Source organism: Meriones unguiculatus, chromosome 10 (assembly GCF_030254825.1).
Source record: "Meriones unguiculatus strain TT.TT164.6M chromosome 10, Bangor_MerUng_6.1, whole genome shotgun sequence".
Classification (NCBI taxonomy): Eukaryota; Metazoa; Chordata; class Mammalia; order Rodentia; family Muridae; genus Meriones; species Meriones unguiculatus.
Genome location: NC_083358.1, coordinates 3,636,820 through 3,694,921, shown reverse-complemented (window position 1 = coordinate 3,694,921; position 58,102 = coordinate 3,636,820). Strand labels below are relative to the sequence as shown.

Below are 58,102 nucleotides of genomic sequence, written 5' to 3'. Positions count from 1 at the left end.
AAGGGGCTCAACCAATAGCTTACATTTCACTTTAGTCAAGTTGCCTCAGACAAGTACTAACTTGACAGAAGTGTGTAATTATCTAGTTTAGATTTTACACCCCATGGTCTTATCAACCAATGGAGGTGAACAGAGTGTGTGCAACAGAGATGCCTGTGCGATGTGCCATGTGTGTTCACGGACAAAGTAAGGCAGAGCCCGCAGCCTTGCCAGTTGGTGGCTCTGGAAGTGACCTGTGACGCCAGCATCCATGAACCTGTATCATAGGGCGGGGCTGGTGACAGCAAAGGACTGCGGTGCGTGTGCGGAGGATTGGTCTCAGGTCCTTGGGCACGCGTGCTGCTGAGCTGTTCACCTGTCAGCTGCTCACCTTGCACTCACCACGTGGCTGACAATGAGTGAGCCTCAGCCCCTCCTGCCTCTGCCTGGGTGCTGCGATCACAGGTGCGCACCGCCATGCTGCTGTATGCAGTGTTTATACCGTGATGAGGATTGAACTTAGCCTCATCACAGCTCAAAAGAGGATTATTGAAAAATGTATAACTCTGGAGCTGGACAGGTGGCTCAGAGGTAAGAGCACTTCCAGTGGGCCTGAGTTCAGATCCTGCCCCAACGTTGGGTGGCCATGACACCTGCAACCACAGACGCACATTCACGGACTTTACTAAGTGAAGAAGCCTGGTGTCATGACACTCTCCACCTACACCCCTAAGGTAGACCAGCCTGATGCACACAGAGTTCCAGGCAAGTTTAGGTCTACACAAGCTCTAGCTCAGAAACAACAGAAGTTTGTGAAGTCTTACTATGCATGAGGCTACATTTATCAGAAATGAGTAATTATGAGGATTAACGGAAATAGAAAATTTCCAGTATTCTTGGGGAGACTGCACAACTTTCCTGATGGTCAAATTTGGAAGTGTTTATCTAAATTAGGAAAGAACTGGGCTGGAGAGATGGCTCAGTGGTTAAGAGCACTGCTTTTCCAAAGGTCCTGAGTTCAGTTCCCACCAACCACACGGTGGCTCACAGCCGTCTATAGTGAGATCAGGCGCCCTCTGCTGGCGTGCAGGTGTACCTGCAGACAGCACTGCATAATAAATCTGTCTGGGTTAGGCCTACCTCACAGCAAATGCACCAAGAAGGCACCGTGGGTAAATACAGGACCCACTCTGGTCCCTTCCAGAAACAGCAGAGAACACTGAAATCGGCCTAGCACACCAGCTTACTTGCTCCTTCTGTGGCAACACTGAGCAGAAGAGACTGATGGTGGGCATCTGACATCGTGGTTCATGTGCAGGGACTTGGACCTACGATGCCATTTCTTCTGCCTCAGCCAAGTCCTCCACCAGAGGGCTGAAGGGGGAACTGAAAGGCCAGTAGAAGCGCTCTCTTTTTTTTTTTTTTTTTTTTTTTTTTTAAGAAAGATTTATTTATTACGTATACAGAGTTCTGCCTGCATGTGTGCCTGAATGCCAGATGGCAGCAGAGGGCACCAGATCTTATTACTGATGGTAAGAGCCACCATGTGGTTGCTGGGAATTGAACTCAGGACCTCTGGAAGAGCAGCCAGTGCTCTTCACCTCTGAGCCATCTCTCCAGCTCCAGAAGCGCTCTCATTGGAGAACCTCTCCACTCGCAGTAAATGGGTTCATGTATCTAACAATAGAAGGTACGCTTTGGCACAGCAACAGAAATGGATTATGGACGCGTATTCCCACAAATAGGGAAAGGCAGATACGTATATATGTATATATACACATTCGTATGTATTGCTTTTCCAGAAAGCTTTAAAAAAGATTTTCATGCACACGTGTGTGCATTACCCAAGGTGGCCAGAAGAGGGTGTCATTCTCTGAAGCTAGAATAATGATTTTGGGTACTGGGACCTGAACCCCTGTCCTCAAGAGTGCAGGTGCTCTTAATCACGCTGCTACTTCTACTATGCTGTGTGTGTGTATGTGTGTGTGTGTGTGTGTGTGTGTGGCAGCCTCTACATAGTCCTAGCTGTCCTGGGTTTAGTTATGTAGACCAGGCTGGCCTCAAACTCAGATCTGCCTGCCTCTGCCTCTCAGGTGCTGGGATTAAAGGTACGTGCCACCATTCCCAGCTCCTTTTCTGGCTAGCTGGCCCTATTAGACAGAGATTCCCTTGCTTCTGCCTCCTGAGTGCTGGAACTAAAATGTGACCCAGGCAGGAAGATTTTTTAAGTCACAAAACCCTGAAGCTAACAAGGTTGCCAGAAAACAAAACAAGAAAAAACCCCCCATGATTTAACAAGAAGACTACTCCAGCCCAGGAAAACCTCGGGGAGTACAGCTTCTGGGAAACGATGCTCTGAAGTACGTGGGAGAGGAAAGGAACAGCATGATTCACCTGGGCAGGGTACCTGCAGAGGCTGCTCCTTCCATACACCTTGCCCGAGCTCGAATCCCTGCGAGCAGGTCTCCAGTCTTCTCACACCTGCCCACAGCACAACATCCCTTTCTTCACATCCAGATCTACCACGTTCCCCAAGAAGCTGCCTCGTTTGAAGGTGCAGATGGCAGGTGTTCTGTTGCACACAGGTGTTTTGTTAACTTTATCCTGTTACAAACACTGGAGGGCAGACAGGGTAAAGCACAGCGTTTGGTCCTTTAACTGCATAGTGGCTTCTGAATCTTCTACCCACTGGTGTGATATTTGCCTCTGTGAGCTGCAGGTGGCATAAATTTGGCTTTTAGACTTACTTCCTTGAGGTGGGCATGGTGGCACATGCCTTTAATCCCAGCACTTGGGGAGGCAGACACAGGCAGATCTCTGAGTTCAAGGCCAGTGTTCAAGGCAGAACAGCCAAGAGTACAAAAGGAAACCTGTCTGGAAAAACAAAGCAAAGAAGGATTCTTACCTTGCACATCTGTCATTTCCCAGTGAAGGATTTTCTTAAAAACAGAACAGACCACTGTGTTTCCAGGGCCTGGGTTGCTGCTTCACGTCCTTACCGCGCGTAAGCAAGGCCCTCCCTAGGTTTGGTCCCCGCGCCCTCAGGACTTCAGGAAACTTCGCTCATTCACAATTCTGCAGCAAACACTTAAAATCTTCTAATAGCTGTCCTCCCCACATAAATAAAAGAACATAAAAATGGTGAAGAAAGATAAATGATGCCAGCAGTGGTGCTTATGGCTCAGCACTCAGAAGGCAGAGGCAGGGGAATCTCTCTGAGTTTGATACTAGCCTGGTCTACAGAGTAAGCTCCAGGGACAGCCAAGGCTACACAGAGAAACCCTGTCTCAAAGAAAAAGAGCTGAGTATAAGCCCTTTACTCAGAGGCAGGTGTTCTGAGTTCAATGGGGGACTGGTGTCCAGAGTTCTAAGGCAGCCTAGGCTACAGAGACCCTGTCTCAAATGAGAAAATAAACAATAAACAGACAAAATGTTATAAACAATCAGTTCTATCCAGTTGAGAACACTCTAAAGCTTTATTTTCTCAGGCAGTTTAAAAGACTTATCTATCAAAGTATACAGCGATGCTTTACAGGTAGCAGCCGGAACAAAAATGACTTTGAGCACTTAGTGACAGGAGGCTCTCCGAGATCAAGTTTCCAAGTGCAACCAGTCCAGTCCACGATAGCTGGTCTGTGTAGCTAGTTTTGACGCAGACAAGAAAGGATGATTAATGTTGAAGTAGGATGCTGCTACGCATGGAGCTGCCACTGGGCCGGACAGTCCTGCATGCTTCAGAACCTGCGTGGAGTCTGATGACGCATGGAGTCGGCTCTGACCCCATCTCAAGAAGACAGTCAACTATAGCAGGCGTCTGGCACTTGAGGGGGACCCAGTCAGCTGGCACACATCCCCCAGACTATTCCCTCAGCTACCTTAGCCCGTTCTTAGCAGAATAAAGTTCTCTACTTCCATTTCTGTAAGATTATAACATGGAAGATTATGGGGACACACTGGCATTCTTATAAAATGGCACCAAATAATCACAACCACACAGTTCTATGAAATTCAAGTTTCCAGTGATCTTAAGACAAATTAGTACCTGTGTTTGGCTGGAACATCCAGTTAAGGTCATGTAGAAAATCCTAACACCGCCAGGAATAGTGGTGCACGCCTATAATCCCAGCCCTTGGGAGGCAGAGGTGAGAGATGAGACCAGTGTGGTCTACATAAAGAGACCTGCCACAAAAAAAAAGAAAAAAAGAAAAATCCTAACTTAGAAAAAATCGGTAGAAATCTGCAATGGTGATTTCAGTGATTTCCTCCTTAAGTGTGAAGAGCTAAAAAAACAAAAAAACAGGAAAAAAAATGATGGCCCGAATTGAGTCAACTAAGCCAAGGAGTTTTACAGCCTTGCATCATGGCAGAAACCATTTAGGACTTTACATAATTTTATGCTTTAATACTACCTGTTTTATTCAGACAAAAATAGTCTTTAGAACCAATGGGTATAAAAACATGGTATAGAAGCTGGGTGTGGTGGCACACACTTTTAATCCCAGGACTTGGGAGGCAGAGGTAGGTGGATCGATGGGAGTTCAAGGCCGGCCTGGTCTACAGATAGAGTCCAGGATAGCCAATACTACATAGGGAAAGCCTGTCTCAGGAAAAAAAAAAAAAATATGGCATCCTGGACAAAAAGCACAGCTGGAAGCTAGTGGGAAATGGGTCTGAGCAAACGCTTGCCAAGAGTGGAACTTTAGATCATCAGAAGAGAGCAGAATAGTTTGGAAACCTTAGGACCCCCCACCTGCCCACCTTCCCTTTACCAAACAAGCTGAAACACATATTACAATCAGGAATCTTTGAAAAGTTGTTTTTTGCCCAGGCGCGGTGGAGTGCTCCCAATCCCAGCACTAGGGGTGCAGAGGCAGGTGGATCTGTGGATTCAAGGCCAGCCTAGTCTACACAGCAGATTTAGGATTGCCAGGACTACACAGAGAAACCCTGTCTCAAAAAACAAAAAAGTTGTTTTTGGGGCAGGGTTTCTCTACAGAGCTCTGGCTGTTCTGCAATTCACCTTTTGACCAGGCTGGCCTTGAACTCAGAGATCTACCTGCCTCTTCTCCCAAATGCTGTGATTAAAAGTGTGCACCAGCATGCCTGACTCTTGTTCAATAGAACACAGCATATGAGGAGTCGTAAAAGGTTCTTTCCCTGCACTTGAGGTATCTTCCATCTCCCTTCAAGTCTCCACTAAGCTACAAAAAAGTTGCAAAACAGACATCATCAGGGCAGCGGGTGTGCATCAGCGGAGAGGGTTTGCCTAATATGCACAAAGTCCTGGGTTATTCCCCAACACAGCAGAAATGAGCACAGTGGCCATCTGTAATCCCTGCCCTTGAGAAGTGCGGCCAGGATTAGAAATTCAAGGTCACCCTTGGACAAGACCAGCCTGGGCTGAAACTAGCTCAAGAAAACAAAAATAACCAGGAACAAATCTCCAGCGTTCTTAATCTACAGAGACCCTGAACTCCCAGAAACTATTCAAATACAGAGTTCTGCGTTTGAAGTCTCCTCGGCTCCTAGCCCAGGCCGGCGCTGAGGGCCTGGAGTCACTGCCTACTGCTAGGTCACTCTCACTTCCTGAAAATGGCAAGTGTTGCAGCAGTAAACCCACTCGGCTGGAATGTTAGAATTTCATCGTACTCCTCGTGATTCCCAAAAAGACACATCCAAGCTAAACACTGCAGCGCTGAGCAGCATGGACTATGCCGCCTTCCAGTGATCTTTGGATGCCTGCAGTTGTTTTAGGAAGGCTTCCGTCCACAGAATACACTGAGGCGCCTGGTACCCACTTATTCAAATTCATCCCAAACCAATGTTCCCAACTCATTTCTTTCCAAATTGGTTTAAGGAGAACATGAAGCAGGTGTACTGCACAGTGCTGACTATTGCTGAGCCGGGATGCTTCACATGATTTCTCTAGGCAGCACACAAGGGCATTCCCCTGGTGAGCAGTGTATTTCAAGTGAGAGGGTAATCTGAAATGCCATGGTGTGACCCAGCAGTCCTTAAAGAGCTAACATAGAAGCACGGTGTACGCTCTGGTAGTTCCAGTGTTTGTGTGGTCGATACATACTTAACACGTTATACTTCTCCTTCTGACTGTATTTTTAAGAGGGGACATTTACACACTGTTTGTGTCTCTCGAGAATGTGCTGATGAGTGTAACGTAAATACAAATAATGCATCTGCAGAGCACAGACGCACGGACGCACGCACACACCGCCCCAACCTCAGACCACAGACGTGGTGCTCTCAGGGTTCACGCGCAGGAGTCTGGACGCATTCCGGAGGTCCTGCAGCTGCTTGGCGGGCTTCCCCACACCGTCCTCGAACCGCCTCTCCACCACGGGGAGGACGGTCTCATAAAGGAAGGACGCGTTCTGGCGGATGAAGGCCTTCCTCTCGGGGTCCTGCTCGCAGCGCAGGCTGTAGTCCACGTGCTGCGCGGCCACCAGGATGACCTCCACCAGGCTCTCCAGGAGCACCATGTGGAGCTCGGGGAAGTACAGCTTCAGCGCCTCTTCCAGGAAGCCCATCGTCTGCTTGGTGAAGGCCACCACCGTGTAGCTCAGGTTCACCCAGCAGTCGTCCCCAGTGTACTGCTCAAAGTTCCCCACCCCGCACCCTCTCATCTCCTCCCGGAGCTTGCCCAGGGCCTCCGGGGTCATCAGGTTCATCCGGCGCCACATCTCTTCTGAGTTCCGGTGCTTGGTGGCTTCAATGATAATCTCCTTGTAACTGTGCAAGGCGCCCTGGATGTCCTTGACCAGCAGGGCATGGATGATGAAGGTGAGGTCCAGCCCGATCTCGCCCAGCTGCTGGCAGTGCTCCTTGGCCACCTTCACACACTCAGCCGCAGTGGACAGGCTCTCCTTGCTGTCAAAAACCTGCTTGCTGAAAGCATCCACGAACATGCCCATCGCAGACCTTGCCCAGACCACAAAGGCAGAGTAGCAGCCACTGTGGGTGCCCGCAAAGTCTGTCTCAAACTCCCTTGCAGTCTCCAGGAGGCTGGTGAAGAAGACGTGGCACAGCTTATGAATGTAGAGCAGAGTGGCGCCCTCTATCCGAAGCTGGCGGATGGCGGTGTGCACAGCGGCCGCCCGGTTCCTCAGAAACAGCTCGCAAGCCTTGGTACACTGGCCCAGCCGGATGAGCTGCGACACTGCCCTCCGCGTAGCCTTGGGGCCGCCTCTCAGCGACCGGTCCGGGGAGAGCTCAAATACCAGCACCTCGGTGAGCTGTCGCACGCGCTCATCCACTTTGGCCCTCAGCTCTTTCACAGGAGGAGGGCTGGGTTTATCTTCCAGGTAGTGATTTAATTTGTCCAGCAAGTCCACGGCTCCCTCAAAGTCCCTCTGAGCGATGCAGACATCCAGGTCCTCCGGCAACTCCTGGATCCACTCCATGGAGAGGTCCACCTTTTCCTCCTCCGCCTCAGGGGTGGCCAGTTCTTCCTCGTCCTCATCCTCAAACGGGTTGCCGCCCTTGGACGCGACCGGCGGTGGAGCTCGAGGAGCCGCCGCCTCCTCCTGCTCCCGCCTCCTCTTGTCACTGAGCGCCCTCTTGGTTTCCTCCAGCACTTCCAGCCACTCTCGTTTAATCTTGGCATTTTCCGCCTGAAAGATTCGGCTCTCGGGGAACATGAGCAGCTTGAACATGTCTTTCATGGGAGGGTTGTCCTTGACGTTGACCACCGCCAGGCGGTCCAGTGGGTAGAGCGCATTGTAGCGGTACATGCCTCGCCGCTGCGGCAGCCAGGTGGCCACCAGCAGACAGTCGTTCATGAGGAAGCCGTGCACGCGCTGCAGCTGGGCCATGTGGTCCGCCTCGTACTCCACCAGGTCGCCGTTGTACACCAGGTACTGTCCCGGCGTCTCCAGGAGGTCCCTGCAGCCCTCCACCTTCTCCAGCAGCGTGGTGAGCGTCCGTTGCTTGCCCTCCTCCACCGCACCGGGGCCCTCGCGCCCGATACCCGCCGGCCCGGGCAGGAAGCCTGCCTGGGCCGCCCCGCGCTCCCGCGGCCCCGCGCCCGCCGCGTCCTCACCCGCGGAGGCGCCCGCGGCGGCGGCGGGCAGCAGCGCCAGCGGGATGCTCTCCAGGTTGCTCTTCTGCTCCGTCAGCAGGTGGCTCAGCTGGTACATTTCGCTCTCCAGGTACGAGATCTCGCGCGCCGTCTCGATGAACTGCCGGTAGTTCTGGTAGACATTGCGCTTCAGGTTCTGCGCCGTCTCCTCCGCCAGCGCCTGCACGCGCTGCCGGTGCTCCTGCAGGTCGCGGTCGCCGTCCGACTGCTGCGACAGCTGCTTCACGTACAGCTGCGCCTCGAAGCCCCCCGACTCCAGCTGCCTCCGCAGGCGGCTCGCCCCGCTGTCCGACATGGCTGTCACCCGCCGCCTCCGCGCCCCACCCGAGCCCGGCGGAGGAGGGAACCGAGGAAGCGGGGCGGGAGCAACCCCGAAACGCAGGCGCCGGGGCCCAGCGCCGCATTGCGCCTGTGCCGGAGTCGAGACTCTCGTACTGCGCCTGCGCCGGGGGCGGGGCGCTGGCAACGCGCATGCGCGAGAACGCCAGCGGCCTAGGGCGCGTGCGCGGACAAGCCAGTGCGGAAGTCGGGAGATTCGGGCGCGGACCGGACTGGAGGTGCAGCGTTGCACTTCCAGGAGACGGCCGGCCTCCCGAAACCATCCCTAGCCCGAGCCCCGCGTTCCTAGAGCTGTGCCCGCGGGGCGGCTCCGAGCTACCTTCCGTTGGGCGTTCGAGGCGAGCCCGCGCGCACCCGGCAGCCGGCCGAGCCCGGAGGTCTCGCGAGATCAGTGAGCTGCACGAGCGCGGCCGGCGTCTTCCGAGCCGCTCAGGAGGGAGTGGCGCGATGGACGAGGACCTGGTGGTTGCGCTGCGTCTGCAGGAGGAGTGGGACGTGCAGGCGGCGCGGCGCGCGGCGGCGCGGGAGCCCGTGTCGTTGGTGGACGCGTCCTGGGAGCTGGTGGACCCCACCCCGGACCTGCAGGCGCTCTTCTTGCAGTTTAACGACCGTTTCTTCTGGGGTCAGCTGGAGGCAGTGGAGGTGAAGTGGAGTGTGCGCATGACCCTGTGAGTGCGCCCACGAACGGCTCGGAACGTAGGCAAGGGCGAGGCCGCCGAGCTGTCGTTGGTGTCCCCGCCTCGCGGTGGAGGGAGAGGTCACCGGGAGGCTTGCCTGCACCCCAGAGTGGGCCGAGCCCAACGGCTCTCGGTGATTTGCCGACAGGATCCCCTTCCTACTCACCGATTTTGAGAAATCCAATTCTAGATGGTAATCTGCGCAGCACACACACCGCCACTCAGAAAGCAGTCCGCGGTAGAGATCTAGTGCACGTCTGACCTCGAACCGCCCCTTTGACCCCTTTATAGAGAAGTGCCCCTGCCCTTGTGTTGGCTAAACCATTCCCTGCTGTGAACGCCTGTGCGGAGCAGAGGGGGTGACAGAGGGTGAGGGTGAGCCAAGTGTCCCACTCAGGAGCTTTTCCAGGGACTTTTTCCTGTGAACTCCCCATGAACTGGCTTTTGTTTTGTTTTGAAATAAGGCCTCACTGTGTATCCCTGGCTGTGGTGGATCTTAAAGTAGACCAGGCCAGCCTGGAACTCAGAGGTCAGCCTGCCCCTTCCTCCACAGTGCAGTGATTAAAGACATTACCCCCACCCCCATGCCAGGCTAGGGCTTGCTTTTTGATCTGTCTGCCCTGGGTATGTGGCGGGCCTAATCTGTTGTGACTGTCTTCCAGGTGCGCTGGGATCTGCACCTATGAAGGGAGAGGAGGAATGTGCTCCATCCGCCTCAGTGAACCCCTCTTAAAACTGAGACCCAGAAAGGACCTTGTCGAGGTACTCTTTGCTTAAGCCTGGTTCTCAACGCAGTAATTTGCAGGATTTGTTTTGTTTGTTTTGATTTGGGTTTTGTTTGTTTGGTTTGGTTTTTGTTTTTCCAGACATGGTTTCTTTGTGTAGCCTTGTTTGTCCTGGACAGTGTAAGACCAGACTGGCCTTGAACTCACAAACGATCTGCCTGCCTCTGCCTTCCTGAGTGCTGGGATTAAAGGCGCGCGCTGCACACCCTGGCTAGGTTTTGTGTTTTTTGTTTTCTAAAGACAAGGGTCTTGATAATAGCCTGGCTTCAACTTTAATATCTTCTTGTCTCAGACCTGAGGGTTGGGTCTACAGTTGTACACTACCATTCCTGGCCAGGTTGTTTTGCTGACTTTAAGAGACAGAGTCTCTGTTATTTGGGTTGGCTCTGTCTCCTCAGTGGACGTGCGCGTGCGTGTATCCAGATATTTTTAGGGGGTTGATGGTGATGGAGCAGAGCCTGGTGTAGCTCACCTTGTCCCAAACCCCTGACCCTTCTGCCTCCACCTTGAGTTGTGGCTTCAGTGGACTGCATCGTGCGCAGCATTTAGACCTGGGCTGTTTGCCCTTTCGGATTAGCATTTCCATGCTGGCATCAGGAGACCCTTGTGTTCAGAATTCAGAGCTATGATATGTGTTGTGGAGTTACTGCAGTCATGTTTTGACTTCGTTCACTTGGGTTTCTCTATCAGAATTTTAAAGTTTTTGTGTGGTTGGATTCACCAACCTTTAGGGTTTGAGTTGATAGTTAAATGGTCCTTCTTGAACAATTTTAATTCTTTGAAGAGAATTGTTTACAGGATTCTGCAGACCTTGGAATATTATATGCAAAATTTTGTGTGCTTGGGCCTGCAGAAGGCTAAGATACAGGTTGAGAAAGAATGCATCTTTATCTTCAAACATGCCCTGGAAGATTAATGTGCTGGTTTTCTGTTCCAGACTCTTTTGCATGAAATGATACATGCTTACTTATTTGTCACTAATAATGATAAAGACCGGGAAGGACATGGCCCAGAGTTCTGTAAACACATGCATCGGATCAACCAGCTGACAGGAGCCAACATAACGGTATACTGCATCACTCGATTGAGAGGCGGGGAAGCAGGGTCTTGCTTTGTAGACTAGTGTGGCCTCAAACTCCCAACTCTGACCTCAGCCTCCTAAGTGCTAAGATTATGGTTATGTGCCACCAAGCCCAGAAGCCATTGAGTAAAAGTGAACTAGAGAGAAGTAGATTTTCAGCCTTGAACAAGAGTCCTACAAAAAACAAATGGACTTGTGTAGGCCCTGGGGGTAGAGTGGCTGCAGAGCCAGGAGTCCTCTTCGTTGACGCCTCCAGCGCACCTCCAGGTCAGCGTTTTTGGTCAGGTTTATACTCTGCTAGACCTTCAGGAGGACCTCCTAGTCCATCCTTTATTCTCCCACAGGGATACACTGGTTAGCTCGCTTGTGCCACTGAACTCTTAATGATGGAATGAAGGGCCTGCTCTTCGAGGCCTTGAGAGCAAGGGTATGCAGTGTCTTAGCCCAGCCTGAGCCCTGATTATGTACTATGTGTTAACTGGCACTCTGCATGCTCTTTAGGAAGGATCTGGCTGCTGACTCAGCCCTTTAGTTTATATTCTTCCCAGGAGCTCACACTTAAGGAAGTCTGTGGTTTCTTCTGAGATAGATAGTCCTCTCTGTTGATCTCACCTTCTGCTTTCCTTTTAATTTTTAATTTTTATGTACACTGGTGTTTTGCCTGCATATATGTCTGTGTTAGGGTGACAGATTCCCTGGAGCTGGAGTCAACAGTTGTAAGCTGCCATGTGAGTGTTGGAAATTGAACTCAGGACCTCTGGAAGGGCAGCCAGTGCTCTTAACCTCTGAGCCACTTCTCCAGCCCTATGGTCGCAGCTCTTCCTCCTTGTTAGAGGCTTATTATTATTATTTAGTCAACCTCTTCAGTTCTAGCTCTTAGGAATGTTGTTCAGTCTCTGAAACACTTAGCATTCATAGTGCTGTTTTGTGGTTGTGAGGTTTTTTCCCTCAAAATCTTTTGTATCCATGCTTATAGCTTTACTTAGTAGGAGACTTTAAATTACCTGATGTTTCCCATTAAAGTGAACTTCTGAAAAGAAACTAAATACAGTACCTGTCTTTCTCAAAACGGAACTTCTTAGAAATGTCTGGGAAATGGGATATTTCAAAACAAGTGACAACTCCTTGGGTATCTCCTCAGACTGTTGACTGGTGTCTTGACGGCTGGATGCTTCTCCCTCCGCTAGGTGTACCACACTTTCCATGATGAGGTGGATGAGTACCGTCGACACTGGTGGCGCTGCAATGGGCCTTGCCAGCACAGACAGCCCTACTACGGCTATGTGAAGCGTGCCACCAACAGGGCTCCCTCCGCTCATGACTACTGGTGGGCCGACCACCAGAAAACCTGTGGAGGCACTTACATCAAAATCAGGGAGCCAGAGAACTATTCAAAGAAAGGCAAAGGGAAGACCAAAGCAGGCAAGCAGCCATCAGCAGTGGAGAATAAAGGTACCCCTCCATCTTGTCTCCTAGGGCTGCGATTCTGGCTGGAGCATGGGCAGTGCTACCTGTCAGGGAACCGGGTGGAGTCAGTGCAGGTCTGCTCCCGTGGAGGCGTCTGCAGGTACACAGCACGCTCCACACTGATGGTAGGAAGGTGCTTCACTCTGTGGAAGTGAGGGAGGGTGAAATGGTCACCCTGGGCAGTATCTGAGGAGAGTCCAAGGCAAATGACTATCAAGAGTGAAAACAGTGACTTAAGTAACAGCACCTGGAGTGTAAGTCCTGACCAGCCTGGGACCCTTCCTGCCCAGTGACGTCTGCTGAGTTGTCTTGGGAGGATGGGAAAGGCGTGCGGCCTGCATTTGTCCTGTGTCAGCCTTAGGATCTGCTCCTTTTCCTCAGACTCCCGAGGAGACAGCAGTTGCTGAAGTTGACGCTTCCCCTTGCAAGGTTGTGGGTTTGGTGGGATGGGCCTCGGGAACCGGCTGTAGTCTTTTTTTTTTTTTTTTTTTTAGATTTATTTATTATTTATACAACATTCTGCCTGTACACCAGATCTTACTATAGATGGTTATGAGCCACCACGTGGTTGCTGGGAACTGAACTCAGGACCTTTTGAAAGAACAGCGAGTGCTCTTAACCTCTGAGCCATCTCTCCAGCCCCCCGGCTGTAGTCTTGATCTGACCCGCTGAGCAGCCAGGAACTGGAGAGTGTTGGTGCAGAGGGACTGCTCTGTAGGAAGCCATGTAAGGAGGGCCAGAGCAGAGGAGTCGGCACCTTCCCAGCAAAGTTCTTGGTTAGTGCTGGATTCCTTATCTGTAGTTTCTGCCATCCTAATTGTTCTTAGCACAGGGCCCTGCTGTTGCCTTCTCTTGTCAGTAGTGAGTTAGAACAAGACAGTCCTATTTTAGGAAACGGCCATTTGCGGTTGCTGTGTCACTGTGTTGAGAAAGGGTCTTGTCTGTCTCCTTTGCAGACAAGCAGTGCAGAGGGGAGGCCCAGCCGCTCATCCCATTCAGTGGAAAAGGGTATGTTCTCGGAGACACAAGTACTTGCCCTTCAGCTGGCAAGTTGAGCACCTTACATGTGATGAATGAAGCCAAAGGCCCATCAAGTCAAGACCATTCAGCAAGTGGCCTCAGACTCATTTCCAACACTGAGGTGAAATGTGAACAGAATGGTTTCTCAAGTAAAAAACCTCATCTGGTGCCCCCTGTCCCCACCGCTACTCACCAAAGTGTCCTGAGCAGCTACTTCCCCAGAGTGTCTGTTGCCAACCAAAAGGCTTTCAGAAATGTGAACGGGTCCCCAGTCGCGAGTGGGACTTCTGGGGATGGCTGCCAGCATCCAGCCCTGTCAGGCTCTCAGAGAAAGGTGCCACCTTCCAGGGCGTCCCTGAGAAATGCCTCCAAAGTCATGGCGTCAGCCACCGTGACGTCTGCAACTGTGCCGTCCTTGACCGTCCCCCGGGAGGAGTGTGGCTCTGAAGAGCCATTCCCAAGCAAGCGACCGAGGCTGGAGGACAGGACTGCTTTGGATAACATCAAGGAGCAAACACAGAGTGCTGGAGCCCTTCAGAGCAGCTCCGGGCCCGCAGCCGCCAGCGCACCTCGGAGTTCAGGCACCTCGGGCAGTCAGCGACGGCTGGTCAACTGTCCGGTCTGTCAGGGGGTAGTTTTGGAATCACTGATTAATGAGCACTTGGACCGCTGCCTGGAAGGTGACAAAACCAATCTCCGACCTCGAAGGGTCTGACCCCACAACGCCTGCCGCCTTGTGCTGCCCTCCGGGGGAGGACCTGTGGTTACAGTCAGGCCAATTCCACCAGCACAGAGTTGTGCTTTACACACACATAGTAGATGTACTGTGTCCCTGTAGTCCCAGAACTCAGGAAGCTGAGGCAGGGGCATCCCTTGAGCCATGCTCCTGGATGAGTAGGGATCCACTAGCTCAGGTCTGAGTCAGTGCTGAATTCAGCCATGCCTTACCAGGACGCTGCCTTACTCTGTCCTGTGTCAGATGCTTTTGTTTTCTCTTGTTCTCGATGGTTTAGAGTACTCACTGTTTTTATTTGAATATTCTCAAGATACTCTTACCAGGAGTCTGACAGCCGAATTCTAACTATTAAGGTCTGCTTCATGAGCTAATGGCAATCTTGAGGCCAGACACCCTGTGCAGACAGTATGAAACATAGTTGTTCTAAAAGTACTCTTTTATTAGAGTTCTTCTTTTCCTTTGTTTTTCAAAATCACAACAGTGGATGAGCTTTCTATATTTTAGAAGATTTTACTTTCTACATAAAAGTGGTAGCAAATTTTAAAGACTTCTATATTTTAAGTAATTTATATTTTAAGTATAATATTTATATATGTATACAATCTGTCCCACCCTTACTAAAAAGTGGCAACAGATTTTAAAGTCTTTCCTATATTTAAAAGAATTTTTCTAGTTCACGACAGCTCATGTTTAAAAATCCCAGCACTTGGGAGGCTGAGGCAGGGAGATTGTTGTGGGGTTTGAAGCCAGCCTGGGCTTAACCTCCAACCTGGGGTATGGTGAGACCATGTCTCAAAAAAGGCCTTTTTTCTCTCTCTCTTTTTCTTTCTTTTTTCTGTCCCATCATTATTTACCAAGAAGTGGCAGTGGAATTTAAAGTGGGTTCCGAATATATAGTAAGTTATTTGGAATGTCAGCAGTTACTTGGTTCTGTAGGCCAGTTTTGACGGGGATGTAAGTGAACAGTTAAAGCTTGGTGCTAAAAAGTAACTGATAGAGAACATCTCACAAAGCCGCCTCTTGCCCTGGAGGGCAGAAAATGCCTGGACAAGCCAGTGTGAAGCAGAAACATGCAGGCTGGCACTGGGCAGGTCTTGAGTCCTTCGTGCCTGGGCGGAGGGACACGGGCGCTTGCTCAGTATTCCTGTCCCACGCCTGCCCTTCGTCTCGCTGACTTTGCTAAAGGCCATCCGCACACAGCACGGTGCGCTGATCCGTGAGCACCTGGTGAACCTGGTTTGCCTGGTGGCCCACTGTGTAACTCCCTCCATCACCTCCCAGGGGCTTTGGGGATCCTGATGCAGTTGTCCCTTCACAGAGCCTACCTCCTCCACCCTGAGGTCACACTGTTACTGTGTGGAAGTTTATTTTCATCCCTCTGTAGAGCTTAAAGACAAGCAGAAGGTTCCCCTTTGCCTAAGACTACTGAACCTTTGGACTCTCCTAGTGCAGGCCTCGGTGATGTGACAACACCCACTCAGGAACAGCATGTGCTCATCTCCATGCGACTGAGCCCCTCCCCAGTGTGCACACATCACCTCTGCGTTCTTGACGTCTTTACCTGCCAGATCGGCTAACAAGTGTTGCTGTTTCTTAAAGCATGAAGTTATATAGTATTGTTCGTAGATAAATGGCTATTAAGGTTTTGTGTTTAAATATATACCGTATTTTCATCAATTTAACAGGTTATAGGCATTAAATATTTTTGAGCCAAACTGCAGAAAGTTCTGGAGTTATGGAGTAAATAAGGTGGTAGTCGGCCTTCAGGAACTGCGTCCTCAGTGGAGGGAAGGTGCAGAGTAAGGTGCTGTTTGGTAGTCCTGGGAGGGGCTTCACCCTGGCGGTGGCTTTTAGTGAGTTGAGTTAGCTCGTTAAAGAAGGGAGGAAGGGCCTTAGTGAGCAGGGAGAGGGCAGGGCAGGCACATCCCCTGGAGAAGCAGTTGAGGTGGATGGACCAACGTGAGCCCACTGCAGGAGGAAGCGTGTAGACAGGTCTAGCTGGGCACAGGGCCGGGACTGCGCCTGCTGTGTGCCCCTGTCATTGCAGTGCCAGTGCGGGAGGGAGACAACGCCAGGTTCTGAGCATCGTTCTCCAGGGCTGGAGAGAGTCGATGTTTAATGAGCCTGTACTTGATAGCGAAGGTTTACCCGGAGCAGTTACTCCCGAATCAGTTCTTTTCAGTGAATGTGCTCCGTGTTGTACTCTCCCTTTGATTCTCACAGTGGAGCTACAGCTGGTTCAGTCCCCACTGCAGGGCCGCAGCCATAGTCCTGTTTCTATAAAGACTTGTGCTTGCATCCCGGTTTAAAAAGCAACTTGAGAAACCTTTGTTTGCCTTTGGCCAACTGTGTGCACATCCTAACTGGGATCTCTGAGGTAAATGGGAAAACACTAAAACCTCATTCTGTCTCATTGTTCCAAAACTCTTAAGACTGTATTTTTTTTTTCAAAGCTTTACAGAATTTTAAAATAAATGAGAATATTTTGATGTAAAGCAGTTGATGTGTCTTTCCGGTTTGATCTTTGTGGTGCTGAGGGTGGAACCCGGCTCTTGAGCTCACAAACACACTTGAATGCTCACATAGACAAGCAGACATGAGGCTGAAATGGAATCCCGTCCCTCGGGAGCCAGGTTAAGTGCTATACCACTGAGCTGCATCCCCAGGCCCAATGTATTAAGGTTCCTAGGGCTTAAACTCAGGTGCTGCCCTGTCCGCACTATGCAACAGGAGCCCCAGGCCGTGGGATGTGACCTTAACACCCTGAGGAAAGCCATAGGCTAGTGCAAGCAAGCCCTGAGACTAGAGCCCAGGGCTTGAAGACTCACAGACCCCGCAGCGTAAGGGACCAGTGGTGGGGCACCCTGAGATCCACACACCAGAACGTTTGCTTCGACATCTAAGGCGATGCCTGGTATGGGCTCCGGTACCAGGTCGAGTTGTGGGACGGAGAGCACGTATTCACGACTTTGGGCACTGGGAGTGGTGAACATGGAGTCTGGGAACAGGAGACCAAACTGAGGGGTTGGGGAGGCAGGCGGGCGGAAGGCCACCAGCGCAGGCAAGCTCAGCCTTCTGGCCACGGGGCCCAGGCAGAAGCCTCAGAGGATCCAAGGCTGTCTCACGACAGCGCGGGTGCTGAGAAGGCCGAGCAGGACTGCTGATGGAGGCCAGCCTGGACTACAGCAAGGCCCTGTCTCAAAACTCGAGGCTGAGAAGGCGGCATCAGAACTAGAGGCTGTTGATTCCACTTTCTGTATTCCCATGCTGGGCTGTCACCTGTAGGTGGTCCTCGGACCTGCTCCACTCCGTATTTCGGTGCCGTTTCCCAAATGCGCAGAGACACTACAATGCCAAACACCACTCAGACGGTTGTCTCTGTTTTTGGTGACAGGGTCTCACCACAGAGCTGTGGCTGGCCAGGCTGGCCTCAGACTCACAGAAACCTTCCTGCCTCTGCCTCTGCCTCTCAAGTGCTAGGACTAAAGGCCACACCTGGCTCCCCACACAGTACATCCTGTCAGTCTGCCCTGAGAACGCTTGCACCTTTGTATGCAGCCACAAGTCACAGGATTGTGGGTGCGGCGCTGCAAGCCTATGGCCCTGCAGGTGGGTACCAAACCCCTCCTTCAGAAGCACAGGAGTGCCACTGACATGCGCAGCAGCCACGGGGTCTAAAGCAACCCGAGAGCCTACCAAGAAAAGGCCTTCCGGCCCTGAGAGCAGAGGTACAGGCCCCTGACCCGGGCACGTCCGCACCTGCAGCCGCTCTCCTGGCTGCACACACTCTGACAGCCGCAGAGGCTCATCGCTGCACACTGTGGTCAGGAAGTGACCGGGCGCCCTTGAGGAAAGCCCATGGTACTGGGCTAGGAAACAGAAGACAGCTGGAGGTGACAACAGTTAGGTTTTTTCAAGAACATTTATGCATCTTTTTAATTAGATTAGCTTTACAAGCATTGTGAGAGGAGTTCACAGGAAACCCGCTTCCGAACCACAGGAGTCTGCATCCTGAAGTGCTCCGCCTATGGTGGACAAAGGTCTGTTCTACAGCTGGTTAATGTGTTGAATAAAAACAGCATCATAAAGCTTTCTCTTTAACCAGGATTAACACACACAGGCCACAGACAGTTTTAGAGTCCTGCTCCGTGCCACTAACATGAAATTGTGAGTCTGAGTGGGCTTATTAAGGGCACAACTATGCTGACTTCTTAAACTTTTCACAGTGACCTCCAGGAAAGCACATACTTTCCAAAAGATACATAATTTAAAGTTTGTCTGGCAAGCACACCCCTCCTGCCACCCCCGCAGCAGAATCTGGGCTGTGGTACGTTAGGAAAGGTCCAAGGCTAAGAACACCCCAGGGTCTTCCCCGCTAAAGGCTGCTGCTCCCATCAAACAGACCTTCTACCACCGACGCTGAACAATCTACCCCAACTCTGAAATGCGGCGCTTGGGGGCCAGGTGGCAAAACTTGAGCTGGCCGGCTGGCAGAGGCACTTGCTGGAGAGGTGGTCGGTGGTTATCGGGGCTGAAGGAAGGAGACGGGACAGAGCTGGACTTACTGCCGTGAGCCCCTCATACAGGTACAGTGCTGAGTAACCCCCAATCCACACTTGGCTCAACTTGATTTTTCTTTCATGTTTTACATGAACAATAGCACTCTCTTAATAAGAATTACTGAGCTTTCCATAGAAAAGGTCTCTAATTGGATACAAACTACACAGGTGCTAAGACTGGCTTAAGTGAAATACACAGAAATAGTTCTGTATACACACATTTTGGCAAAGATCAAGGTCAGAGACAGAACACCTAAGGGGTGCGGAGTTCCACCCATAATCTGTGCAAAGTCTGGCTTCCTAAAGGAGCTGCACGGTGGCAGGAGGCTGTCAGGTCTCATGTGGTTGTGACACTGTCCCTCCTTTCTCTAAAAAGAGAAAAAGCCATAAAACAAAGTGTCTGGTCCACACTTCCTTGATTTCTAAGCTACACACATCTTTCCTTACTGGTTGTGAAAATGGCTCATAGCTATCCAAGGAGCTGATGACCGAGACTGAGGCTGTAGCCGCACACGTGTCCACGTGCCTAGGGCCAGCAGGTGCCCCACGGTTCTGAGCGAACTAAGGAGAAGCCACGGCAAGGCTGTGACCTGAAGAAGAAAGCCCTTTGTCTTGGGAACCGGAAGCCGAGGAGGACCTCAAGTTCACTGTGTGCCAGTCACTTAGCTTTAAAAACTTCACTTAAAAGATAAACCCTTTTCCTGTGGCTTTTCTCCTCTCCTAACTCTAAGTTCCTCGGGAATCGGCGGCGAGCTGCTACTGTGAGGCCTCACTGCTAAGAAGGTCAAGCCTGAGAGCAGAGACCTCACAAGTTCAATTTACTGTGAGACAGGCCAAGAAAAACCGCGTGCACTTCATGGGCCCAACGCCCTTTCTTTACTTTCAGTCAAAAGAAAACATCATCAGTCACTGGCGACAATCATTGAAGGAGGTCTTTAGGGCAAAATTTAATAGCATGAAGAGGTTTACAAAAATAGATTGATGTTATTTTGAGAATAATACTGTAAATTTTTTTCTTAATTCAGTTTTGATAAATTGTACCTAATACAAAAATTCCCCGAATTCAAACTTGATATAAAAAAGAGATGAAATGAACTCAGTTAGATGATAGATCTGGCAAAATAGAAGAATGAAGAGAATCCTACAAGGGGCCCTTGTCTCGCGTCCCGATGGAGAAGCCACTCTCGCCCGCAGCATCTCCTCCTCAGCCAGCACCGAGCGCCACGCCGCAGTCACAGCAGGTGGAGCCCTCTGTTGGAGCGGCCGGCCGCCTGGCTCCCGGCTGGAACGCGGGCGCCTCTGCCCATCCCGTCCACGTGGACGCGAGCCCACGGCAGGCATCCAAGTGGCTGGAGGTGGAGCGGGCTCTGCCGGACCTAAGGCCCCGCTACACATCCTTGCTGACCGAGTTAGGCTTATTGAGCTCAACCCTGACACCCTTTTCACCTGCAAGACAAAGAGGCATTCTCACTGCGTGCCGGAGCTCACGCCTGACACTGCGACACCCCGTTCCGCCAGCATCCCGTGAGGCCCGTCTCAGCAGCTGCGGCTGCCGCTGTGACGAGCATGCTGCTCTGCACAGACCTTAGAGGGCTGGCAGAGACCTCGCCACAGGAACAGTGCCACTCAAGTCTATTCACTTAAAGCCACCTGACAAAAAGTCGTGAGAGCCACCGACCAACCATAAACCATAGCTCTGAGAACACAAAAAGTGCACGAACATCCCAGTTTTACATCACAGGACAGCACAGGCCACTGTCCTGGGACGTCCAGGCACAGGACAAAGCCTTGACCTACACAGCAGGCTGACGGTGGGGACTCTACCCATCGTCCTTAGCTGGCAGAAAAGCTCTGCTCCCCTCTTCCACACTGACTTTCATTGAGGCCATATGTGCTCTGGAGGGAATGCTGCTTAAGAAAGGGGTGTTCGCTCACCCACAGGAGAAGGGGAGGGGCCCAGGGTTGTTACACAGAAGCTCAGTTTGTGCTTGAGTAACTAACTCATACCTGCCTTAAACCTTAGCCTGAGGTTTGGACAATTCCAGCAGATAAGAATGAAGACTAAGGGGCTGGAGAGATGGCTCAGAGGTTAAGAGCACTGGCTGCTCTTCCAGAGGACCTCAGTTCAATTCCTAGCACCCACATGGTGGCTCACAACCATCTATAATGAGATCTGGTGCCCTCTTCTGCCTGCAGACACACATGAAGGCAGAACACTGTCTATGTAATAAATAAATAAACAATGAAGAGAAATTCTTTTTAAAATAAGGGGATTAAGGAACCTGGCAGAACACTCCGGGACCGGGGCTTTGGGAAACACCATCCCCAGCTGTTCCAGCTGCTCCCAGCTGTGTTTACCTGTTAGATATTTCACTTTAGCTCTTGCTCGCTCATCTGCATCAAAATACCAAACAGTTATTGCGTACCTGGAAGGGAATTTGAGATAGGGTCAGAAAGGTCGCTGGGAGGAGAGCGGTCCTGCCAGCCTGTAACACCCACAGCCTCCTCACACAGATGTGTAAGCAAGCAACATAGATGTGGCCTGTCCATCCTGCAGCTGAGCTCCAGGAGCCTCCACACCCACCCGGCCTGCACGGTCAGGAACAGATAAAGGAAGGGGAACGTGCCCAGAGACAGGGACAGGGACCGGGATGAAGAAACAGAGCCCACAAGTCTAACATCCTAGACTCTGAGTCACCGAGGAGCTGCTGAGCCACACTCAAACTGCTAGGATTCCTACCAAAAACTTACACTGCTTTGGCACTGGGTTTGGCTGAACCTTTTCTTTCCGAAAAACCTCATCTAACTGGACTATTTTATTCCCCAGATAAATGTGATGTGAAAGGTCTGTTCAGCGCTAAAAGCGCGGCAGCACCTGAGATGTCAACAGTGGATCAACGGGCCAGACACTGAAGGTGTGAATGTGAGCTCCAGGCCGTGGACCCCTCAGGAGAGTTGTCATTAGGTAGGAATCTGTGGATCCAGGTCAAAGGTCACGGGAAAAGCAACAACCCAAATTAATGGCAGCCCAATGGCGTCCCCCTGCTTGAAGAGTCAAATGCAGCAGCCAGGGGCACCAGTGAGAATAGCGCCAGCCATGTACCCTGCCTCTGGCCATCGGCTTACCCGCCCTGCCCAGGCTGCACTCCTGTCCCTACCATGGCTTCTTCCAGGAAACAGGGCTAGACGGGTATTCTGAATAGCTCTCCATGTGCGGGGCTGTCAGTTAACTGCCAATCCGAATTCTGATGTCTGATCCTGGCCTCCCAGAGCCCTCAGTCCTCCGATGCTTCCCTTCCCTCCACATGTGGCCTCCAGAGCTGCCTTTTACACACCCACCTCTGACTCCAGGCTTCAACAGTCTGCCCCGTGCCTGGGCCGCACTCCCCTAGCTGGGCTCTGGCCTCTGTGCCCTGGCCCAGGGGCCCCTGCCCTGACTGCACCGCTGGCCTCTGTGTGCCCTGCCTGGTTTCCGGGCTTGCTGTCAGGCACGCAGCTGCTACACTCTGTGAATCAGTGATGGGGGCACAGGCCAGAAGCAAAAGAGGAAGGACACAGTGCAGGGCCTGTGGCCTCGGCCATGGCCACCGACCTTGGCCCCTGGCCATCCTGACATCTCCTCATCCTGAGGAGACTCAACCACACCAGCAACCTGGCTCTTCTTAGTCACAGGAAGCAGCAGGGAGGGCAATCCCACCACTTTCCTGGATAAAAACAGTCAAGCTCACTACAAATGTCTTCTTCACAACCAAGCCCACAGGCGTGTCTCAACCTTCTCACCAAATAATAACAAATGGTAAAAGCAAACAAACAGAAAACCTACGTGAGAGCGTATTAATTAACATGATCAGTTTAAAGTCCAATGACAGAGATGGAAAAACCCAGGCAGCTATTTTTGTGTTGTTTTCTGCTCTCTCTTCTACCGCCTGAGCCAGCCTCGAACTAGCAGCAGTTCTGATGCGGAGATGGCCCACATGTCTGCAGACCCTCGCCCCTTTCATTTATGCTCTCGGAATCATTTTTCAAAAACTGTCCTTTTCCTTTTCTAAGTGTTCAGAAAACGTGACCCTGGACAGGCAGGGTCAGCAGGTGCACCGCTACTCTTCTGAAAGCAGGACCGAGTGTGACTATGCCCACACCATCACTACGATCCAGAAGACCATAAACAGCTATGCAACGCCACTCCTGTAATCCCAGAGGAATCTCGCAGAGGAAGGCAGATCTCTGTGAGTTCGAGGCCAGCCTGGTCTACAAAGTGAGTCCAGGACAGCCAGGGCTACACAGAGAAACCCTGTCTCAAAAAAACAAAAACAACCCCCCAAAACATCCCCCCAGGAAAACCTGGGCAGCAGGCAGGTGTCCACAGACACTTCAGGACTCCGCCTTGGGCTCACCCCTGCCCCTGCCCCACAGCCAACCAGATTTTGACGAGTGGAACACTACCTTGTAGCGTATGCTGGCTGCACTTCGTGAGGGTTGCGCCGGTCAGACCAGAAAAACAGCAGTCTATCAAACTTGGGTTCAATGTCAGCAAACTGGGCTTTGCCTTCCGGGAAAATTCGAAGTATGCCTCCACTTACCTGGGAAAAGAGCAAAGCCCCTCAGTCTGGGCCACCAGGCTAAGCTGGGGATGGGGTGGCATTAAATGACTCAAAATGCTTAGCTGGATGATTTGTGAAAACAATCCTGTTGATTACCCAGGTGTGCTGGCGAGCCGAGTCGCCGTGTACAGCATGGATGCATGGAAAATTCCCTCACGGAACAAACACACGGAATCTCCAGTTCGTAGATCTGAGTGTGGAAGAGCAGCGGGCACTTCCAGTCAAGGCTGACGCCAGCCAGCACACCCTGCCAGACAAACCACCACTGTGCTGCGGCCTTCAGCAGACGCTGAGGGGGGCTGAACTAGCTGCCTAAGTTACCTTTATTTCTTAATCTTATGTATGTGTGGCAGCTGGAGGCCAGCTCTGGGGAGTTGGTGAGACCTATGGACCGATCCTAGTCCTCAGGCTGGGTGGTGGGGACTGGCTGGCAGAGTTACCTCCCTCCTAGCTCATTCTGCACCCTGCTCTCCCCATGTAGCCTGTGTCTAAGTTCTAATCACAGCTGCTCAACTCCAACCCATACAACTCATCTACCCAGACCACAGCTCTCTGCGGGGCCTGGAGAGTGGTCCCGGGCAGTTTCAGTGCACTGGGAACCATGGGAGCCCTATGTGCTGAGCAGAGGACACACACGTGGCCCCGATCCTCGTGTCTTACTCTCTGGGGAAATTGAGTCACGAATCCAAAGATATTTAGCCGCTTGGTAGTAACCTGGCCTGGCCTGACTGCCACGTAGCCAAGGGTGACCTTAACCTCTGACCTCCCCAAATGCTGAGCTCACAGGCGTGCGCCAGCCCGCCCAGCCAACCAATGCTCCCCGGCAGCTGAACAGCACTCAGATGCCTTGCTCCGGGCCTGGCCTAGCGCTCAGAGTTGGACAGTGATCGTCCCCGATGTCACCACTGGGAATGTGGCTTCCTTGCTTTTGCGTGTCATGGGATCCCAAGGCTTCTTGCAAATACTTAAGAGACCTGCCAGACTGGACAGGCAGACACCACCCTCCTTCCCTCACCCTGCTGCTTAAGAAGAACTGGCTGGCTGACACTCATCTCCCAGTGGACACCTTCCCTGACCGGGGGTAGCCTCCCCATGTCACTGAGGATGGCCTTGAACTCCTGAATCTCCTGCCTCCACCTTCCAACACAGGGACTCCTGGTGGGTTCCACCAGGCTCATTTCCACTGCAGCCATGCACAGGGAATTCCACCATGTCTTAATATGTTAGTGTTTGTTTTCAAACACAACAGTATCTGTTTCCTGTCACAAAAATCCACTGAGTGTCCAAACCGTCAAAGACGTGAGCGAGAACTACAGATATCTGTGAGGGGGAGAAAACAAAAACACAGCTTGAGGAAAAACCACCACTGCTGAATTCCCTTGCGTACCTTGGCGTCCCAGTCTTTATTTAGATAATATATACACGTCACACATCTTCCATCTCCGTTTGGGTTATCAACATGACGGACGTAGCCTGTTCCGTTGCCTGGATAACAAGCAACCATGGCCTGAAAAACAACAAGGTAAATGGTCCAAGAGGGAACTCAGGAACGTAGCTTACAAGACAGAACTCCAAGAGTCACACCACAGAATGTGTGTGGCAGGTCCAATTCCGTGGTGAGGAGAGCTGAGCGTACTCTGTGCTGACTTATGGAGAGCACAGCACAGGCCAGTGAACACCCAGCTGTGGAGAGCCCAGCTGTGGAGAACGCAGCTCACTGGCCGCTTAGCAGCGATGGATGAGCCAACGTGAGGGGCAGGGGCCAAATGGGAGACCCTGAGCTGTTGCAAGCCAGGGGTCCCTGTTTAAATAACAGAAGTCAGGAGGGTTTCTGGGCTTCACTGTCCTGACTGTTACACACTCTGGGAACTAAGAAGGCAAGCCTCTGTTCTGCCTTCCCGAGCTGGCCTTGGAAGCAAATGTGAGACATGAACCCCCTGCTTTCGGCTGGCTGATCCAGTTTAGACGGCCAACTGCGTATCCTCTCATGTTCCGTCACCGAACAAAGAAAACTCAGCCTCAGTGACGGAGACTAAGCCCTCTTGGGTGGAGAAGGAAACCAGGCTGTGTTAAACTCATCAACACACGGCTTGGGACCGTTGAGAGTGACACGGGGAGGCGTCAGGAGGCACCGAGTGCCCGTGCGCTCTGGGGCCCGCGTGTTACTAATGCTGGATGGAAACGCTGCCGTCAGGTGGAAAACAGGGTGCTGCTGGGTCTCCACTCACGTCGAGGGCCCAGGCACGGGCTCCGTCTCCTACCGTTAGACTTCTGTACGTGACAAACGCTAATTTTTTTCTCCTTGGTATTTGCACTCTTCTTTTACCAGCCCTTCAAGGGCACAGATATCTGAATCGATAGTGTAACTTGGATATCATTTTTGACTGATATTCATGCCATCAGACACTGATGGTAAAAAGGCCCCAAAAGGCTATGGGAAAGAGGCAAGCAGCAGACCACCAGGTCCTCAAAAGGAGAGGGGTGAAAGGTTAAGCTGCAGTGCTGCTGTGCCTGCAAACTAGCCGCCCTCTGCTTCTCACCGAACTGGCAGTGGTTCGGGGTGGAGAGTGCCGGATGGAGCCCCAGAAATGACTGCTGGGTGCCTCCAAGAGTCATCGGCCGCGAGACTTAGACATGTGGCCATGTCCACAGTCAGCTGGCCAGCAGCTTGTCTGCAACAGACGGGGAAGCTTTCTGAGCCTGAATCCTGAGCTCCAAATGTCACCTCCCTTGACACCCTGAGCTCCTGCTCCCCAGCTCAGGCAGGGGTGCTGGTCGGCATCCCAAAACATCCCTATTTTTCCTGACTCAGGATGGACATCTGTTTTAGTATTTGTGACCAGTAATGACAGAATGGCCTGGGGAAAGGGGGTCTCAGGCTGCTCAGCAAGGAGTCCATCACCTCACCGGCCATGACACTGGACAGGGCACCAGCTCAACAGCAAGATCCTCCTGCTTGCAGCTAACGGAGAAAGTCACAGAGAATCAAAGAGTGGGGCAGGGAAACGGAAAACCTGAGTTGTCTCCTACTGTGGTCTCATTTCAAAAAACAAAGTGGAACCAGGAGGTAGCAGCCCCCACCTTTAACCCCAGCACTGGGTGGCAGGTGGGTCTCTGAATTCAAGCCAGCCTGGTCTACAGAGAAACCCTGTCTTGAAAATAACAAAACAAAACAGAGAAACAAACAAGCAAGTGAGCTGCGGGTGGCAGGGTGGGTGGCTCAGTAAGTAAAAGCCATCTGCTGTGAGCCAGGTAACCTGGAATTCAGTCCCTGGGACCCATGTAAAGGTGAAGAGAAATGGCTCTGCAGGGCCCCCCCATGTGAACGCCCCCCCCCCAACAATAATAATGAAATCTAAAGATTTAAGTCAGTTTGGACCTCTGTGCCTCCCTGGTATTCCGGCAAAGAAGAGCAGAAGTCCCCTGTCCACACACACTGGCTGGCCATCCATCTATCCATTGAGCAAACATGTTTTCAGACTTACTACACATATGCACACAAATACAGGCCATGGGGCTAACATGATGATCAAAAGAGGGCAAGGCCCTTGCCTGCATGCATGCATGCATGCATTCATTCATTCGTTCATTCACTTGAGGTTTGGAAATAAGGATTCACTATGTAGCCCAGGCTAGGCTGCTGGGATCACAGGTGTGTACTGTAGCTGGCTGTTCTTATTATGAACTCTAGGTCAGTGGTGTTAACCCACAAACATGTTTAACACAGGGTTAGTGTGATGGCGATTCTTGGCTGTCAACTTGACTACATCTGGAATTAACTCAAATCCCAAAATAGCTGGGCATGCCTATGAGGTACATTTGCTTAATTAAGTCATTGAAACGGGAAGACTGATGGCGATCTCTGAGGTGAGAAGACGCACCTCTCCTGCAGGGCACTTCTGCTGGCAGTCTATATAAAGGCATGGAAGGAAGCTTGCTCCTTTTGCCTGCTTCCCCCGCCTGCTCCCCCGGCCATTCCTCCTTCGCTAGCATTAGAGCCTACTTCTTCGGGCCGTCCAGCCTGATGGACTTAATAATTGCTGGATTCTTAGACCTCCCACATAGAGGTAGCGGCTATCTGATTAGCTGGCCCACAGCAGAACCCTGACTAAACCAGCTGGGTGACGGGAAGTCATCCTTTCCTGAGATAGGACGTTCTAGGACAGTGCTTTCTGCTTTTGGAAGCTGACTGGTGACGGGTCAGGAAGGGCAATCTGATGAACCACAGCCGTGCCTAGGCATCACACAGGACGGCAGGCTGGCACACTGTGGCTGAGCAGGCAGGGCCCGGAAAAGGCAGAAAGGGAATCAGCAGGCTGTGGCTGCTGCTGGGAAAGCAGAGGAAAGCCAGGTGTGAAGACGCCACGTCCAGGAAAGGACGGGAGAATCGTTTACTCACAGCCTGACCTGAGCGAAGAGAGGAAAGCCTCAAACAGAACAAAAACAGGGCTGGAGAGATGGCTCAGTGGTTAAGAGCACTGGTTGCTCTTCCAGAGGTCCTGAGTTCAATTCCCAGCAACCACATCATGGCTCACAACCATCTATACTGGGATCTGGTGCCCTCTTCTGGCGTGCAGGTATACATGCAGATAGGGGCACTCATTTATAGGGTCGGCACCTGGCGAAGCAGTCTCTGAGGGAGGCAGCAGCAGAAGGCAGGGCTTCTGTTCCCTCAAGAGGCTGGCCGAGGGCAGGGGAAGAGAGGAGGGATGGCTCACAGCGGGGGGTATGAAGCAGAGTGTGGATGAATCGGGGTGTGATGAAGTGGAGTGTGGATGAAGGGGTTTTTTGGTGGGTTTTTGTTTGTTTGTTTGAGACAGGGTTTCTCCATGTAGCTCTGGATGTGTGGATGAAGTTTTAAAGAAAGTTTTATTTCAATAAAAAGTCGTAAAGTCCACTTAATTCCAGTCCCTGAGGTATCCCCACCACCTGCACCCAGAGGCCCCGCTGCTCGGGGGACAGGGATACAGATAGTGGGGGACAAAGCCAGCCAGCAGCGGGCCACAGCAACAACTCAGAAAGCTGCACCGAGGCCCACACGAGCCTGCAGATGAGCAGCCGGAAAACGAAGCAGTGTGACCCCCCACGGCCCCTGACCTAACAGCACCTCTGGGTGTCTCCATTGCTGGGAGGAAAACACCAGGAGAAGCAAGCTATGCAACTGTACTTTCCCTCCTTTCTGATGAGAGGACACACGAGAGAGGACCCTTTCACACGGGAACACCAGAAAGTTGTTTCTTCTCACCCAGAGAATGGAAGGAAGGAAGAGGACGGCCATCCTGCCTGGACTCCACGGCATATTCACGTCTCATCAGGTGACATTTCTTTGCCACCCTTCTTTCTGGAGTGAATTATTTAGAAGCGGATTGTTTTGAGGGTAAGAAAACTAAAACCTGGCAAGCTATGAACTTGTTTTCCCTCTGAGAGGCAAAGGTCTGCTGCTGACAGCTTACACTGTCCAAGCTCCTCGTCTCAAGCAGGTGCACTCAGCAGAAGCGAGGCTGGCCTTCGCCATGGCTCTACCAGTTTCCCCAGTGTTCACTGCCAATCCCACAGCTGTGCTGGGAGCGAGCTTCCTTTGCTGCTTACAAAGCGCTCTCCCCGTACAACCCAGGATGGTCTCCCACCCAAGAGCACTGGGACTCCAGGCACGCACCACCACACTTGGCCATGTACATACGTGCACGCGCTCAAGCACACACCAAGCCAGGCCTGAGGAGCAGCTTCACCCTGTGTGCTGTGGTTACGTGGTGCTAACTGCTGCATATTTACAGGAACGCTCAAGTGCACACTGCAGCAGGCTGCACGCGCACAGCCCTGCACAGCGGTGAGAGTGTTTCCTAAGGCCTACCTCACCAGAGACTTGCACACAGCCAGCTACCGTCCGTGTCTCTCGAACCTTCGTTCCCACTACCACGAAGCCATTGTCTGGGCCCTCGTCCTCCCTCTTCAGAGCTGCCTGTGTGTCTGGGCCACAGTTTTCTGTTAGCCTGGGTTTATCCCAAAGACTGCTGGGACTCCAGCAGCTGGTCTACCCAGGTTGTCTGACCAGTGCCATGTCTGCAGGCTTCACACGCTGCTACTCGGACATCCTGACAGCATACGAAATCCACTCTAGTTCCACAGGGCGACAAGACCCAGCGCTCACCAAAGCGGTGGATGGGGTCTGGGAAGAACGGGGCCACAGCTGTAAGGACACGAGTGAGTCACCTGCAGATCAGTGAGTGAGCTGTAAACAAACTAGCAAAGAGGAAGAGCAAACCACACAACTTGAAAACACCAAAAAAGCCGCCCACACACATGGCTACAGTGAAACACAAGCTGAATATGGGCTTTCTGCTTTACAGACCCCACATCCGGGGTCCGTCTGCCCAGGAGAACTGAGCACATCCTGCCTCACATTTCTTTCAATAAGTCATTCTAGGAAAGGAACTCACCACTTTGACTTTCCTGCCAATCCTCCTGCCTCGGCCTTCTAAGCGCTACGATTACATGTGTAAGTCACTATGCCTGGCTTAAATTCTGCTTTGAAGATGGCAAAAACAAGCCAGGCAGTGGTAGTGCATGCCTTTAATCTCAGCGCTCGGGAGGCAGAGGAGGGTGGATCTCTATGAGTTCGAGGCCAGCCTACGATGTAAGCTCTAGGACAACCAAGGCCACAAAAAAAACAAAACAAAACGCAACAAAAACAGACAAAAGGCAAAAACCAACCACAAAAGTAAGAGAAAACAATCAGGATTTATCAAGATAAAAAGTCTGCCCCTGTCCTCATTCTCAGAGCGCCTTGGCGTCCAGTATCCTGTCACTTAATCCTTATGGTTCCTAGGGGTAGGCACTGCCCTCATTTTGAAACACCAACTACACAGGGGGCGTGAGACAGACAGGCAGAGTAAGCCCCCTTTGTCTTAGGTAGCCCACAGTTGCCTCAAACTTGTTACCGAAGGCAACTTGAATGCCTGCTTCTCCCGCCTCCATCTTCTCCCGCCTCCATCTGCCCTGAGGAGGTTAAGGTGTGTATCTCTCCAAGCTGAGGTTTCGGGTTCATGTTACCATGCCTGGCTTCACGTGATGCTAGAGACTGAACTCAGAGGGTCCTAAACGCTGGGCGAGCTCACCACCAACTACATCTCTAGCCACAGCCTCAAACAGCAAGGAGAGCAACTAGCAAGGACTTGGCTGGCCATCAGCTTCACACAGCTGCCAGGCAACATGAAGAAGCAGTGAGAGTGCTACAGACTCAACTAGGTGGAACCAGGCCTTACGGCTGCATCTGTTTTGGGGGCCACATTACAGGAAGAACACTGACAGAGAGGTGCTGAGAATCTAAAAGGGAAAGGAATCAGAAAGGAGGCTGGAGAGAGGGCTGGCTCAGTGGTTAAGCGCATCTCCGCCTAGGTTCAGCTCTCACATGGCGGGTAACAGCCACCTTAACTCCAGTTGCGAGGGGCCTCTTCTGGGCTCCTTGGACACTGCGCATTCGCAGTGCAACAACATGCAAGAAGGCAAAACATCTACACACAAAATTTTTTTTTTTTTAATTTAAGGTTAGGTTTCTGTTTTGTTTTTCGAGACAGGGTCTCTCTGTGTAGCCTTGGCTGTCCTGGACTTGCTGGCCTCAAACTCACAGAAATCTAATGCCTCTGCCTCTGTTAGGGTTCTTTAAAAGCAGAGAGAGGCATGGCACAGAGCATCGAGGAAGGGCTGGGACCGGGTCATTCTGACAACAGGAGCCTGATTAGGTATGTGCAGCTGGTTAAACTGTGTGTGCCTTCCTAGAAGGGAGGACAAAATAAAGAAAGACTCGGAACAGCGGGAACTGCCAGCGTCTGCACCCGAGCTCTTGCTGTGACTGGCTGGGTCACTCTGGCCCAACTACTTATGCCCTGGGTGCCTGACTGCCCTTGCTGTAGAGTGCGAACAGCAGCATGCTTCCTGCAAAGCCAACAAACCAACACACGGGCAATGTAAAACCTGCCCGGTGCAAAGACAGCAACGGCAGCTGCAGCTCGCAGCCCCTGGGGCCTTGGAGAAGTCAGTCTCCACAGTGGATTTGGGACCTGCCTTGACCTGGGCTCGGAGCCAGGCAGGCATTCACAGAGTCCTCATTACCACATCCAAGAGGTCTTGCTGGGGCCCATTTGGTCCTCAGAGTGACTGTATGAGACCCTGTTCTAGAGAAGAGTGGCCAGAACAGCGAGGCACCGGGAGGCCACACAGCTGAGCCACCTGGCCAGATGGTGAGCCCAGGCACGCGAAGCCCCTGGGCCTGGCTGAGGGCCTTCATGATCAGGCAACCCTGAACTAAGCATGTGCCTAGCATAATATGAACAGTTATTTTCTCAAATGAGAAGTGGACGATGGCTGTCCCTCGCTGGACACCACTGCCATGCAGCGGGAGGGTTCAATGCGGAGGAGGCAGACGTACCCACTCGGATCACCTGGGCCGGTCTCTCCATCTTCCTGCCTCATGACTAGCACAGCCTGGCTTTTTCTTCTAAGAATACTCAATCTTAACCAACGAGACAGCCTCGGAAAAACTCACTCTGATAAGGAAATGCTTGAAATGGGATTATGACCCTTTTTTATTTCTTCAAAAGTATTATGGAAACACTGGATATGGTTTAGGAACTATTATCACAAAAGTTAAAGTCAACAGAGACATTTCCACAGTTCCTATAGAGAAACTAAAACTGAAACAATCCAACTATAATTTCATAAACCCAAAGATGGCCTGGGAGTTGTCAGAAAAAGACCTGCAGGCCAAAGGCGATCACTTGGGTATATGAGGCCAACCTGGGCTACACAGTAAGCTCCAGGTTAGCCTGGGCTACAAAGAGAAACCCTATCTCAAAAACTCAAAATGGGGAAAATTTTTAGAGAAGATAAATTAGAATTCAATTAAAAATTAAGTTCTTTCCACTATGAGAAGCTCCTTAAGGCAAATGTCTTTAAGCTACCTTCAAAATTATGAATTAAGACACTAGGTTGATGGGCTGAACAGTGGTCCTCAACCTTCCCAACTCTGGGACCCTCTAATACGGTTTCTCACATTGTGGTGACCCCCAACCATAAAACTCTATCATTGCTATTTCAGAACTGCAACTTCGCTACTGTTAGAGATCATAGCCTAAGTGTCTGGCACGGGACCCCAAAGGAGTCAGGACACACAGGCTGAGAGCCCTGGCTGGAGGGGTAGCTCAGCGTCAGGGAATTCAGGTCCTTTTCTCAGCACCTACACGGCTCATAACCTCCTATAGCTCCAGCCCTCGGGAGCTGATGTCCCTCTCCTGGCTTCCATGGGCACCAGGGCACATGCAAGCAGGCAAAACATTCAGCCTGGCATGGCAGCACACACCTTTAACCCAGCACCTGGGAGGCAGACGTAGGCAGATCTCTGTGAGTTCAAGGCCAGCCATGGTCAATAAAGAGAGTTCTAGGACAGCCAGGGGTACACAGAGAGACTTTGTCTCAAGAACAAACAAAACCAAAATTCATACACTTAAAAAAGAAAAAATGTAAAAAGGTACAACAGTAGCCTTCCAATTCTTATTTCCCATGCTGTCAACCCCTGTATTTCCTGCGCTGTGATGGAGCAATGCCACACACGGGCATGGTAGCAGTGAGGGTGCAGCTGGCAGCTGGCCAGGCCGGGCAAATTCCACTCCCACCTTGCATTGTTAACTATGGAGTCACTACAGGGCAACTGTGCACAAACAAACAACCTCTCTACCCCACAGCACCTGTCCGTGGCTCTTCCTGTGTGGGCCTCGGGCCACCATGACAGTCCTGCGGGGTCCTGGCCCTGCCCCCTGTGGACAGCAGCTGCATGGCCCAACACCCACCCACTGCCGTGAGCCTCCAACTCGGGGGACTCCTGACCCTAGTCCTCAGGCCTGTCTGGGATTCTCTCCCTGTCCTCTGGGGCCCACGAGGCTAATCCCATGGCTTTCAACCTGTGGTCACGGCCCCTGTGGGGAGGGTCAACCAACCTTTTCACAGGGGCGGCCTAGGACCACGGGAAAACACAGAGATTTACATTACGGCTCGTTACAGTGGCAAAATTACAATTATGAAGTAGCAACAAAAATAATTTGGGGGCTGGGGTCACACAACACCAGGAACCGTATTAAAGGGTCGCAGCATCAGGAAGGCTGAGAACCACTGGCCCGGAGCAGCGCAGAGCTGACGGCTGAGAGCCTCAGGCTCACCCTGAGAGTTTAACTTGGAGACGTTTAGTTTGTTGGCCTGGAGAGATGGCCCAGCAGTTAAGAGCACAGGCTGCTCTTCCAGAGGACCAGGGTTCAATTCCCAGCACCCACACGGTGGATCACAACCCACTGCAGTCCCATGGGCTAAATGGCCTCTTCTGATGTGTATACATGCAGATGAAACACCCATACATATAAAATACATACCTAAGCAAATCTAAAAACATTCAATTTATTGTCATTTGTGTATGTTCTGTGTATGGCGAGGGTGGGGTGATCAGTGCAGCACGGTGGCCAGGAGAGGTCAGAGGTCAACCTTATAGAAGATGCTCTTTAGTAGGTTTGGACTGAACACAGGTCACCAGGCAAGCACTCTCACCCTCTGGCCTCAGAATAGGGATTCCTGCCAAGGCCACTGGAGGAGCCGTTTGTCACTTCCTCTGGGTCCAGGGTATCACCCTAAGACCACGGAGGCTACCAGATGTCGCAGGGCAGAGCTAGATGGCCAACTTCCTGGTTGCTCGAAGCTCCCTACCAGCTACAGCCAGGTTATTGGTCTAGGACTGCAGAAGCCAGGGAGAGGCTGAGTGCTGTGCTCTGGCCACCTCCACTGAAGAACCCTCCTGCCCTGGTGTCAGTCAGCACCCAGGAGCAGGTGACTCAGGACGGGCAGCCCAGCAGAAAGGGCCTGGCTCCTATTCCTAATCCTGGTTCTGCCAATTACCAGCTACGTGACTGTGGGCATTCGGGAGGCGTTTCCTCATTCTGTAACCTGACTTGACACGGCCCCAGAGGCAGCCTAAAGGATGTGCCAGTGTGCGCTGGCTGCTCAGCCTCTGCCCGACCGCGACAGACGGAGCGTCCGCCAGTCCCCGGGCAATCTTCAGGGCCGGCCTCTATGGTGCCAAATCCTCACTTCCAAATGGCGTCAAAGCCGTAACCATCAACAGATTTTCTGACTTCAAATCCAGATCTCTCAACCTCATCCCAGGCCTCCTCTCAGGGAGCCCCCTGGCCAGGACCGTGGGGCTACGTCTCTGCCCGGGTCACCAGAACTCTGGAGAACCTGACAATGCCAACGTCTGGGTCAGCCTAGCAGGAAAAGGATGAGCCTCTCCTCGTGGATGGCGGCCAGGCAACACCTGCTGCCATGCCCGGGCACAACCTTTCCCTCCGCAGGCTTCGGAGGGGGCATTCCCCCTCCCCTCCATCCCGCCCTCCTCACACTTTTCTTTCCTGCACATGCGTGATGGATGACTTGCTAGCTGGCTTTTCCTCAGCCTTGCCCAGCAAGCAAGCTCACTCAGAGGAGCCAGATCTGTGAAGCAGCTGCACCCAAGTCACCTGGCACACCAGCAGGGGTTACGGCTGCACACATGGTCACAACTCAACGTGGCTGGCCCCAGGGCCGACCCTTCAGACCTTCCTAGCCTCTCTCGGACTCTTGGTCAGGCCAGGGTGGTCCCCAGAATGGGTCCTTCAAACCTCCTATCACTCCTCTCACCTGCCCATCCCAGCCGCTGTCAGAGAGACACAGTGTGCAGTCAAGGACCCTGGTTTACTGTGCATGCTCGGAGTCCGCAGCTGGCGTGAGGGCGGCCCTGAGAAGCAGGGCGCCCCCTCACCCTGTGCCTCCTCAGAGCCCACGACCTCCGTGTCACCTTCAGTGTCAGCCTTCCCAACAGCGCCTTCCCTCCTGAAGGTACCAGGGGCTCCCCTGTTTTAGAATAAATCTTGTGCTGCCCTTTGCAGCTCCGCCTGGGCTCTGCAGGCAGGCTTCTGTGAAGGCTGGTCGGCCACCCTGTCACACCGAACTCACTTGGCTAAATCCGAGAGCATGCAGGCCAAAACAAATATCTAGCAGCGACCCGTCCTTGCAGGCATGGAGCGAGCCTCGAGACGTAACAACTTAGGCGGCCTGGGTGCTTCAAGCCCCAGCTCCCGACTGGATGCTGGCAGCAGCGGGGCTTCCTGTTCCACGCAGGCTGTCAGGCCGCCCTTGCTCTCCATCTGAGCAAACCCTGAAAACCCAGCTCACAGCAACACGGCCTGACCCGCAGGACTATGGCCACCTGCCCGACAGACCGTGCCTGCTTGGAATGCAAACATCCACATATGCACAGGAGTTTGCCGGGGCTCTGGGGTGTCTGGGCACAGCATTTGGGGAACAAGTGGGTTGGCTGAAGTGAGCCTGAGCGCATGCATGTCTTGGCCGCCTCTGAAAATGCAGATGTCCAAAGATGGCTGCAGGGACCCAGGCGCAGCGGAGAACGCAGAGAAGGCAGGAACAGTGAGGAGGGCCCACATGAGTCAGCCCCAAGTCACTGTGACTTCGAGGGTGTCGGGGACTGAGAGTTACCACACAGAACACACCACAGAGCATGCGTGAAACAAGAGTGAGCCGTTCTCATATGATGGGATGCCAGGAAGGCACACTGACTATCTGCTTAGGTCTGTCCTGGTGGAGCAAGAAGGAAACTACTGGATAAGTGGAATTAAGAACCAACAGTGAGCTGGGCGGTGGTGGTGCACACTTTAATCCCGGCACCCGGGAGGCAGAGGCAGACGGATCTCTGAGTTCCAGGCCAGCCTGGTCTATAGAGTGAGTTCCAGGCCAGCCAAGGCTAGAGAGAAAGCCAGTCCGGAAAACAAATCAAAAGAACCATCAGTGGGCTGTTGCGGATAAGGCTCGGCGGCAGAGCACCTGGCAACTGAATGAAAGGTCCTGGGTTCAATACCCACCACTGCAACGAGGAAAAGAAAAAGACACAGAGGGCAAGGATCAATGGCTCAGTGACCAATGATCAATGGGCAACTAGAGACTGGATCCGGACCCTGCCTGCTGCTGGCTTGCTGCATGACGTAGCTCTCGGTTCCCATTTGATTGCCATATTCATCAATTGTCTTGCTGCTGTGACAAAATCCTGAGAAACTTAAGCTCAGGGAGGCAGAGGCAGGCAGAGCTCTGTGAGGCCTGGTCTACAAAGCAAGTCCAGGACAGCCAAGGCTACAATGAGAAACCTGTCTCCAAAGCCAAGCAAACCAGCTTGGCTTGCAGTCTCAAAGTCCAGCCTCTCACACAGGCCTGGAGACAGAAGGGAGGCGGCTGGTTACACTTATCCACACTGGGGAAGCAGAGGGAGGAGGGAGGCTGCTCAGCTCACTTTCTCCTTTCATTCTCAGTCCAAGACCCCAGCCCAGGGCATGATGGCACTACCACACTCAGGAGTCCCAGTCCTGCCTCATGAACCCTCGCAGACCTGTCCAGAGCTTCAGCTCTTAGGTGGTCCTAGGCCCAGTCAGGCTGATGAGCAATGCTGACCAGCACCACTGGCTAGGAACTTGATTGTATCTGTGTCACAACTACTGGAAAGCCACCTCATGTCAGACCCTGTCACCTCTGATCACCCTGCCATCTCTGATCACCTTCGTAATCTTGCAATAAAAGAAACCTCTCTGGCCTTGCAGACTGGAACCTGGATCCTGAGCTGACCCAGGGTCAGAGAGCAAATAAGTGTTGTCTTGAGCGCAAACCCAGGAATCCCAGTCTTCTGGTTATTCTGCAGCTGGTTTCTGCCTTTACTATGTCCTTTATTTCTCTGACAATGCATCTGTTATGTGACGTGTTTGGGTGTTTTGCCTGCACGCCTGCCTGTACACCACTTGTGTGCCCGGCACCCCTAGAGGCTAGTAGTGGGCATCAGATGCACTAGAACTCGAGTTAAGGCAGGTGTAAGCCACCATTTGTTGCTGGGACTCAAACCTGGGTCCTCTGAAAGAGAAGCCAGTGTCTTGACCACTGAGCCACCCAGACCCGTCTTCTTGACGCATTGCTACACGACACAGAAGACAGCAACACAGCAATGGTGACATTGCTCCAGGGTGTACTAACTGCTGAGAAGAAAGGGAACAAGGAGGGACAGAAAGACAGATTACAGAGGGCCCGGCTGTAATCACAGAATCCTGTGAACACACAGAGAAGAGGAAGGGGAAGGAATTCAGAGAAAATCCTTTCCACATCCACTCCCCGATGATCACCAGAGGGGGAAACTGAGGCAGGTGACCTGCTGGTATCATATGATGAGCAGAGAGCAGGACAGTGTTCTGAGTCCTAGCTGCCTGATGTCAAATTCCATATTCTCAGACTCCTGGATTCCTCAGTCATAGACAACACACCAGCCCTCCCCGAGGGTCAAGAGCTGCTGGGGGGTGGGGAGGACACAGGACTGTAGACCTGCTTGGGGGGGAGGACACAGGACTGCAGACCTGCTTGGGGGGAGGACACAGGACTGCAGACCTGCTTGGGGGGGGTCACAGGACTACAGACCTGCTGGGGGAGGGTCGTCACAGGACTGTAAACCTGCCTCAGCAGCACTTAACCCCTTCAGGAGGCTAAGGAACGGGGAGTGAAGGGCAGACAGTGTTCACACTTCCAACAGCCAAGGGAAAGTGAAAGTATTAGAAGGGGATCCCTGTGGTGAAGAACAGAGTGGAGCTGGTGGTTTGGGGGATTAAAAGGTCTTTTTCTTTCCAAGCATACGGTTAGGAGAGGTGCTCAGAAGAGGTAAGGAGCACTCTGGGTGCCCGAAGCAGAAACCCAACACTGGAGATCTTTCAACTGATCAGGCTTTTGTTTGTTTGCTTGCTTGCTTGTTTTAGTTTATTGGGAAGGCGGGAGGACGGAGCAAAGAGGGGTGGAGAGGGCAAGCGGCTGCTGTGAGCTGCTGCGTGGGGCTGGAGGGATGACTCTGGGCCTCAGTTCTCTTCTCTCCATGCTACCTGGGTCCCAGAGATGAAACCCAGGTGGCCGGCTTGTGTGACAAGCGCCTCCATCCACTGAGCCGCCTTGCCAGCCTCAGCCATCTCAGGCCCAGGGAAGCCTTGGCCCTGGCCTTGGGCACTGGAGGGGCCTCCGAGGCCTGTGGCTCTACGGGATGTGCCCTGGCTGCAGCAGCTCTGCCCGTGCAGCCCGCGCTATCCGAACCGGCCTTCCCCAGCAGGAGTGCCCTGTTCACACCCACAAAGGCGTGTGGCGGTTGGGGTTTTCCCTGGGAGGTGCCAGCCTCAGCAGGACCACGCTAAACCGATCTCACTGGGGAAGGGGCGGGCAGGGAGATGGCCTGCTGACAGTGCTCACGGCACTAGGGTAAAAGCCAGATGTGGGGTCCCCGGCACCGCCTAGCTCTCAGCCGCCCACCTTGCACTGGGACCCCGGAAGCCTCCTGACTAGCTCAAGTGGAGAAAGTGAGCTCTGGGCCACCGGAGGACCGTCTCAGAGAGTGGTGGACCCAGACACCCGGTGCTGAGCCCTGACACCCACATGTGCGGGCACACGCGTGCACAGGTACCGACCTACCCCCTCAGCACAATAACCAACCCCAGCAGTGGGGCCTCTCAGCCGTCCGGGAGTGCCGCTGCTTTATCGAGGACAGCAAGGTCCTTTCCCTGGGATGCCACCCCACTCGGCAGCAGGCTGCTGCTGATCTGTCTGCGGACAGAGGACACTCCTGCCTCCTATTTTGGGCAGCAGTGAATGAACTGCTCACAGCGTGTGGACAGGTTTTCACTCTTCTTTGTAGCTGCTCAGCAATGGAATTCCTGGGTCCCATCAAGAGTTTATGTTTAACTTTCCGAGGCACAGCCAACCTGTTTTTGCAAAGCGGCTGTGCCATTTTGCATTCCCATAGGCAATAAACACTTGTGGCAACCTACCCCTGGGTGGCAGCTCCATGGCCCGGTTCTGCGCGTGCTGGCCTCTCCATGTGCTTTCTGCTTCCCTGACAGTGAGTCGAGAGAGACAGGGCCACATGAAGCCCACAAGGCTCCGAACTCCTGATCCTCCTGTCTCCACCTCCAGTGTACCGGAATTATAAGCCTGCAACACCATGCCTGGTTTAGGAGGTGCTACAGATTGAACCCCGGTTTTGTCCATGCTAAGTACCCATATTGCCCATCAAGCCACACCTCCTGGCCTCCGAGGACCTTTTAACACACTTAGCCATTCCCATTTACCCCCTTCTGTGAAACAGCTTTTCAAATCTCTTTCTGTTGGGTTGTTTCTCTGTATATCTCCTGAACAGGTCCCTGTGGGCTCATGCACTTGAGTGCAGTTGCCCACAGAGGCCAGAAGGGGGCAGTAGATCCCGCAGAGCCAGAGCTGTGGCAACTGAGCCACCAGACAAGGGAGCTAGGCACTGAACTTGTGTGGAAGCCTTCCTTCCTCCTCAACCGTCTCTCCTGCACGCCAGAAAGGGCACCAGATCTCACTATAGATGGTTGTGAGCCACCATGTACTTGCTGGGAATTGAACTCAGGACCTCTGGAAGAACAGAATGTGCTCTTGACCACTGAGCCATCTCTTCAGCCTGTCTTGGCTTCTTTACTTTGCTGTGGTGGGTTTTATTTTCATTTCTTTAGTTAAAAAAATAATTTGGGCTGAAGATAATTTGTTCTTGCAAAGGACCCATACGGCAACTCACAACTGTTTCTAACTCCAGGTCCAGTGAGTGGATCCAATTCCTTGCCTGACCTTGGAGGGCACCAGGCATATACATGTGAGCAAAATACTCATACATAACAACAACAACAAAAAACTTCTAAATAGAAAAAATAAATAGAGTCAAACATGGTGATTCACGTCTGTCTGTCTGTCACGCCAGCACTTCAGAGGCTGAGGCAGAAGGATTACACAAATTTGGAGCCATCCTGGACTACATGGTAAGTTCGAAGCCTGCCTGGAATTTTAGGAGACCTTTGTCTGAAACATGTATGTACACACTCAAACCAGTGAATCCTCTGGGTGTGCATCTACTCCTGAGCTCCCGCTCCAGTCCCATGGATCCAGACACCTCTCTGACCCACAGCTACTGAGACTCCAGGCCTCCATCCTGTGTTTTCTGAGACCCGAGTCACAGCTGGGTACACGGTGCTCAATGTCCCACTGTTACTGCAGAGTGAGCACACCATCACCCAGGCGGGGCCAGGTGACCAGCTGAGGGCTATTTGTTCTAACAATGACTGAGAAATAAGCACCGACATCTCCTGCTGCCTCAACAGGCCATCTATGCCCACTGTTTTTTGTTTTGTTTTAGTTTTGCTTCCTACAGTTTAGAGCATGGTGGAATGTTTATGATAATAATAAATCTTTAAAAGTCACAAACCAGAAACATTTCCCTATGACAGGCAAGACTTCTACAGACGAAATACATGCTTGCAATACCCTGACTCTAAAGAAGCGACAGCTCCAAGGACGGAAGACTCAGGCCACATTAAATTATGCAAATATTTTCACATGCATACCCGGACAGCACACATCTCTACAAGAAAAATACACAGGTGGCCTGACTTCAAATACAGAGCTTTTTGTAAGTGAGCAGAAAAGCGATTTTTGTAATACATAAGCCAAGTAATCTACACCTTACAGGCCTGTCACTTCCACTGTGAAGAGCAGGTAGGCACAGTGGCTCAGACTCAGGAGGACGGAGGAGCAGGAGAATCAAGGCCAGCCTGAGCTCCACCACTAAGTTCCCGACCAGTCTAAGCTACAGGAGACTGTCTCCCGCACAACAGCAACCAACCACCCACCCGGCCAGGGCCCGAGACATGCTCACCAGTTAGAGTGTACACTGCTGCTCAGTGTCCCACGTTAGACGGGTTGGAGCCACCTGTAAGTCTAGCTCCAGGCAGCGCTGACCTCTGGAAACCAGCACATGATTTAAAAGAATAAATCTACAGAACATTAAAAATTAAAAAAAGAACTCAGGCCAAACAAAAACTTGGACCCGCAGAAATCTCCTAAGTCAAAAGTCACACAGGCTTCTCAAAATGCATTCTTCACTAGGAGAACAATCAGCACGCGACTTCAACAGTGGCAACGTCAAGTCGGCCTACAACCTTGACAATCAGTCAATGGCAGATGTGACTAAGAGCAAAGGAGTCTTACGGGGCAGTGGGTCATGGCAGCGCTGGCCCGAGGCTGCCCCCATTACTCTATAATTTGGTTTCTAAAGCTTCCTCAGGCTGGAAGTGACTCACAGCGCAGCTCCAGAGCGAGTGGAGCTGGGACTGATCCTCAGCGATGAACAAAAACAGACTTATAAAGTTGGAGTCTACACAATTTAAAATAAATCTCAGGGAGTAGAGAGATGGCTCAGTGGTTAAAAGTACTTGTTGCTCCTGCAGAGGACCCGAGTTCGGTTCCCTGTACCTATACGGCGGCTCACGATTACTTACACCTCAAGCTCCAGGGGCTCTGACACCTGGGCTTCAAGGCATGCATACGGCATGCACAGACAAACATTCCTAAGATGGAAATCAACCTTTCTGAAAAACACCGTCATTGACAAATTACAAAGTAATCAAGCCTACATGTTTATCAAAGATCTAGAGCATTTCAACAGGCTGAGATCTGGCCCCCACTCTAGCTTATCTGTATGGGTGATGAACTTTCAAAATTAATACCTACAATCATCAATTTTTAAGTGTAGCCCCAGTGCTAAAGACACAGCTCAGAGGTTAAGAGCATTGGCTGCTCTTCCAGAGGTCCTGAGTTGGATTCCTAGCACCCACATGGTGGCTCACAACCATCGATAGTGAGATCTGGTGCCCTCTTCTACATGCAGGCAGAACACTGTATACATAATAAATAAATATTAAAAAATGAATGCAGCTCTCATAATTAAATTCACCTTTACCAGTAAAACACATATTCCCACTGCACTTTCGTCTGTAATGGGGGAGGGCCTGAGAGAGGACCCCGGATCCAGTGTTCTTCGCCAGGTCATTCGGCAACCATGATGTGACAGGCTGTGTGAATGAGTACACAGTGCCCTTACCCAGGGGTCAGCTTTCCTCTCTCCAGGCCCAGGCCATGCGCCAACTGCCCAAGCAACAGCAGAGGCTTTAGTTAAAAATAAAGCTTCATGTTCTAGTGGAAGCCAACCAAAACTTCTGACTCCGGGAAATAGCTCAATTAGTAAAGTGCCTGCCACGCTCACATGAGGACCTGAGTTCGATCCCCCACAGCCATATAAAAAGGTGGGCGCGAGGTTACGCACACTTGTAAGCCAGCATCGGGAGGGGACAGGTGGATTCTTGGGTTCACTGGCCAGCCACACTAGCCTACTTGGCAAGTTCAGGTCCCAGTGAGAGACCCTGCCCTTAAAAAGTGAGGACAGACGAAACCTCAGTGTAGTTTGTGAGCCACTGACAGCCAGTACCCAGAGCCAACTACTCGAGAAAGGGCCTCGGAAGACAGGGGCATCTTTCTCACAAAGCTCCTAATACAAACCGTAGCTCCTCTACCCTCTTTTTCTGTTTGTTAGGTCCATATTGCCTCCATTTCATCGATGGAGCTCCTGGGTCAGCAGCCAGAGACTTGTCCCAGCACAGACCCTGAGGACAAGAATCCGAACTCTGCCCATTCTGGCTTCTGGCAGCAGTCACCTTCCCTTTCTCGGACAATGCTAAGCCGAAGAAACCTCTGCACGACTGGAATGCCCTCCACACAGTGTAACACTGAAACACAGCCCCTGGAAACCACCCCCAAGAACAAATGGTTCCTACACATTTCCACCAAGCCATCAAGGGATGCACCAGAGCTAGCAATCACAGGAACCGTCTTTAACACGTGAACAGAACAGCTCGAGCACACTATGATATCTACTGAGACCTTTAAAGCTTCTCTAATTTATTTATTTTTATGCATTTAGTGTTTGGTATACATATATATTTGTGTGAGAGAGATGGATTCACTGGAATTTGAGTTACAGAAAGTTCTGAGTTGCCATGTGGGTGCTGGGAATTGAACTCAGGTCCTCTGGAAGAACAGCCAGTGCTCTTACCCTCTGAGCCATCTCCCCAGACCCTAGATCTTTTAATCTTTAAAAGTTCAGATGAACTGTCCTGCAATGCCAGTTGCAGGTGGACTCAGAGGAAAGAGGCAGAGAGGGAGGAGAGCTCGCCACACAGTACTGTCCCTACTGATAAAGCAACTCTGCATCCTTCATGGTACAACTGCACATCTGGATTCAAAGCAGATACTGGCTGGCGATGCTTCTGCAGAGGTGCGCCCTGGGCAGACAGCCCAAGTCACAGCTCCCATATTGCCATGTACAGATGGCTTTGTTCCTGTGAGGGCCATACAAAGCCAACGACTCCTCAAGCCTACACACATGCCTGCCGGTGGGGGAGACCCACAACACGCTATTCTAAAGACACCAGGAAAAGCAACTCAGTAAGCATGAACAGGCATGTCTGTAATCCCAGGGACTAAGGCAAGAGGATGGCAAGTTCCAGGCAAGCCTGGGCAAGTGAGGGACCCTGTCTCTTGGCTTGGGTCTTTTGGGACACCTTTACAACAAGAACTTTTTTTAAAAAAATTAGTTTTTTACATTTATTTTTTCATCTGTGTGTCATATAGACACACATACCATGGCATGCACGTGGAGGTCAGAAGACAGCCTGTCCTTCCACCACGTGGGTCCTGGAGAACAAACTTAGGTCCTCAGGCTTCATGGCAAGTGCCTCGACGACCCATTGAGCCATCTCTCCAGCTCCCATTCAGGGACTTAACTTAGGCCAACATGAAAGCTATAAATTGTGCGCATTCACTTAGGGAAGAGGTCGACAGCTCCCACCACACGTCTGTAGGGTCCACACTCAGAGTAAGCAGCCAGCGAGAACTACCATGGGACAAGCTTCGTACAGGCTGAGGATAGAACCTGCTCAACAACGTGGCCTCCAGATACATCTTCACTCGAGATGCTTCCCCCCTGGGCACAACAGTGTATCCTGCAAAGCCAGCACTCCAGAGACTGAGGCATGACGATAGACGAGAGTTCCAGGCCAGTGCAAGCTGCATAGTGAGACCCGGTCGGGTACCAATGTCCCTGGCATATGAATGACTTGCTCCTGGGACACTTTCCTCACCAACTCTATACTCAGAATGAACGGCAAAGTTAAGCACAATTACGAGGTGGAACTTAAAAAAACAAAAACAAAAACAAACAAAACAAAAACAAAAACAAAACAATTATTTTGCGATTTTGTGTGTTTTGCTGGTGCACACAAATATGTGCCTTGTCCCAGGATGCCAGAAGAGGGTGTCAGATCCCCTGACACCAGAATTACAGGCAGTGTGAGTTACCATGTGGGTGCTGGGAACCAAACCCAGGTCCTTTGCAAAAGCAACAGTGCTTTTACCCACCCAGTCATCTCACTTTTAATAGGTGATACTTTTAAGGACGAAGTGTTTGAATGTTTATCAAAGCCAAAACCAAAGTGAATGCGCAGATGGGTTCCTGCCACGCCTCCCTGTCACACACAGCTCAGACGACCCAGCTGCTTCCGAAGTCAATGAAACACTGGACTCTAGAACTAGAAGGCTTCCTGGCCCTGAGAGAGACACTTCGTGCCTGGGGAAGGCCAGGCCCTCTGTTGTTAAATGAACCCATCCATGAGGTGGCCAGAGGGATGCCCTGGAGCTGGACCTGCGGACGCGGTGAGCCGCACCACGCGGAGGCTGTGCTAAGAATCGAGCGCTGGTCCTGTGAGGACATCCAGCATTCACTCCAGAGTCTTTAAACTCCTCAGCCTGCCTTTCACATGGCCGGAACTGAGCCGTGGCAGCTTCAAACGCATTTCGGCGGCTCAGTGGCTGTCTCGGCCACCGGTTTAAAGCTGGGTTACCTCGGACCACGCTTTGGCAACAGGCCCATCTCTGTCTAAGAGGTCACTTTCAACGTCACACCTTGCCAGCTGCCAGCTTTGGGAACACAGGCATTTCTTGCAGATTCTCAGGCACTGTGGGAGGGGGAGGATGCAGGCACACAGGCCACCCCTCTGCAGCGGGCAGGCCACTGGCACCCAGCCCAGCTCCTATCAGAGAGAATGGCACAGAGCTCCAGTTCACCTTCAAAGCAGACCTTTCTCCCAGTACTTGGAGTTAAAAATAGTTTAAGGCCAGGCTGGCCTGGGCTATTTTTATCTGGAAAATTAGGGGTCAGGAACAACACAGTAAGCAGAGGGGAGGTGACCACAACAGAAAGAACACCCACAGACCTGGGAGGGGGGGGGGGTTGCTGCAGATTAAGACACGAGCTCTGCCAGGTGGTGGAGGGAGGTAAGGGACAGCCCAGAGGATGGTCAAGGTCGAGTCACTGGGTGCTAGCAAGCCTGAAAGCACGGGCAGCAGAGGATGACCTTGAACTCCTGACCCTTTGGTCTCCACCTCCCAAGTGCTAGTATTATAGGTGTATGCCACCACAGTGGACTTGAAGGACAGTGTGTGTGTGTGTGTGTGTGTGTGTGTGTGTGTGAGTGTAGAGTGTGCAAAGCACAGAGGAGAATGTTGGGGTTGCTGCATCACCTTCTTGCCTTGAAACGGTGTCTCCTGGTGAACCAGGAGCTTGGCTGGCAGCAGGCAAGCCCATGTCTTGTCTCTGCCCCAAGGGTATCTGGTGACAGGCATGTGTGGCCATACAGCTTTTCACATGGGTGGCAGAGTGCAAACACTAGGAAAGGCACATTCTAAATGACCAGCGAGGGTCAGGATGGAGACCATTCAGAGACTTGATTCACTGGTGTGCTGGGGAGTGAGGAGAAGGCACAGTTTTCATAACCCACAATAATCGGTTCAAACAATCAAATCACACCCTTTGGAGCATGTCCAATCTGTGGCCCATGGTCACACCCGGCGAGCTGTGAGTGCAGCCAGACATTGAGTGACAAGCTTACTTCAAACATGACATGAGGTCCCCCACCCCGGGGTATGTGTGTGCACCCCCATATCCTAATATCAAAGACTGGACCCACAAATGTGCCCGGGGCTTTTAAGTGAGGCTTCATAAGGGCTGGTAATTATTTTCTCTCCACGTACTTATCTGTGGCAGAATGCACATATGTATTTGTAATAGAATGGATGGGCACATGTGTGTCTGCACAGGTCTGAGGCAGACGTCAGGAGTCTTCCTCATTGCTCCTCCACGTTATGCTTCACTGCAGTCTACCTTAAGCAAACCCAGAGCTCACCTGAGTGGCTCTCTTCAGCCAGCCCACTTCCAGATGCTCCTGTGCCCTGGGAGGCTGGGACCCCGGGCCTGCTGCCAGGCCTCCAGGCAGTTGCACAGGTTCTTTTCACTCACAGGACAAGCTGTTTAACCACTGTGCTGTCTCCCAGTCCTCAGGGTTGGCTCAACCTATGATAGGTTGTGCACAGCAAAGAAATCACAAAACAAAAGCGAACCAAAAAACACTAGGCAATTATATGAGGGGCTGCGTACAAACTGATTAAAACCTGGATTAGGGTGGCCAGGAAGAACTTCAGACCTGACACTCACTGGGCCTCTAACACAGCAGCAGGAACACTTGTTGATAAGATAAGGTGCTACAGCCCACAAGGCCCCCAACTGTGAGGGGCGTGTCAACAACACAGGCGCTTTCAGGGCCACAGCAGGACAAGAAGCTGGCTGAGGGGCACTGCCTGGGCTCCACAGGGAAGGAGCTGGGCAGCCACAGAGCGAAGGGACAAGAAAGCACGTGGTGGGAAGAAAGTGCTCTTTTCAAAAGGCAGCAAGGGACAGAAGGAAAGATACAAGGTAGGGGGATGGGGGGTGTTTGAAATTCTCCACGGCACAGATGCAGCTGGGTTTGAACAGGAAATGGAAACGTGAGTGAGGTGGCTCTGTAGCCCAGGCTAGCCTTGAACTCACTAGATGGGCGAGGATGACTTTGAACTCCTGATCCTCCTGTCTCCTCCTCCCAAGTGCAGGGATTCCTGACAGGCCACTGCGCTCAGTGTATGTGGGGATGGACACTGGAGCTCTTTGCGTGTGAGGCAATACCCTCAGGTGAGCCACAACTCCAACCAGGAGCTGTGGCACTGAGGGGGGGAGGGAGGTATGCCTTTAAAACTCCAAAACTCCACGTTTCTTCCAAAGTGACAGCTTCTTCGGAAAAAACATTCCTAGCCAGGATTCGGCTCCTGTGTGCCCCCACAGTAATCCACCCAACCCAGCTGAGCTTTCCCTCCAACAGCTGGGCACATCAGGAGGGCAGAGAGAACCGTGCGGTCCCGGCAGCCGCGGGCCAGGAAGCACACACATGTGTCCTACCATATGTCGCAGGCGCTGTTGCACAAACAGAAATCTCGGACAGAATCCACTTAAAGCCCGTTCCTCCATCCACCTGACATGAGCCCTCACCTACCAGCCCTCACCTTTTTTTTTTTTTTAAAGAAAGATGTATTTATTCATTTTACGTAGATGAGTACTCTATCTGCATGTACACCTGCCGCGAGAAGAGGGCATCAGATCCCAGTGTAGATGGTCATGAGCCACCACCTGGGTGCCAGGAATTGAACTCAGGACCTCTGGAAGAGCAGAGGGTGCTCTTAATGGCTGAGCCGCTTCTCCAGCCCGCCCTCACCTCTTCTAACACAGGTAAGCTCAATAGGAATCTGGAAGTTTGCCAAGCTCTCCAAACATGCAGTTGGAGCTGCCTCCCATCCTGTGCAGTCAGTTGTTGGGAGGGAGACTGCAGGCTGTCCCGGAGGAGGCTGTGGCTGCTGCAGCAGCTGTGCCTGAGGAAGCCAGGTGCCGGCTCACACCCACTGCTCACGCTCACACCCACTCCTGAGGTGCTGAAGTTCCCTGAATGCACACAGCAGGAAGGGGATGCTTTCCATGTAGAGAACACGTCTGGACCTGAGTAGTCAAGCACAGAGAGTCTGAAACCAGCGAACCCCAGGACCCGCCAGTGAAGCCTGTGGTCGCCCAGCAAGCGTGCAGACCAGTGAAGGCGCCATCACAGCCGCACACGCCTGGGACCCCCGGCGGCACTCAGCGGCTGAGGCTGCTCCTGCTCTTTCTGGCTGCAAACAGAAAGAGACGGGGTGAACGACACACCTTGGATGAGGTGAACTACCACTGACCGGTGTGACTCAACTGTGACAACAACAGGCCAGGCTTGCAGGGGAGAGGATGCCCCTCGAATCTGCAGAAAGAGGGCGCTTCAGGCTCTTGGAAGCTTCTCTGTGGCTTTCTGGCCCAAGCCCCGTCATCAAGGAGCGGAACCTGCCAGGCGCAGGGTTGGGGGCTGGAGGTCTGTCCTCTCACGAAGGCCCAGCATACACGCTCAGGCCCTGACCCCCCCTCAGCCGTGTGTAACCCCAGCCGCAGTCAGGCGTGGGCTAGCAGAGGTTGAATGAGCTACACTGGTGAGGTTTCTGGTGAAACAGCTGGGGAGGGGACGGTTCGGAGTGCGACGGGCTTCCAGCTCGGCAGCACTGACTGCATTAAAGGTGCCACTCAGGCCTCAGAGCCCAGCACACTCTAGAACAAGGGAAGTCTCCAAACACAGCCACCATGCACTCTGGCTTTTGAGGTTCCACTTCTGTGGAACTACACAAGTGTGTCAACCACAGAGTGGGTTTTGTGCATGAAGGACGAAGGCGAGCTAAGGCTCTAGGCCTCGTGACCTGGGAAGATTCCGCATGCAGCAGCTGGCTGGCAGGGAAGACTTTCCTTCGGCTTCAAGGTGCCCATGTGGTAGTCTCTGGTGGGCTCACCTCGCAACAAGAGCTGGGCAGCTAGAAGCAGAGCCAAGGGCAAGCTGTGGATAGCACAGTAAGTGACCAGGACACAGGCGCGCACGCTCATACACACAAACCTGTGCAGCCACACACGGCTCCCACTGTGGAACTGGGGCCCTGAGGGCCAGCACAGTGGTACAAGGCAGCTATGGAAACTGAACAGCCAGGTGGCGCACGCTGCTGCTGGAGAGGAAAGATAAGGAGTTCAAAGCCAGCTTGGGCTGCTGAACAGGCCCTGTGGCTCGTCTTGGCTCCAGGAAGCCCTGTGTCAGTGCAGAGTGCTTTCTGGGCATTCACAGGGAATGCTCCCTGCACCAGAAAAGTATCTACGGATCTGTAAGAGCAAAAGGTCGAAAGTGAAAAATTAAGTAAAGCAACCAAGTTGATAACATCAACCCAAAGATACCAGAAAGCACAGGCTTCAGAAACGTGGAGGAATGAGGAGCAAGCCTGACGGAGGAAAGAGAGAAGACAGGGTCTGCCAGGAGCAGAAGTGTGGGCCCGCGTCCGGTGGCACCCCTCAACAGCCATGGGACAGCCGGGTGGAGAAGACTGTCACGCTAAAGTATCAGACTAGCCAAAGCACTTGGAAAGAGCCAACTGAGCCACACATGTTCACTACCAAAAGGGAGCGAAATCAGTTCTGCAGGCGAGGGCCGACACGCTTCTGCTGCTGTCACCAACAGCTCCGAAGTCCTTCCTTTGGGAGGGGAAAAAGTGTGTACCTGTATGCACACCTATGTATGCCCATGGACATGTATGCATGCTCCTGTGTGTGTGTGAACATGCCAGGAGAATGGTGGCTGCGTCAAAAAAACACCTAAGCCTTTTTCTCCAGCTTACCGCAGGGAAAACCGTGATCTCTTAGAGAAAATCTCAGAGCCAGATCTGAGTTGAAGCCTAGCCTGGTCTACACTGCAAGCTCCCGGCCAGCGAGACTCGCTACAATGTGGGGTCCAGGCTCTACGCTGAGACTCTCTCTCAAGTACACTAAGAAAAGGAAGAATCAGGAAAATGTTTGATTTTTTTTTCTAACATGGGAAGCACAACAGTTAGTAACAGTCTGACCTACTATGTTTTAGGCAAAGTGCATGTGTGTGCTTCTCATATTCGTGAGGCAAGTATGTACATGCTGCAGGCCACACAGAAGCCTCACAGCAAGCATGAGGCAGGCTGACAGTACGGTGAACACCGTCTGAGGCTCAGAGACGCTGAGCCACTGCCACAGTGGTCCCAGGCTCAACCGAATAAGGACACAAAACCCACCGCCTGTGTAAAGGCCTTCCTTCCCCCTTCAGTCGCCCTAAAGGAGCGTTCATGAGTCAGGGCCTCACTGTGTGGTCCTGGCTGTCCTGGAACTCCCTATGTGGACCAGAATGGCCTCAAACTCAGAGATCCACCTGCCAGTGCCTCCCAGGCGCTGGGCCTAAAGGTGTGCGCAATCGTACCTGTCCCCATGGTAACGTCTCAACATCGTTAAGGACCACCTTCTACTCAGCTGCCAGGATCAGCAGTCCAAAACCCTTCAGCCTTTCTGCACACAGGACAACTGACTCTACTCTCCCATCCCAAAGTGGCTGTCAACCACAGCCAAAGTGCTCTCCTTGCTCTGTCCAAGGTTCCGGGACACCGGCTCTCAACCTGTGGGTCAAGACCCCTCTGGGGCCAGAGGTCAGAGCTCCTGCATATTACATTACAATTCATCGCAATAGCAAAGTCAGCTACGAAGTAACATCAACGTAATTTTATGGTCAGGGCCACCACAACGTGAGGAACCGTATTAAAGGGTCTCAGCTGTACAGGAAGGTTGACCCACTGTGCTGGGAGGAAAAAGAAGGCAGAGGTATGAGGGAAGGAAGCGCTGCCTCTGTGCGCTTTCAGGCTGACAAACAGATTTACTTCTCACGGGTCTGGGGGCTTTCTCTGAGCCTCAGTGCAGCACAGTCCTGGAGGGCCTCTGCCTCTAGCTGCCCAGTTTTCCATCTAAGAGGATTGCCACCCCCTCCATGGCGGCCGAAATAAAGCAGCAGGATCGGCCTCATCCCATTCTTTGCTCTAAAAGCCTCCCAGAGCTGACTAATTAACTGCAGCACAGAAAAATCTGAGCGGTGTAGGTGCTTGCTCCTCTCATCCTGTGACTCCGTTGCTCCCTCATGGCACTGTGGATTGAGACAGGGCCACCATCCCAATCACCTCACTCCGGCATCTTTTCTTCACATGCACCCGCAAATAAACAGGAGACTTGAATTAAGTTTTAAAAACATTATACATGTTGTAGTTCCAGCGATTTCACTTTTTAGTGGTTTGCTTTGGGGTTTTTTTGGACAGGGTTATTTCTGTGCAACCCAGGCTGGCCTCAGAACCAGTATTCTCCTGTCTCAGCCTCCTCTATTATTTCTTTATTTTTTAGGCACGGTCTGACTAGGAAACCCTGGGGCCTTGAGCTCACATAGATCCATCTGCCTCTGCCTCCCAAGTGCTGGGATTAAAGATGTGAGCCACCACACCTGGTGCTGCAATCATCTTAAGGCCAAGCTTTCTCCAGAGAAATGGCAACAGACACACACAGCCCTCACCCTCACAGACAGTGCTCATGCTCACAACACGCGCACACACGTGCGCATGCACGCGCACACACACACACACACACACACACACACAGTGCTCACTCGGGGTCCCTCTGCACCATTCCTCTCTACCCAGAAGCGCCTGTGGCCTCTGATAATGCTCAGACACTGCTCTGTACAAGGGAAGACTGTGGCTCCCTGCTGCTGACGTCACCACGGTCTTCCTGATGGAAGGAAGGACGGATGTGAGAAAGGCTAAGAGGGTAAAGGGCAGCTTAAGGGCAAGAAGAGGGCGAGGATCCCAGGGTGAGTGGAGGGCGGGCTTCCATCACTGGCAACAATCACGTTTTTGCTTTTCTCCTGCATTACTTCATCTTCCCTTGGGGGTTCCTCTTTCAAGTGGGTGGATGAGCAGTGGCCAGATGCGCATGTCTGAGGCGGACACTAGGGAAGTCTCACCACTTCATTGCCACGTCCTGGCATACACGCAGATGAAGTGACAGAGACCTCGGAGCTCGGCTGTAGACCTGACTTGTATCCTGGTATCTGGGGGTCTGGAGGGTTGGCTCAGAGGTTAACAGCACTGTCTCCTCTTCAAGAGGTCCAGGTTCAATTCCCTGCACCAACACAGTGGCTCACAGCAGTCTGTAATTCCAGTCCCAAGGGATCCAATGACCGATTCTGGCCTCCAACAGGCACTGTACATACGTGATGTACAAACATACATGAAGGCAGAGCACTCATACACATTAACTAAAAGCAGCAGCAGTAGTGATAAAAATCAACAATCCTGGTATCTTTACGAGGACTTCAAGTGGGAGACAGGCATCCAAGCTGTTCTCCTAACCTAGAGGCGGGGCCAGGCACTGACTCACACCCCGCTGCTGCTTCAAAAGCTAGCGCACACTGGCAGAAAGCCTAACAGCACTGTCACAGGACAGACAGTACCCTCCCGAAGGCAATCGGGTATAACCGCCGCGCTGACAGGCCCTCAGAGGTGGACTGAGTACACCTCAGTGGCTAAAACACACGGCTGCTTCTAAGTCTATGCAGTAAGCACTGCACAGTCAAAACGTTTATACAGCCAGATCCAGCGCGCCAAGACAAACTCCCCCACCATCGTCGGAAATGTCTATCTAAACTAAATGGCGTGGTGGTGCATACCTGTAATCCCAGCACTTGGGGAGGCAGAGGCAGGTGGATCTCTGTGAGTTCAAGGCCAGCCTGGTCTACAGGGCGAGTCTAGGACAGCCAGGGCTACACAGAGAGACTCTATCTCGGAAAACTAAAAGAACTAAAAGCCATGTGCTCACTGAAGTCCTTCCATATCTAGTGCAGCAGGAAAACACTGGCTTCAAAGTCTGGAGTGAACCTGACCGGCTTTGCCTGAGCAGTGGGGCCTGGCCTAGTGTAAGCTGACCCTTACCCCAAATGTAACTCAGGGATGCTGTGCCCGGACCGCTGTGACAGTGTCTGTCTGGGGCCTGCTCTGAAGCCTGACGGCCTGACGCAGCCTGCTTGCTCAATATTTGAACGGAGGAGTGTGTGCCTGGTGTCTGAGTGCCCAAAAGCAATACTTTTCTCTTTTTAAGAAATACTAAAATTACACGTTCAAACATGGTTACCCTTTTTTTTTTTTTGAAGTCAAAAGTTCAACGAGGGGCTGGCGTGATAGATGGCTCAGCAGGTAAAGTCTGACGAACCCACTTGGTAGGAAACTCAAATCCAGAAAGCTGTCCTCTGATCTCCACACACACACACACACAATAAGCAAGAAATGTTGTTTCGTTTTTTGAAACCATTCCTCTGTGTAGCCTTGGCTGTCCTGGACTCACTCTGTAGACCAGACTGGCCTCACAGAGATCCACCTGCCTCTGCCTCCCTGAGTCCCAGGATTACAGGCGTGTGCCACCCACCCGGCAGTAAGTGTACTCCACAAAAGGTGAGGTTCAGTGAAAGGTTGTCTGTAGACCCTGAAACCCTGTCCCTGGAATGAATGAAAAGCGTGTGCTCAGAGCGTGAGCCCGTTCTCCCTGCTGCTAGGCTGGTTCCCCAGACCTCCAGGCGGGTGATTTCAATCAGCACCTTTCCTTCAGCTACTTCAACTCAAGAGGAAAGAGGATGTCCCATCCCAACAGCTTCCCTGAGAGCCAGGCTGCCCGATGCCTCTTCCCAGGACCGGGAGGAAGAAGGGAAGCAGGAGGGAGCCATAGACCCCCAGAGAGAGGAAACTACCTCCTCTGCCCCTCCCACCCCAAGCTGTTCCCCAGCAGCACACCTTCTGGAGTGAGTGGGACATTCTGCTGTGAGCAGGACAGCTCTTCTTTTTAAAGAACCTCACCGAGCGCCCTGACCTCGGCCTAGCGGGACCTCCACGGCCTCCCCAGCTTTACTTTGTTGTACTTTGGGGGACCACGCTGCCCTCACACTGGAGATGTAGCAGAGGCTCTTAAACGTCTCCTCTTCCTTTTCAACTCCAGAAACCTGAACTACCCCACCTGGAAGCTTACTTGTAAGCAACTTTTTCTTGAGCTCACATGCTGTTAACACAGGTGCCCCCACCCGGCGATGAGGGGGCTGTATATCAGCCTTCCCAACTTATTCGGTGCATCTTTTCCCTCCCAAACATTCTCCGTCTGACCATCCCATATGGCTGTCAACATAGTTCAAAACCTACACAAGCAATAATTACAGGGATGAGCCTGTGTGTACCAACTTGTGTGTCAGGGTTTTCCCAAACCTCTCAAAACTCAGATTGTAGAGGGAGGGTGGCCCTGAATACAAAGAAAAGATTCAGATCTAGAAAGGAGAGTGGAGAAGAGCTGCTGTCTGTCAGGGCCAAGGAAGGAGCTGCTGGGCGAGGAAATGCCAGTGCAAGAGAAAGAGGGGGAAAAACCCCGCCGAACCTAAGGGTAAGAGGAGCCCTCGAGAAGGAGAAGAAGGAGGAGAGTCTAGGAAGCCACAAAAACAGCTTTTTTTCAAGAGAAGAATCATACTAACAAAGCTAATCGAGGAAAACTGTGCTCTGAGCGTAACCCACCTACTCTGAGCCCTGAGAACGGAAACACTCCTCTCCCGGGTTGGTAGTGGGTTTCAGAACAGCAGGGACAGCCGGCAAGATAAAGCTTCGAGGGGGAGGGGAGCAGGCCGCCAAGCTTTTCCTGAACATGGGGAGTCTTCCGACCACAGGCTTTTAAACGGCCCTTTCTGGGGGCAGCTGACAGACTAAACACAGTGCCTGGCTCTCAATCAGAGCCGGGTGCGCGCTGAAAACCGCGGGGCTTACAACCAGCTCGGGCACACGGGCGACATCCACCACCCAGACCCGGTGCCCCAAGCGCCCCCACCCCCACGAGTGACCGGGGCCCCGGCAGGGTCTGCGCTGTGGCCACCGCGGGGACAAAAGGAGCCACGCTAAGGCGCAGCGCCCACAGACCCTCTCCGGGCGCCGGCCCCAGCCACTTACTTTCGTTCGGCCGTTTATCCTGTAGTTGCCCAGCTTCCCGCTGCAGTGGCGGATGAGGTCGTCCATGCTGCTCATGAGCAGGCCGATGGTCTCGCAGCCGGGCTCCTTGCCCTCGATCCAGGTGATCTGGTCCCCCCGGATGTCCTTGGAAGAGTCACTCTTCTGGCTGACCAGCTGCCCGTCCGTGAACTTGCCGGTGTCGTGCAGGGCGCGCACCTCGTCGCCGATCTGCTGGCCGGTCTCCCTGCCCAGGAAGTCATCGACCACGCAGATGCCGTGCTTGTTCATGCACGGCACGATGTACTCCAGCGCCAGCTTCAGCGCGGGCAGCGGCTTGGTCTGCCCGTTGGGCCGCGGCCCTCCGCCGGGGCTCAGCGCCTCCCCGGGGCCGCCGCCCGCTGGGCACAGGCTGGCGCGCTCCGGGCCCGGAGACCGACTGGCCGGAGGATCCTCGGGGCCGGGCTCGGCCGGGCCGGGGCCGCTCCGGGCCCGCGCCGCGTCCTCCGGGCCCGGCACGCGCGAGGCCGCCGCGCCGTCCCCGCGCCGGGCCGCCCCGCCGGCGCGCGCGGCTCCAGGGGCCCCACCGGGCGGGGGCGCGGCGCGGGGCTGCGCCGACGCGGGCTGCGCGCGGGGGGCCTCGCCGCCCTGGCACACCAGCTTGTGCTTCTTCCAGTCCTGGCGCTGGTGTTCCTTGCAGCAGTAGAAGGAGCTGCGGCAGCGGCCGCAGCGCAGCAGGTTCTCCATCTTCCCGCACAGCTCGCAGTACTGCCGGTCGCGCTCGCTGGCGCTCAGCACGCCGGGCCCGCCGCTGTCACTGGCCATGGCCGCGGCGGGGCGGGCCGCGGGCCCGGCGCGGGGCGGCGGCGGGGCCGTCGGGGCGCCCGCCCGGGGCCCGCCGCCCGCTGCGGGAGGCCGCGCGCGCCCTGGCCTCGCCTGCCTCGCCCGGGGCCACCTAGCGCCGCATCGCGCCGGGGAGAGCGCGGCCTGCGCGGCGCACGGCGCCCTGGGCGGGCGGGCCCGGCCGGCTGCGTCGGGGCGGGCGGGCGGGCAGGGCGCGGGCCTGCGGGCGCCACTCGCTCCGCGCGCGCTGCACGTACACCACGGCCCCGGCGACCCGGCGCGCGGGCGGAGAGGGCGGGGGCCGCGCGCACGCGGCGGGCCGGGCCTAGCGGGCGCGCCGCTTCCTCCGCCCTCCCCTCCGCCGGGCGACTCCGCCCGGGGCGCGCGTCCGCCGGCTGCGCGCACCCGCGCGCGCGCGCACCCGGGGCTCCACCTGTCTGTCGCGGCCCGCGGGCAGCGCTGCGGGGCTGCGGCGCGGCCGCCTTCGCTGCCTCAGCCGCCTGGGCCTCGGAGGAGGAAACGGAAGCTCAGACCGCCCGGGCCGCTCCGAGCTCCGGGCCGGGCGCCGCGCGCTCCCAGTCTGCCGCTCCCCGGAGGCCGCGGAGGGCACAACAAAGGCCCCCCCGCGCGGCCTGCTCGGGGGCCGGTTCTGCCTTTGCTTTGTTTGCTTTGGGTTTTTCTGCGGTCCGTAAACTCTGAGATTTCTCCCGGTTCCGGTTCGAGACCTCCCGGGTTAAGTAAGGTAATCAGGGCTGGGTTCCAGATCCACATTGAGGCCTGCAGCTCTCAAAGGCGTGTTACAGGAACGACTGTGTACGTGGTGCTAAGATCTCCTGTAGAACCTGCAGTAGCATCTGCAGTAGAATTACGAGGGTCAACACGGTCTTTGTTGTCTTCAGATGCCGTCCCGGAGTCAGCGTCGACTCTCCTGCCTTGTGTGCACACTGGCAAGGTGGTTAGCGCGAGCCCCCTTTGCCTCCTCAGAACCTTGGTTTTGTTTGTTTACAGTGTTGGGAATTGAGACGAACACACTAGCTCGAGTTTGTTTTTATGAAACCTTAAAACCTCACAGAGCCTTGCATGATGGCAAACGCCTTTAATGCCAGCACACAGAGGTAGGAGGATCACTGTGAGGCCGGCCTGGGCTAACAAAGTGAGTCCAGAATAGAGAGACCCTGTCTCAAACACACATACACACACACCTATGGAGTGCTGAAGAGGGGGAAGCGAGAGCTCTGCAAGTTCAGGACCAACCTGCCCTACTCGGTGAGTTCTGGGCCGTCAGGGTTCAAAGTTTGGCACAGCCACCCTGCCACCAAAACAGTCAGCAGGACCCCAGAGGCACAGCGTTTATCACAATATACTTGGCACATATTTGAGTGTGGCCATTGACACAAATAACCTGTAATTTGAATTGGATGGTGGGAGAACACAGAAACAGGAATTGTCAGCTTTGCCCTTTGAATAAAATTATTGCAAGCAGAGCAACTCAGGAATGCTTAGAAATGTAAAGGAGACATTTCATGACCTGCAAACATCAACCTTCAGAATATTTCTGAAGCCAGACATGGCGGTGCTTGCCTGTAATCCCAGCACTTGGGAGGCAGAGGCAGGAAGATATATTCGAATTCAAGGACAGCCAGGTCTACAGAATGACTTCAGGACAGCCAGGGCCACACAGAGAAACCTTGGCTCAAAAACAAACAAAAAATGAAGCTGGACTTGGTCAGTGGCACAAATACGTAATGCCAGCACTTGGCAGATGGAGGCTACACAGAGGACCTCCTGGCAAAAATAAAAAGTCATTTTGAGTTAGGGTGGTAGGATGGTAGAGTGCTCCCTTGGTGTGTGTGTGTAGTACTTTTTAAAATGCGTGAATTAATGTAAGCACAAGACGGGGTATGGGAATGGGGCTCTTCTGGCCCCAAGACTGCCCTTCCCACCCAAAATAATCAAATACAAGTGGAACCAAACACTTCTTGGGCCTCCTTTGCCGAAGTAGGTATCTATTTTCCTAACCACATAAGAGTAGGAACTGAGCCGGGCGTGGTGGCACACACCTGTCATCCCAGCACTCAGGGAGGCAGAGGCAG

The 58,102-nt window shown here is 52.9% G+C and overlaps 3 protein-coding genes across 5 annotated transcripts; 1 reads left to right on the top strand and 2 right to left on the bottom strand.

The window, feature by feature from the left end:
• Positions 1-3,426: 3,426 nt before the first annotated feature.
• On the bottom strand, positions 3,427-8,431 carry Exoc8 (exocyst complex component 8). The gene has a single exon (XM_021648464.2). The coding sequence runs from the start codon at positions 8,367-8,369 to the stop codon at positions 6,219-6,221; it is 2,151 nt and encodes a 716-aa protein (XP_021504139.2). The 5' UTR covers positions 8,370-8,431; the 3' UTR covers positions 3,427-6,218.
• Positions 8,432-8,545: 114 nt separating this feature from the next.
• Sprtn (SprT-like N-terminal domain) lies at positions 8,546-16,674 on the top strand. The gene is made up of 5 exons (XM_021648476.2): positions 8,546-9,081; positions 9,753-9,852; positions 10,813-10,941; positions 12,144-12,408; positions 13,380-16,674. The coding sequence occupies exons 1-5, from the start codon at positions 8,546-8,548 to the stop codon at positions 14,156-14,158; spliced, it is 1,809 nt and encodes a 602-aa protein (XP_021504151.2). The 3' UTR covers positions 14,159-16,674.
• Positions 16,675-18,082: 1,408 nt separating this feature from the next.
• Positions 18,083-56,235, bottom strand: Egln1 (egl-9 family hypoxia inducible factor 1). Of its 3 annotated transcripts, XR_009594492.1 has the most exons (6): positions 55,170-56,235; positions 24,727-24,846; positions 23,182-23,318; positions 21,097-21,164; positions 19,569-20,184; positions 18,083-19,506 (listed from the first exon to the last, which is right to left on the bottom strand). XR_009594492.1 is itself a non-coding variant. In XM_021648452.2 (5 exons), the coding sequence occupies exons 1-5, from the start codon at positions 55,989-55,991 to the stop codon at positions 20,126-20,128; spliced, it is 1,206 nt and encodes a 401-aa protein (XP_021504127.1). In that variant the 5' UTR covers positions 55,992-56,235; the 3' UTR covers positions 18,083-20,125. The 3 variants fall into 3 exon arrangements, 2 of the variants coding, with proteins under 2 accessions (XP_021504127.1, XP_060247781.1); XM_021648452.2 differs by having other exon boundaries at positions 18,083-20,184; XM_060391798.1 differs by lacking the exon at positions 21,097-21,164 and having other exon boundaries at positions 18,083-20,184; positions 55,170-56,109.
• Between the last annotated feature and the right edge of the window lie 1,867 nt (positions 56,236-58,102).

Bases quoted from the DNA above. Each gene is read 5' to 3' on its own strand.
- Exoc8 (XM_021648464.2), bottom strand. From the start codon at position 8,369: ATGTCGGACAGCGGGGCGAGCCGCCTGCGGAGGCAGCTGGAGTCGGGG.
- Sprtn (XM_021648476.2), top strand. From the start codon at position 8,546: ATGCGCGAGAACGCCAGCGGCCTAGGGCGCGTGCGCGGACAAGCCAGT. The intron at 9,853-10,812 runs GTACTCTTTGCT...TTTCTGTTCCAG, and splicing joins CCAGAAAGGACCTTGTCGAG to ACTCTTTTGCATGAAATGAT. The intron at 12,409-13,379 runs GTACCCCTCCAT...TCTCCTTTGCAG, and splicing joins ATCAGCAGTGGAGAATAAAG to ACAAGCAGTGCAGAGGGGAG.
- Egln1 (XM_021648452.2), bottom strand. From the start codon at position 55,991: ATGGCCAGTGACAGCGGCGGGCCCGGCGTGCTGAGCGCCAGCGAGCGC. The intron at 24,847-55,169 runs GTAAGTGGCTGG...GTTGTTTTTCAG, and splicing joins GGATAAACGGCCGAACGAAA to GCCATGGTTGCTTGTTATCC. The intron at 23,319-24,726 runs GTACGCAAGGGA...CTCTTTTCCCAG, and splicing joins ATAAAGACTGGGACGCCAAG to GTAAGTGGAGGCATACTTCG.